This window comes from Zeus faber (genome assembly GCF_960531495.2).
Source record: "Zeus faber genome assembly, chromosome: 1".
NCBI lineage: Eukaryota > Metazoa > Chordata > Actinopteri > Zeiformes > Zeidae > Zeus > Zeus faber.
The window spans coordinates 19,444,615-19,515,869 of record NC_137193.1 but is presented as its reverse complement, the minus strand read 5'-3'; the positions used below and the strand labels follow the sequence as shown (position 1 = coordinate 19,515,869).

At 43.6% G+C, this 71,255-nt stretch overlaps 6 protein-coding genes across 6 annotated transcripts in view; 4 read left to right on the top strand and 2 right to left on the bottom strand.

Moving 5' to 3' along the window:
• Nucleotides 1–17,149: 17,149 nt before the first annotated feature.
• On the bottom strand, nt 17,150–20,809 carry LOC307240697 (G-protein coupled receptor 20-like; the record flags this gene model as incomplete). Its single annotated transcript, XM_080014541.1, has 4 exons — nt 17,150–17,764; nt 19,008–19,140; nt 19,620–19,876; nt 20,630–20,809. 4 exons carry the CDS (start codon nt 20,807–20,809, stop codon nt 17,150–17,152), a joined length of 1,185 nt encoding a protein of 394 aa, XP_079870667.1.
• Nucleotides 20,810–27,582: 6,773 nt separating this feature from the next.
• LOC307240600 (cilia- and flagella-associated protein 20-like) lies at nt 27,583–33,431 on the top strand (the record flags this gene model as incomplete). The annotated part of the gene is made up of 5 exons (XM_080014429.1): nt 27,583–27,666; nt 31,397–31,476; nt 31,565–31,676; nt 31,831–32,019; nt 33,249–33,431. The coding sequence occupies 5 exons, from the start codon at nt 27,583–27,585 to the stop codon at nt 33,429–33,431; spliced, it is 648 nt and encodes a 215-aa protein (XP_079870555.1).
• A 794-nt stretch (nt 33,432–34,225) lies between these two features.
• Nucleotides 34,226–38,396, top strand: LOC307229316 (cilia- and flagella-associated protein 20). Its single transcript, XM_079999288.1, has 6 exons — nt 34,226–34,389; nt 35,782–35,861; nt 35,961–36,072; nt 36,169–36,357; nt 37,480–37,590; nt 37,678–38,396. Exons 1-6 carry the CDS (start codon nt 34,306–34,308, stop codon nt 37,681–37,683), a joined length of 582 nt encoding a protein of 193 aa, XP_079855414.1. The 5' UTR covers nt 34,226–34,305; the 3' UTR covers nt 37,684–38,396.
• Nucleotides 38,397–39,340: 944 nt separating this feature from the next.
• LOC307234678 (sperm flagellar protein 1-like) lies at nt 39,341–43,559 on the top strand. The gene has a single exon (XM_080006520.1). It carries the CDS (start codon nt 40,667–40,669, stop codon nt 41,366–41,368), a length of 702 nt encoding a protein of 233 aa, XP_079862646.1. The 5' UTR covers nt 39,341–40,666; the 3' UTR covers nt 41,369–43,559.
• Nucleotides 43,560–43,566: 7 nt separating this feature from the next.
• On the bottom strand, nt 43,567–53,378 carry dgat1a (diacylglycerol O-acyltransferase 1a; the record flags this gene model as incomplete). Its single annotated transcript, XM_080006510.1, has 17 exons — nt 53,053–53,378; nt 51,694–51,781; nt 48,969–49,009; nt 48,767–48,852; nt 47,788–47,840; nt 47,572–47,677; nt 47,012–47,140; nt 46,656–46,730; nt 46,259–46,362; nt 46,126–46,164; nt 45,958–45,999; nt 45,646–45,690; nt 45,155–45,267; nt 44,713–44,778; nt 44,519–44,606; nt 44,124–44,186; nt 43,567–43,713 (listed from the first exon to the last, which is right to left on the bottom strand). Exons 1-17 carry the CDS (start codon nt 53,316–53,318, stop codon nt 43,567–43,569), a joined length of 1,551 nt encoding a protein of 516 aa, XP_079862636.1. The 5' UTR covers nt 53,319–53,378.
• A 15,133-nt stretch (nt 53,379–68,511) lies between these two features.
• The window catches only part of LOC307233116 (TBC1 domain family member 20), a 9,386-nt gene continuing 6,642 nt past the window's right edge, over nt 68,512–71,255 (top strand). Inside the window, exons 1-6 of the mRNA XM_080004328.1 lie at nt 68,512–68,669; nt 69,199–69,247; nt 69,577–69,707; nt 69,897–69,977; nt 70,775–70,961; nt 71,222–71,255. The exon at nt 71,222–71,255 is cut by the window's right edge and continues 68 nt beyond it. Coding sequence (XP_079860454.1) covers nt 68,600–68,669; nt 69,199–69,247; nt 69,577–69,707; nt 69,897–69,977; nt 70,775–70,961; nt 71,222–71,255 — 552 coding nt within the window. The 5' untranslated portion in view covers nt 68,512–68,599. The remainder of the gene's footprint in view (nt 68,670–69,198; nt 69,248–69,576; nt 69,708–69,896; nt 69,978–70,774; nt 70,962–71,221) is intronic.

Below are 71,255 nucleotides of genomic sequence, written 5' to 3'. Positions count from 1 at the left end.
TGCAGTCAGTGCCACCATATCAGGTACAGAATATGTGCTGTCCATGTGTCCACTAAAAATCAATCCAAATACCTTGAAACAATTTGATCCGATCAACCATAAAAACTTGGAGGACATTATACAACATCTTAAATCCTCCTCCTGCTGCCTTGATATTCTACCAACAGGCAATTTTAAAAATGTTTCAAATTGCATGGCCTCAGATCTTCTACAAATTTTCAACATGTCTCACCTCTGAGGTTTCTTCCCACAAGCCCTGAAAACAACCATCATCAAGCCAAAAAGAAAATCTAGACACCTCACTAGTGAACTATTATAGGCCTATATCAAACCTCACATTTTTAAGTAAAATCATTGAAAAAGATGTTTTTCAACAGATGAACAATTTCTTGGCACTACACAACTGTTTTGATGTTTTCCAGTCAGGATTTCAACCACACCACAGCACTGAGACTGCTCTTGTTAAGGTCTTCAATGACATCTATCTAAACAGACAGTGGCAGAATACCAGTCTTAGTATTAATGGATCTCAGTGTTGACATTTGACACGGTTGACCACAACATATTACTAGACCGACTGGAAAACTGTGTGGGACTTTCTGGCACAGAACTAAACTGGATTAAATCCTACTTTAAGGACAGGGACTACTTTGAGTCTGTAGGTAATTGAGCGGACAAACATGACATGTCGTGTTCCCCAAGGCTCCATTCTGGGGCCTCTTCTGTTTAACATCTACATGCTCCCACTAGCTCAGATTATGGAAAACAACAAAATGTTACCATTATTATGCAGATGACACACAAATTGACATTACCATATCACCAGGGGACTATGAATGACTATGACTATGTCCAATACAATCACTGAGCAAGTGCATTGATCAGATCCACGATTGGATGTACCAGAACTTTCTACAATTAAACAAAGACAAAACTGAACTAATTATATTTGGAGGCAAGGAAGAACAACTAAAAGTGTTCAATGTTATGTGTTTAATGTTTTAAATGTGTTAAAAAGCACAAACTAAGCCAGAAATCTTGGTGTAGTCATGGACTCTGACCTAAATTTCAACAGCCACATTAAAACAAGTCAGCCTACTATCACCTTAAGAATATATCAAGAATTAAAGGACTTACAGTATGTCTCAGCAGAATTTGGAAAAACTTGACCATGCATTTATCTTTATTAGACTAGACTACTGTAACAGTGTGTTTGCAGGTCGCCCCACAATATCTGGTACAGGTCTGCTTTCTGTCCCCAGAGTCAAAACTAAACATGCAGCGTCAGTTTTTATGCTCCACATATCTGGAACAAACTCCCACAAAACTGCACAACTCTCACCTCTTTTAAATCACGGCTGAAGACTTTTCTGTTTGCCGCTGCCTTTTATACTAAACCAAATACTCCTTTCTTGCTCAGCACTGTCACTTTTAATTACTTGATTGTATACATTGTATGCATTCTATTTCTTACATTTATGTGTTCTTACTTTTACAATGTCTTTCTTTTGCACTTTGTTTTGATGCTTCTGATGTTTTATTTAAGAAGAAGAGTCTTTAATTGTCACGCAACACTACAACACACGCACATGCTTTGGATGGTGGCCAGTGAAATGAGGCCTTTGCATTTGACCCACCCTTTTGGCAACATTGTACTCCTAATGAGTAAAATGGGAATAATGTCATACAAATGTTTGTTCAGTACATGTGATACATTTTCATGCTCAGCTAGATATGGGAAGCATGTGCGAAATCGTAAGCAATCTCTGCACACACACTTGATTTTACTCGCTGTCAGCATTCCAGTGTAGATCCCTTGTTGGTGACACAGGATGTCTTCCTGCATGTCACCTCGTTGGCGCTTGGCACGCTACTGTTGGAGTAGGACACTGCTTCCATACTCATTAGGTTTCAACACAGCTGTAGGCTCTACAGTAGGGAAACGTCGATTTTCTCACTGCAGAGTGGGGACAGCGTTCGACGTTCACCCACCGTCGTCTTAGTTGTTTTGGGGCCGGGTCGCCCCAAAAAGGACTATGTAGTTATAGTCCTTTTTCCTTTGAGCAGTAAGAACAAACTTGCCATATTCTATTAGGTTCACAAGTTTATGGTGAGTAAGTATCTCTATTGGATAGCCCATCTTCAATGTGGATGCCTTTTCGTACATTAGGTGCGCTGCTGTTAATGTCCTGTAACAGTCACCAAAACCTGTCTCCACCGGGGAGAGGGCCGTGTAATAGTACGCTATTGGCTGTGCGTGGAGTCCTGTTCCTGTCTTTTGAGTTAACACTTGACATGCGTGTTCCTAAACAATTGGAATGGCTTAGTGTAGTCTGGTAATGCCAGAGCTGGTGCTTGTTGAAGGGCAGTCTTTACTATTTTGAATGCTGTGTGTCCTTCTTAAGTCCATTCTACAGTACCCTGTAGATTTCCAGCTCCTTGTGCTTTGATCATTGCCCTCAATGGGGCTACTATAGTGGAATAATTCTCTATCCAGTCTGAACTATACCCTGTCACTCCCAAAAAGGTCATCATGTCCCTCACTGTGCATGGTTTTGGTGCTTTGGAGATTCCTTCCAACTGAGAGGGAGATACTTGTTTCTGTAAGTCTTCATTGATATTCTACCATATCCTGGCAATATTGTAATTTCTTCAACGAAGCTTTATGCCGTCGTTGTGCCAAAATAGTCAAAAGAGTTTGTGAGTCTTTGTGGCATGTGTCCAGGTCAGATGCACACCAGATGATATCATCTACATACTGTCTTGCCATACTTGTTTTTTCAGGCAAATTTTCTAAATCTTATTTCAGTGCTTTGTTAAAAATGTGGGGACTTTGCTTAAATCCTTGGGGCACCCTTGTGTATGTATAGGACTGTTTCCTATGTGAATGGAAATAGATGTCTACTTCAAGGGCAAAGGGGCACGCTAAGGAATGCTGAACAAAGATCAATTACTGTAAACCATTTGGCATCTGGGGAAACATTTGAAAGCAGTGTGTGTAGGTTTGGTACTTCTGATTCAAAATCAATCAAAAAACTACTTAATTTACTGCTTTTTCTTTCTCTTATTCTTTCCATTATTTATTTAGTGCTTATTAATTCTCTATTCTGTATTCTCTGAACTGTCTCTCCTGCTTATGCAATAATCCAAACTAAGATTTCAGAGCTTCTGCTTACTGTCACCATTCCCAGAGTTTGTTTCGTCAACAAACTCCGCTTTGGAATTTTCATAGAATCAAAAGGCCCGACTTTTTTTTCTCCGTTTCTCCCTGTTCTGGGTTGAAACACTTATTAAAGGTCACGTCAAAGCTTTTTTATTTAAAATTTATATTTTTTCTTAACCCTACTATTCCCATTAGTTGTTTTTTTATTGCTTTTCACCATTTGTTTGTCTTCTTTTATTTATTATTTGAATTGATTTGTGCTTCGGTTGGTTCAAACAGATCTGATGCGCACCCTAACAAGACCACCTTATTTTGTTCTTTTTCAGATTTCCAAAGGGTCAGATAGCTTTAATGCTGTGTATCCCTGGTATGGCTTCAAAGACTCATATAGTGTTTCATTTATTCCCCAGAAGATTGTCTTCTGTAGAACACACTAATTCGTCTAAGATGCCAAAATGCAGGATGAGAAGCATCCACTCCTACCGGCCACGTTTGCTACGCATCTGTAACAAACGTGGAGAACCAGAGAGGGTGCACTCCTCCTTCCACATACACCTCATCTGTGTATTCCTATCTCTCATTTTTTTTGTCTTTTTTTGGCAGCTGCCCAAATTTTCTCACTTCCTTCAGTAAATTCCTTCTAGGCCAATATTGTCTATATTATTATTTTGAACTTTGTTTTATTACTCTAGTTTCTCAACTCTGCTCATACTTTTAGTTATGCTTTTATAGTCCTTTGGCTTTTGAGTCACTTGCAATTCACCAAGGGTACCATAGCTCAATTGTCACGACCAGAACTGGGAGAGACCCAAACGCACGACACAGGGAGACGGAAGGCAGGCAAAGGATGTTTATTAGCCTGGACGATGGAGCTGGCCGGGGGGACCGGGATGATGATGACCAGGAAATGGGGTCCAGGATCCGGGTGGGGAGACGGGGAACCAGGCTCGATGGAGAAGGACGGGCAGCCTTGGTCGACGAGTGGGGACAGGCAGGTAAACCGGGCTGGCTGGATTTGGAGAGACAGACTGGGTCGACGAGAGGAGACAAGCAGGTAAGGGGAAGACGAGACAACGAGACATAAACTAGGAACTAGAAATAAGCACTAGGAGCTAGAAACTTGGAAGGGAGCCAGTTGCGATACAACTCGGGTAAGCTAGTTGACGGTCTGGCAAGGAATGACTGGGAAGCTGGGACTAAATACTGTGCAGGTAATTGATCCCAGGTGTGTGCAATCGGGCTTGAGTAGGGAGCTGCAGATGGGGCAAGGCCTCTAGTGGCGCCGTGAGGCCGTGGGCCTAACAGTACCCCCACCTCTACGGACGCCCCTTGGCGGACACCTGGAACCGGAAGGGCGAGTATGATTGAAATCCCGGATGAGGGAGGCATCCAGGATCTGCCCCTCCCCCGGCGCCGCACATCCAGCAGGCGCCGCACTGTGTAGGCCGGGTGGCCATCGATGGTGCGGGGGGGTGGTGGGGCCTCGGCGGGGAGGGAGAGAGGGCTGGAAACCACCGGCTTAAGCAGGGATACATGGAAGGTAGGGTGGACATGGAGGGAGGGAGGGAGACGGAGGCGTACGGCACAGGGGTTGATGATTGACACAATGGGGAAGGGGCCAACATACCGGGGAGCGAGTTTTCGGGAGTCCACCTTGAGGGGCAAGTCCTTTGTGGAGAGCCATACCATCTGTCCGGGGACGTATGTGGGTGCGGGCGCATGGTGCCAGTTTGCATGCCGCTGGGACCTGGCAGAGGCCCGGAGTAGGGCAGAGCGGGCCCTCCTCCACGTCCTCCGGCAGCGACCAATGTGGGCCTGGACGGAGGGTACGGCGATCTCAGCCTCCTGGGCAGGGAACAGCGGGGGTTGGTGGCCCAGAGAGCATTGGAAGGGCGACAGGCCGAAGGAGGCATTCACCAGGGTGTTGTGGGCGTATTCGACCCATGGCAACTGGTCGCTCCAGGAGGTGGGGCCTCCTGGTTCGCCCGCTCCGTCTGGCCATTGGTCTGGGGGTGGAAACCGGAGGAGAGACTGACCTGTGCCCCCAGGGCCGAGCAGAAGGCACGACGGACCTGGGAGGTGAACTGCGGTCCTCTGTCCGACAACACGTCTGCCGGGATGCCATGGCAGTGGAACACCTCGGCCACCAGCAGGTCTGCGGTCTCCCTCGTCGATGGTAGTTTGGGCAGGGCGAGGAAGTGGGCCGCCTTAGAAAAGCGGTCCACCACCGTGAGGATGGTAGTGTTGCCCCGGGATGGTGGAAGACCGGTGACGTGGCGATGTGGGACCAAGGATGAGTCGGGGTGGGTAATGGGCGGGGAGGCCGGAGCGGGGTCGGGTGGAGGTCTTGGACCGGGGGCAGGTGGGACAGGCCGAGACAAAGGACTGGGTGTCAGGGAGCAGGGTCGGCCATCAGAAGCGCTGGCGGACCACGGCCAGGGTGTGGGTGATCTCGGGATGGCAGCTGAGGCGGGAGGCATGCGCCCACTGCAAAACCTGGGAGCGTGCAGAGTCAGGGACGAACAGGCGGTTAGGGGGTCCGGTACCTGGGTTGGGCTGGTGTTCCTGCGCTTGGGTGACAAGGGACTCGATCTCCCAGGTGTGTGTGGCGGTAAGGCACAGGGGTTGAAGGATGGGTTCTGGATCCCCTGTCTTCTCCTCTAGCGCAAACACATGGGACAGGGCGTCAGGTTTGGTGTTCTTGGTTCCTGGGCGGTAGGATAGAGAGAAGTTAAACAGGCCAAAAAACAACGCCCACCTGGCCTGCCGGGATTTGAGCCGCTTCGCCGCCCGGATATAGGCCAAGTTCTTATGATCGGTCCAGACGACGAAGGGGTGGATTGCTCCCTCAAGCCAGTGTTGCCACTCCTTCAGGGCTAGTTTGACGGCCAGGAGTTCCCGGTTACCCACATCATAGTTGCGCTCGGGTGGGGTGAGCCTGCGGGACAGAAAGGCACAGGGGTAGAGCTTACCGTCAGTTGGAGAGCGCTGAGAAAGTACTGCTCCTACCCCTGTGTCTGAAGCGTCCACCTCTACCACGAACTGGAGGTTGGCGTCGGGCTAGGCCAAGACTGGGGCAGACGAAAAGCGGTTGCTGAGGTCGAGGAACGCGGCCTCGGCCGCGGGGGTCCACTTGAAGGCCACTGCGTTGTAGGTAAGGGCTGAGAGGGGAGCAGCGATGCGGCTGAAGTTACGGATGGAGCGCCGAGCGCAGAAGTTTGCAAACCCGAGGAACCATTGGAGCTGCTTCCTATTGGCTGGGGTTGGCCACTCCAACACGGCGGCCGAAGTGTCCAAGCGGGGTGTTGAACGCGGTCTTCCACTCATCCCCTTCGCGGATGTGGACCAGGTGGTAAGCGTTGCGGAGGTCAAGCTTGGAAAAGTGGGTGGCACCCTGGATGGGGACGAAGAATTAATCCATCAGGGGCAAGGGGTACTTGTCTTTGATAGTGATGTCGTTAAGTCCCCTGAAGTCAATGCAAGGACGGAGGGTCTTGTCATTCTTAGCAACAAAGAAGAACCCTGCGCCTAGCGGAGAAGACGAGGGGCGAATAATCCCGGCAGCGAGAGAGTCGTGGATGTAAGTTTCCATGGCCTCCTGTTCGGGCCGGGAGACGTTATACAGGCGACTGCAGGGGAGGGGGGCGCCTGGCAGGAGGTTGATTGCGCAGTCGTAGGGGCGATGAGGTGGTAAGGATAGCGCACCCTGCTTGCTGGAGACCGGGGCCAGGTCCAGATATTGCGACGGAACCGAGGGCAGGTCAGGGCTCTTGGGGACCACCGGCGGCGCGCCCAACGGCGGGGTTGAGGCCGAGCGGAGGCAGTGGGCATGACAGTGTGTGCTCCAGGAGCTCACGCTGCCCGAGCGCCAGTCCATCTGAGGGTTGTGGGTCTGGAGCCAGGGGTGGTTGCGGGTTGTGGGTACCTGCCTCCAGGTAATAGCTACAATAGCTACAAGTGAACTCATGAGGAACGTAAAGAAGTTATGGCAGTTGGATTCCTTCAACTGTTGAAATCCCACTGATCCTACCCCACTGACATTCAGAATGCTGCATCCCTGGCCACCTTCAAAAGCCTGCTAAAAACCTGCCTCTTCAATGAGGCCTACTGCCCCCGACCCTTTTTTGTTATACTTTCTTTTCTGTTATTTATCTTTTTTCGATTTTCTACTCTGTCTTGTTTTATTATCTACCCTGCCTTGTTTGTTTTTTGTTTTTTGTTTTTCCATTGTTAAGTGTCCTTGGGTTCATGAAAGGCACTATATAAATCCCAGTTATTATTATTATTAAATTAAGGGGAAGTGAGCTGGTCCAAACTTAACCAGTATGCCGTTCACCTCCTTGACTCCCGATTGAAAGATTCACCATTGATGGACAGATGCAATGTGCTACCCCTCTACTCAGTCATCCCAATTTCCCTTCCTTGAATGCCACCAAAACCTCTGCTCCTCTACCGTTCCCCTTCTCTTGAGCACTGAACCGCGACTAAAGACAGATCCACATCTGGCAGAGGTCCATTCTGCAGAAATCGGTAAACTTGTTGAGGCTATGTCACCCAGCTAGAGCCAGGCTCAGACAGCAACTCGTTGGGTCCTGGTTTCTCCCCCATCATGTGGTCAGACACCAGAGGAAAAAAAACACAGGCTGATGTTCAACAGATCTCACCAGCACCAGGGTCAGAGCTTGAACGATAATCTCCTACCCAGTCCTATTCTCGATCTGTCCCTAGTGGGTGTTCTTCTTCGATTCCAGCAGCAGGTCGCAGTAACCAGTGACATCAAGGCTATGTTTCATCAGGTGCGCTTACTACCTAAAGATAAGCCACTCCTTAATTTCATCTGGAGAGAGCAGAAAGAATCTTGTACGTACGAGTGGCAAGTTTTACCCTTTGGTACAACATTTAGCCCTTGTTGTGCCATATATGCCTTGCAGCACCATGCCAGGGACCAGCGTAGAGAAGATGATGATCTCCGAAAGTCCATTGAGCAGTCCTTTTATGTGGACAACTGTCTGCAGAGTTTTCCTTCTGCTGATGCTCAATCTTTTGTAGACAACTTGAGGAGCTTCTTGGCCATGGGAGGATTTTAAATTTGTTCGTCAGTGGGCAAGCAACATTCCAACTGTGAACATCTGCCCACCTCGGCCCATGTTATGAACCACCCTCTCTTGAACTGCTGTGCATTAACAGAGAATTGCATTTATTTTGTGATGCCTCAGAGAACTTTTGGTTCAGCTGCTTAACTTCGTTTTAAAGACCAGCATGGCCAGGTATCCATTGCTTTCATCATGGCCCAATCCAGCGTGGCACGTAAAAAAAAAATCTTCGTGCCACAGCTTGAACTGTGTGCTGCTCTCAGTGGTGAACAGTTGCCTACAATAATGAGACAAGAAATCACCCTGCCAACATACAAGACTACTTTTTGGAGTGACTCCACCATGGTGCTGCAGTCGCTCGGTTCTGACTCTTGCCGCTATAAAGTCTTCATTGGCAAACTAATCGCTGAGACCCAAGAACTGAAAAATGCAGAGGATTGGAGATATGTGGGAAGTTCCCTTAACCCTGCTGGTGACCTCACCTGAGGAAAAAACAATCTCTGAGTTGATACAACCACAGAGATGGGGTTTGGGGCACCTCCTTCCTTCTTCTTGACAGTTTCCAGTGGCCTCGCCTTCCTGCTACACTCTGTGACAAGGACACTAGCGAGGTTAAAAACCCTACCAGATTCCTCAACATCTCTGTATCCTCAGTCCCAAGCACCTGGGATGTCTCCCAGTGCAGCACTTGGAAGGATGCCGTTTCCACAGTTATCCCTCTACTAGCCCCCAATCCAGCTTCTCAGCCGCAGCTTGAAGCAGAGATCCTTCTCCTGAAAAAGGCCCAAACTGACAACTTACCAGCAGATCTAATAACGCTCCAATCGGACAGGCCTCTTCCCTCCGCCAGTAAGTTATCCTTGGCACCGGAGCTGGATCCGGTTATTGGCATTATCTGAGTTGGAGGAAGGCTCAGGAGATCCGAGGACCTTGACCCTAATACTATACATCCTGAACGATGCTTTTGCGCTGAGGCAGAGGTACTGGCTACCGAGAGGGAGAGCCGCAATCCATCAACACCAACGGTCCTGTCAACAGTGTCAAAAGTGGCATGCTTCTCCTAATATTCCAAAGATGGTGGACTTCACACCAGCTTGACTCTGTCTGTTCAAACCAGCTTTCTGGTTAACTGGTGTAGACTTCTTCTGACCCTTCACCGTAAAATTGTTATGATCATTGATCCCCTACATCCTCGCTTCCTGTGGCCTGTTGGAAAAGTGACACAGACGGCCATACAGTATAAGCCGAGATCAAAGTAATCCACCAAACTTACCTCTGTCCAGTTGGACAGCTAGTACCTCTCCCAGAGATTAAGGAGGATGAGTAATGGGATTCTGTGTTTTAAAACATTGGTTTTGGGGGCAGCTGTCAAGATGTTCCCATCTAGGAGTCACATGACTGCACCTGAGGCAGGGAGGATATCACAAGCACTCCCGCCTGGAAAGGAACTGCCCCCCTCAGGTGCAACCACTTCACCTTTAATGAGAGGCTATAAAGATACTGTATATATTGCCTTCCTCCTTTCATTCTTTCTTTTGACCTCAGCCATGTTGTGTGCGTCCTGTAAGTGAATTTCCTTATTTAATATTTGATTTACCTTTATTGCACACCATTTCTGAGATTTTATTTGATGTTAAAATATTTGTTCTCTCTTTACAGAGCTTAAACCACGAACTACATATACACCTTGAAAGGAAAAATAAAACAGCCCTCCATCGTTGAACATTGGACTCCTACCTCTTCTATGGCTCTCTCTCCAACATTCAGCCCACCCCATTCGATTTTGAATCTTAGTCATAAAAATCAAAAAATTGTAACTCGTTCTACATTGCACAGAATCCGAAGAACTGTGATACATACAGTATCTAACACGACTAAACTGGACCCTGTGTATTGCTGCCTGAAGCTATATTTATTTTTAAGTAGTAGTAGTTTTATTATTATTATTATTATTAGTAGTAGTAGTAGTAGTAGTTTTATTATTATCAGTATTAGTAGTAGTAGTATAGCACAGATCCAGCATTAGACAGTTTTCTAAGAATGTTGAACAGGGAGAAATAAAATCTATTCAATAACTCTTATTGGCTTAGTACATCCCGTACCAGACATGGAAATGACATCACAAAGCACTGTATGTTACTTGAGGCAAATTGAAATGAATAGATTCGTTGTAGACCAATTTGACCATCTCATGTCGCTAATGTGCAAACAGCGCTTACACTTTGTATAGACCTATGACGTTTCTCTTTCTATGGAAAGAATGTTAATTTACCGAGTCTGAAAAAGGGAAAATGAAAACATGATCTCCAGTTACGATTTGGGCCCCTTCGACATCAGACACTGAACACGAGAACAGCAAAACATTACTAATCTTCTATTAAACAGATCTATTAAACATCTATTAACCTGAAGGTGAACAGTATTAAATATTAAATATTTGACAGCTCAAAGACCAAGTAGACATTATTCATTTCAAGTGCCTGAAACCCCCAAAACACTTAATCTAAAAGTGCGAAGGGGTCCCCAGCCCTTCGGTGCTCACAGGGCTGGACACCATAGCATCGATGAAAATCAATCCCTGTGTGGCACTGGCCGTCCCCCCCTGATCAGATAGTCGGCGGCCAGGCCCTCAAGCAGTTTGAATTCGGGGCAGTGAGGTATAAAATGTGGGTGGAAAGAGGAGAAGTTGAAGAAGAAGTGTTTAAAAAGCCCGTCAGCTTTGCAGTTTCACAGCCGTTTGGAAATAAAACCTCATTACTCAGCGTCTGGACAAGGAGCAGACTGCTTAGCCAGGATCCCAAAAGGACCGGCAGATGGAAACGGTAGAGACCAGTCCATGCAGGCACGCACGCACGCACACACACACACACACACACACACACACACACACACACACACACACACACATACACACACACACAGAATGAGTCAGGTTTGTGCGTGTGTGTGCATGTGTGTGTGTGTGTGTGTGTGTGTGCGTGTGCTGTCCTCGAATCCTGTGACGCCAACAGAGCTCACCTCAAAGTAATGTCTGGCGCAGTGTTCAAGTCCAAGTTCAAGTTCAAGAGGTATATTTATCACATACAAATACATACGGTCATACATATATGCAGTGAAATGTCATGACACCCGCTGATTACGTACAATAAGCTCTAAAAATACTAAAAATACAAAAATGTGCGTTTTCGACACGAGGCGCTTGCGCAGGCGACCGCACCACAATCTCGGTTCTATAATTATATCATATAATTCATTATCTGTGTCTCTGTATTAAATATACATTTAAATCCTCCTAAATGAAATAGTGTGTGTGTGTGTGTGTGTGTGTGTGTGACGTGAGCCTGACTGATGATCTCAAAAGTGACAGAGAGATATCTTATTTGAAGTTTCTACGTCAATTGCTGGGGAAATAAAAATGAATGAAACAAAACGGAGAGAAAGCTAGAGGGAGCTTTAAGAGGGGTCTGCTCCTGGGTCCAAACACGTAAAAAAACAAACAAGAAACCCAGGCGTATCAGGAACATATTATAATATAACGTAAGGCCTCATATCATTATGTCTTTTTTCCCTTACATCACCTTATTATCTCTGAGCCACATTAAGGGGAAATGTCAACAATTAACAACGCGCTCTGTACCTTGTTTTGACACTACATGCAGCCAGTTCTGGATGGAGAAAATGGCTGCTATGGTCGGACACTGCCCCCTAGCGGAGTGGACAGGGATCTCACAAAAACCTCGAGCGGAACAACATTATATGTATATATATACATATACATATATACATATCAAATATATATAATGTTTATATATATATATATATATATATATATATATATATATATCAAATAAAATCGCTTTTTTTTGTTTTTTAATATACAGTGGGGCAAAAAAGTATTTAGTCAGCCACCAATTGTGCAAGTTCTCCCACTTAAAAAGATGAGAGAGGCCTGTTATTTTCATCATAGGTTCACTTCGACTATGAGAGACAAAATGAGAAAAAGAAATCCAGAAAATCACATTGTCTGATTTTTAAAGAATTTATTTGCAAATTATGGTGGAAAATAAGTATTTGGTCAACAACAAAAGTTCATCTCAATACTTTGTTATATACCCTTTGTTTGCAATGACAGGGGTCAAATGTTTTCTGTAAGTCTTCACAAGGTTTTCACACACTGTTGCTGGTATTTTGGCCCATTCCTCCATGCAGATCTCCTCTAGAGCAGTGATGTTTTAGGGCTGTCGCTGGGCAACACGGACTTTCAACTCCCTCCAAAGATTTTCTATGGGGTTGAGATTTGGAGACTGGCTAGGCCACTCCAGGACCTTGAAATGCTTCTTACCAAGCCACTCCTTCGTTGCCCGGGCGGTGTGTTTGGGATCATTGTCATGCTGAAAGACCCAGCCACGTATCATCTTCAATGCCCTTGCTGATGGAAGGAGGTTTTCACTCAAAATCTCACGATACATGGCCCCATTCATTCTTTCCTTTACATGGATCAGTCGTCCTGGTCCCTTTGCAGAAAAACAGCCCCAAAGCATGATGTTTCCACCCCCATGCTTCACAGTAGGTATGGTGTTCTTTGGATGCAACTCAGCTTTCTTTCTCCTCCAAACACGACAAGTTGAGGTTTTACTAAAAAGTTCTATTTTGGTTTCATCTGACCATATGACATTCTCCCAATCCTCTTCTGGATCATCCAAATGCTCTCTAGCAAACTTAAGACGGGCCTGGACATGTACTGGCTTAAGCAGGGGGACACGTCTGGCACTGCAGGATTTGAGTCCCTGGTGGCGTAGTGTGTTACTGATGGTTGCCTTTGTTACTTTGGTCCCAGCTCTCTGCAGGTCATTCACTAGGTCCCCCCGTGTGGTTCTGGGATGTTTGCTCACCGTTCTTGTGATCATTTTGACCCCACGGGGTGAGATCTTACGTGGAGCCCCAGATCGAGGGAGATATCAGTGGTCTTGTATGTCTTCCATTTTCTAATAATTGCTCCCACAGTTGATTTCTTCACAACAAGCTGCTTACCTATTGCAGATTCAGTCTTCCCAGCCTGGTGCAGGTCTACAATTTTGTTTCTGGTGTCCTTTGACAGCCCTTTGGTCTTGGCCATAGTGGAGTTTGGAGTGTGACTGTTTGAGGTTGTGGACAGGTGTCTTTTATACTGATAACAAGTTCAACAGGTGCCATTAATACAGGTAACGAGTGGAGGACATAGGAGCCTCTTAAAGAAAAAGTTACAGGTCTGTGAAAGCCAGAAATCTTGCTTGTTTGTAGGTGACCAAATACTTATTTTACCGAGGAATTTACCAATGAATTCATTAAAAATCCTACAATGTGAGTTCCTGGATTCTTTCCCCCCATTCTGTCTCTCATAGTCGAAGTGTACCTATGATGAAAATTACAGGACTCTCTCATCTTTATGAGTGGGAGAACTTGCACAATTGGTGGCTGACTAAATACTTTTTTGCCCCACTGTATCTATATATTTTTTAATTGTTTGACTTTAAGGGCTTGATAAAAACGGAAGAACAGTTACAACGGTCTGCAGCAGTGGATCTCTGTTGAATACTGAGGAACAAATGAAGGACAAAACAATAATAAAAAATAAAAATAATACCAAGACAGGAATCCCCCCCCCCCCCCCCAATTTTAAAAAGTACAGAAAACAATACTACTGATGATACATTTATTAAGAAGGTTAGAAAGCAATGTTTTATGTTTAATTAAATGCTTAAAATGCTTAAAAGCATACACTAACTGAGCACCTTATAAGGAACACCTGTACACCTACTTATTCATGCAATTATCTTATCAGCCAATCGTGTGGCAGCAGTGCAACGCATAACGTCATGCAGATACGGGAGTTTCTGATAATGTTCACATCAGCCATCAGAACGGGGAAAAGATGGGATCTCAGTGACTTCCACTGTGGCGTGATTGTTGGTGCCAGACGAGCTGGTTTGAGTATTTCTGTAACTTCTGATCTTCTGGGATTTTCACACACAATAGTCTCTAGAGTTTACTTAAAATGGTGCAATAACATAAATCACCAAGTGAGCGGCAGTTCTGTGGACGGAAACTCCTTCTTGATGAGAGAGGTAAACTGAGAATGGCCAGACTGGTTCAAGCTGAACGAAAGGCTACAGTAACTCAGATAACTTAACCACTCTGTACAACTGTGGTGAGCAGAAAAACATCTCAGAATTCACAACGCATCGAACCTTGAGGCAGATGGGCTACAACAGCAGAAGACCACGTTGGTTCCACTTCTGTCAGCTAGAAACCGAAATCTGAGGCTGCAGTGGAAACAGCCTCAACAAAACTGGACATTTGAAAACTGTAAAAAACGTAGCCTGGTCTGATAAATCTTGATTTCTGCTGAGACACACAGGTTACGTTCACACTGCAGCCTTAGTGGTCAATTCTGAGTTATTGCTCTGATCCGATTTGGTTTTTGTTTGGCTGCTGACATTAATTTTACATGTGGCCGATATCAGATTCCAGTGTGAACGGCTCGCGGCCCTGATGACCCGCATGCGCAGAAGTAACAAAGAGGTCACACGCAGCACGCTGTCGTACGGAAGTAAACATGGCAGGCGAATGCACCCAGTGGTTGTCGGGCAGCTTGGGACCGTGTGCCTCGGCTCAAGCTTGCAGATTAAATGTTTGAATCCCGACAGCGGCGTGGTGCTTTTTTGTTTCCTTCAATAAGGAAGTTTAGTAAATTAAAATAAAAACACAATTTTCACTCCCTCAGAGGATACACTCGCACGCATGCACGCGTGCACACACACACATACACACAATTTTAAGATCCGGTGCTATTCATAAAATGCAGCGAGCGCAGGTGTCGCCTTGACAAGTCGGTCCCAAAGTCGGGGCCACAATTCTGACTGAACCACAGGGGTACAATTTTTTTTCGCGTCCCCAGTCCCTGAATATTTTGTGCTCTGCTGTTGGTGCTCTAGAGTGATGTAAAGTCGCATGAATTCCGATTTGACTGTTCATACTGAGGTCACCTGTATCTGATTTAGGACCACATATAAAGTGGCCCAATTCCAAATTGAAAAGATAAGAGTCCATGTGATTTGTGCTGGTCGCACTGTCATGGAAAAAAACCCAGATCTGAGTCACATATGGGCAAAAAAATCGGATTTGGGCCACTTTGGTCTGCAGTGTGAATGTAGCCACAGATGGCAAGGTCAGAATTTGGCACCAACAGCATGAATCCATGGACCCAAACTGCCTTGTGTCAACAGTCCAGGATGGTGGCGGTGGTGTGATGGTGTGGGGAATTCTTTTCTTGACACACTTTGGGCCTGTTAATACCAATCAATTGTCACTTGAATGCCACAGCCTATTTGAGTATTGTTGCTGACCATGTGCATCCCTTCATGGCAACAATTTAGCCATCTTCTAATGGCTGCTTCCAGCTTGATAACGCACCATGTCACAAAGCGAAAGTCCTCTCAAACTGGTGCCACGAACATGACAATGAGTTCAATGTTCTTCAGTTTCCTTCCCAGTCACCAGATCTGAATCCAACAAAACACCTTTGGGATGTAATGGGAGATTCGCAGCATGAATGTGCAGCTGACAAATCTGCAGGAATTGTGTGATGCAATCACATCAATATGGATCAGAATCTAAAAGGAGTGTTTCCAACATCTTGTGGAATCCATGCCAAGACGAACTGAGGCTGTTTTGAGAGGCTGTGGTGAGTAAATGGAAAAGTTAGCTTTTCATTTACACTCCCTACACTTCACCTGGGAAAGAATTCAACAAATGTTTTTGAGAGTGGCCTCCAAGGAGTGCTTCAAGCAGCTCCTCTATCCAGTCAACAAACTCAATCGCCATTATGAACTTTTTAACGGCGGACACACAAGATGTTTCATGGTCATGCATTAGTGGACAGTGTTCGCGGAGGGTTTTTTTTGTTTTGTTTTGTTTTTTGGAAATACAAGGTCTCAGGCTCTGCAAGACACTTGGGACGTGCGTCCATTTAGACACTTAGGAAAGTGATAAACAAAGGCTTCACGAGTGGTCTCCAATCAGCTCTGGCAAGAGTTACGATTACAACAGTTTATACTTTTGTGAAGATTGGTTTGTGTCTTGCCCATTAACTCTTCCCTCACGCTTTCTCTCCCTCTTTCTCTCGTAACCGCTCACGTCAAAGGGTTTTGATTCTTCACAGAATTTGGTGCCATGTACACCATAATAGTACAATATCACATCACCACTCATTCATATATATATATATATATATATATATATATATATATATATATATATATATACATATACACACACACACACACACACACACACACACACACACACACACACACGTATTTCTGGGGCAGCATATTGGCCTTATATATGTATATATATATATATATATATATATATATATATATATATATATATATATATATATATACTGTATACATTCAAGATTCAAGAGGTTATTTGTCACATACATATACATAGGGTCATGACACCCATATATATCACTGGGGAATCCTCTGTGTGTTTGAATTGATTGGTGATGAATTAAGCTGTTCTGCGTTTCGATGAACTTCAGAAAATGTCCCTTAGTAGAGAGGTCATCATCAACGTGAAAAAAAATATTCACAAAGACATAAATCGATGGCTAATGAATTAAAAAAAAACATTCAGAATTTCAAACAAAGGTCCAAGGACCATTTTGACCCAGCTTCCACAAACGGCAAGAGTGAGGCCATTTTAATCACATTGTCTCTGGGTCAGCGTGCCTTCCTTCCATGTCTGTCTAATTTCTCCTCCGTCTAGGTATTTTTTAAACATTCACTCTCATCCACTTAAACTTAGTCATGGACACTGGGTGGATCCATCTTCTCCAGGTTCTTCAGGGTTGAGGCACTGGGAGTCTATGCTCCATGGTGGCCAGGGAATGGGGCGCGGCGGCGTGGGTGAGCATGGCCACGCTGTGCACCAGCGCCAGCGCTGTCCCCGAACATTTATTCACATAATTCCTCTCTCCTTCTCCTCCACCGGGACTCGTCCTCCCGGCCTCTCCGTCCCCCTCGGCGTCCCTCGCTCCTCTCCTCCTCCTCCTCCACACCCTCTTGAAGCTGTCCGTCACGAAGCAGTACACCACGGGGTCCAGGCAGCTGTTCAGGCTGCTCAGGGTCACGGTGATGTGATAGGCCAGCACCTGCCCCGCCCCCTTTTCCAGCCCCTCCCCCGCCACCTTAACCCGGAAGTAGACCAGCACCTGCCGGATGTGGAAGGGTGTGAAGCAGACGGCGAAGACCACCAAGACGGTGGCCAGCAGCCTGACAGCCCGCGCCCTCCTGGCCCGGCTCTGCTGGGGCATCAGGCGTTGGGAGGCGGTGAGGAAACAGGCCACGCGCAGAGTGAAGCCCACCACTGCCATGAGCGGCAGGAGGAACTCCAGCACGGTGAGGTAGAAGAGCGCCGGGAGGAGGACGCAGGACGAGCTGAACTCCAAGGCCGTGGTCTGATAAGGGGAAGGGATGGAAAGATCAAGAAGATCAATGGCTACCACAAATCACTTTTAACACACTTTCTGTCTTTGTGTCTTTTTCAACCCAGGCCTCATTAAAATGTTGGTTCCCATTAGTCATAACTGTAACATGTAGCCATAACATATCTTGAATGACAGTAATGCCAGTATCCCATTTTATTTACAACTATTCGGTTCCTTTTGCGCAGCACATCCAAAGCGTAACGTCGGTTAAAGTAGGTTGCCAGTTATACCAGGGTCACACCGCCGGCGACGGAGCTTCTGTGCCGCTCGGGGGCTCAAAATCAACTGCTGTTGTGGGCACGCCAAACATTTCAAACCTCTCTCCCTTTCCATATTTAATTAACATTATATCGATTTTATTTTTTATTAAAATGGTGGAGCTGATTACAAAATAAATTACGTCTCGAAAATATTACATAAATAGTCTTGCCATCCGTCCCTTCGAATAAAGAACCGTCCTTGTTTGAGAAACATCAACTGACTTGCTTCTTATTTTATCAAATTTATCGGGACATTTTTCATTTAAAAAAAACAGCCTAATCACTAACAATACGCAGTAGTCCGGACGTCCATTTTCCAAGGATCAGCGGTATTGAGAGCGTATCTTCCCTCCTATTGGCTGTCGCCCACGCTGCTCATTTGCATAAAGTTGAAACTTGCTCAACTTTCCTTGTCGCTTGTTGAGTCAATAAAATGTGCAAGGTTTTGTTTTTTTTTTATGTAAAAACAAACTTTTTATTTTTATTTTTACAGCTTCCGAATTTGATCTGCATTTCAGCCGAGTGAGAAGCTCCAGCAGAGTGGTACGTTTCTCGGTAGTAACGCGTTCAGTGAGGGTTGTGCTATGTACAGTATATAACAGTTTTGAATGATGGAAACATTTTAAGAAGGCGCACCCTAAACCGCGAACCTAGCATTTAGTCTGAATCCCCAATTTTCAAACAAAATTCCCACGTCATTTCTATGTAAGCTGGTATTTCTGCAGTTGGATCGTCTGTTGCTGATTTGGGAAAGAACTGTTACTACGGTGCCATCTGATCTTAAGAGGAGCAGAGGAAGACAAAGAGCCGGCTCAGTGGTGTGTGTGTGGTCCGGAGAGAAGGGGCAATTTATGCTCTAAAGTACTGTATACACACTGTATGGCTGTGTAGCCTTTGTAAGAGTGGGTTCACAGCTCAACTGTCGCGGAGTGTGTGGCGCGTGTTGTGTGTACCTGGAAAGAGTAGGTGACCACCACCGCGATGAACCAGACCATAGCGCTGACGCACCGGGCCGCTGCCGTCGTTCTCCATCGGTGCAGCGTGCTGGAAGCATGGACCACGGCCAGGTAGCGATCTATGCAGATACTGAGAGGAGAGGGGGGGAGAGAGTATTCCTTCCTTTCCCATGAACATGGTTTGTCTCTCAGCATTCTGTCGGTGGCTGTCTGCAGCGCTCGGTTGCCAGGTTTTCAGGTAGTTCAGTTTTACCGCTTTGATTAAGACAGGTGTCCTCTGCGCCGGACGCGCTGAAACCACTGAAGGTAACTCACTTCTTCTGCCAAGCATGTGTCTTTCCAAACCTTTTAAGAGGTCCACGCAAAACAGATGGAGAGAGTGCTCTGAGTTCACAAACGACGTGTGCATAAAAAGTGAATGAGGGCGGACGAAAAGAACGACAGAGGAGAAGAAAGGGAGGAAACGGTCTAATTGGATACGTGGTGACAAATACAGATGCTGCTATAGAACCATAATGTTACTATAGAAAGGGGAGGAGTAGGAGGAGGACCACAGAACGAGGGGATGTTTCCAGCTAAGGAGGTGCACGTGAGCGGCGCCTCACTGACCTGGTCAGAAACAGGATACTGCAGTACATGTTGACGAAGTAGCTGAAGGTGTGCACGTAGGAGCAGGCCAAGCAGCTGCCGCCGCTGTGGTACAGGGCGATGCGGGCGGAGAGCGACAGCGCCACCAGCAGGTCGGCCACCGCCAGGTTGATGGTGTAGACCACGGATGCCGACGGCTGGGTGGAGGCCCCGCAGAAGACACACAGGGCCAGGCTGTTGAGGACCACCCCGACCACCAGCATCACACAGTTACACACCTGGGCCAGAGACAAGGAAGTAGCTTTTCACTATTCAGAAATATTATTATTCATAGATTCATACTATATTATCTATATAATTTATAATTTAGAATATGTCATACCACTTAAAATATTGTTGTATAACTTGTTATTTATTATTATATTTTATTTAATATTTATTCTGGATTTCTCATCCTTTTCATTTGAAGAAACCTGACAAGTTCAGTTTTACAAATTGATTTTATTTTGAGTGGAGCCAATGACACATTTATTTCATAAACTCTACCTCAGCTCCCGCAATCAAGCACAGTAGTTACACGTTAAAAATAACTCTAGGCGAGGCTATGATAGGTTTACAAGAAAATAGTAACAGAAATCAGTTACTCAATACGGAACATCTATTTGAAATGCCTCTTTTTATTGGAGGACGTTTTCTACCTCCCAGTACATTTTGACGTTTAGTTGTTTCCCAGTGTGTTGATAACCTTCCGTCTTACTCAAAGGCCCAAACACATGAAAGTGAGAAGAATAGAAGATAAAGTGATAATAGTGAGTATTTTGTGTATCTTGTGATCCCTCAGAACACCTTTTAACAGCAGTAAAGTAAATAACGTCGATTATTTTCAAGTGGAATTAGATTCAGCAATCGCAACGCCTCCACTGCACATAACATGTAATAGAGAAGCCTTTTCCCTCCTTTTCAATGCAGCCATCGTGTTTCGGTGACGCTCCAACTGCAACAGCCATCAAAACACTCCAAACAGTTCCTACCATGAGAGAGACCCACATGGCGTGGAACTCCTGGTAGAGCTGTGCGTCCAGGTGGGCCAGGTGGTGTAGGTACGGCGCGCCCCACTGCTGGTCCAAGGCGCTGCAGTTTGTCGGGTCTGGGGCGCGGGTCGGAGAGACTGGAATGAGGGTGGTGCTGAGATTGCTGAGAAGGTTCTCCATCGATGAGGGGGAAGATGAATGATTTCTAAATGACAGAGGAGGGAGGAGGGTTGGGTTTCTATGTCCTACAGCTGTGGGCCCCAAACTTTGAGGTGGATCGTCACTCCAGGTTCAGAGAGTTGAAGTCCTGCGATGATTTTGCACCAGCTAAGTACTGATCCTGTGGACTGGATTCATTGGTTGAAGCTCTGTCTTGACTCCAATTAGCAAATTCAGAGTCTGAATCAGTTTCTTCTGCCAAGACATTTTCATATAGACCTACAAGGAACTTTTCATGGTGACGATTAATAGGTTTCTTTATGGACGTAAAAAAAAAGATAATAATAATAATAATTATAAATTAAAATAAAGTTAAAATGAAGATAGCCTAATATACAGAAATAGAATAGACAAAATTACAGAACAGAAATATCCAAATATGCAAAATTGTACAGAATATACAAAGTGATTCTATGCAAAGGATAAATGCCATAGATAGCATTTTCGTAGATGGTTGAATTAAAATACTGCAGAGGACTTTTATTTTCTGAACCTGGAATGGCCACTTCTAGTTGATGGATCCATTTTGAGTAGAGTCATTTGTGTAAAAATAAACAATTCGTTCACACAGAACACTTTTGCTGCAGAACACAGTCTGTGATGAAATAGCGCACGACTGTATTGCATTTAATTTTAAAGTGCTGTTGGATCAGAGCCACTTCCCAAGAAAGGCAGAGTGACAATCTACACCCGGATCTAAACTCTTTAGAGCTTAACAAAAACAAACGCCCAAAAAGGCACGTCACCTTACACAACCACACCCACACGCACGGATCCTGGGCCTAAGGCATGAAAAGTGGTCAACATCACCAGTAGTTAATCCACAGAGAGAGGCTTTAAAATCCCTCTCATTGTAAACACTGTGGGCCTCCATCTGAAAGTGAACATATTTTGATACATTCTCAAAAAGGACGGGACACTTTCAACAAATCACCAGGGACACGACCCCAACTCGTCGCCCATTCAGCTCCAGGAGCATTTAGCATGCGATATGTCAACGCGACACATGTTGTGTCGGAGACAAGATGTACGCCGCCCTAGGGTCGCATACATTTAATGAAAATGACACTTCCTGTCTCACTGTCCACTTTAAAGAGCCATCTTTTTACATTCAGCAGACAAGGAGGAAATCAAGGTATTTTGAAGGAAGGAATTCAACATTTGATGGGGGTTTTTTTTAAGCTATTTTGTCAAACACTATTTAAGGCCAGTGTCAAAAGTGAATAATTGGAATTAAACTTGAACTTCTGCTCTTACATTTCATTATAAACTGTAAAATGAACTATGGTTTCTAAGGCTGCTAAAAGATTCCTCCTGAAGCCAGATTGTCATCGCAACACTCCCCGAAGCAACCACTACAGACCAATGGAGTCTACACAAAACACCTTGCACCATGCAAATGCCACCCCATAGCTACAACCTGTACAGCAAACAGTACGAGCAACGAATTGGATGATGATTTAACAAAGCGGCCCACTGCACAAACTGTTCTCGCTCTACCACCCGACCAAAAGTTGAAGAACATTGGCGTATCGGCGATGTGCAAACGCTCTGCAACTTCCGATAGATTTTCGTTGGTCTTTCCACTAACTCCTGCTCCAAATGTATATCGATATGGATCAAACTTGAACCACGAGATGTCTGAGACGTCCCTGTTCTGACGTTCTAACCTCACCCATGTCCGTGAGTCCAGCGGTTGTCGTGGGCCAGACACTTTTCGCCCCCGAAAAATTCCAAGGAGAAAAATAAAAATAAAAATCAGAGCAAAAACAATAGGGATGAAAATGAAAAGGATCCCTAAATGACTGAAGAGCCATGCTCTCGTTACAAGCAGACCAGATATAGTTGTTGGCAGAGAAAGGTGTCTTCCTCCTACCGGAGACAGATGAGTTCTTATCTGTTAACGTGACTTTTACGAGGAAGATGTTTCCACTCTTCATCATCACACAGCAGGATGCGCAGCAGGAATATTTAATCATATCAAATAAATAACAAAAATCAACTAATAAACTTTTTAAACCTGGGTTTACTTTGGAACTTGTCTCCTTTAAAGATTATCTGTGGAACGCTGTCTCGCACTATATTTTTGTATATTTTGTACATATCATACTCACCCTTTCCGTAGGTATATTTATTCACTTCATTATATATTGTATACACAACAGTATATTGTCTTCAATTTATGTCCTTTTGGATATTGTATGCATTTCAGGATTCTTTCTGCATATATTTTTGGGATACTGGAATTTATTTTAACTTCTTTTGGTCTTTTATATTTTTTATTTTGGATTTCCCTTTTATTCTTTATGACAGACCCCTTATGTAATCTATATTTCTATGTTTTATTTAATTTAAAGGTGCATGGAACCTGTCTTTGTTTTACGGATTGCTAATTGCCCTTAATTGCCCAGGACCACAAACTCCCTATTATTACAAAGGAAAATAAATACAATCTGATTCACTCACAAATTGTAAGTGTTGGGAATTAAGAAATTCCTTGTGTTGACACCTACCTGGAGATGAGAATGACACAGCCCAAAACTTCTCATGCATATATTCTTCTTAGTTTCAATGAGAATGCGGCGTCTTGCGTTGGTTAATATTTAATTTATCTTTCTTCTCCATTTCTGCTTCCTCTCCTCTTGCTCTTCTTCCCTGCTTCTGCTCTTCTCTTTATTTTTTTGGAAGTTTGGTTGCAGCTCAGAGGAATCCCCGGAGAGGAGAGACGGTGCGGCAGTAAAAACTACAGGTCGGCTCTCCACCTCTCTCCCTCCGCCTCTCTCCCTCCGACTCTTTCTCTCTTCCTCTCCCTCTCTCCCTTCCTCGCTCACTCTACCGCTCTCTGTAAATTAGATTTCCCCTCTCTGTCAAACCTCTGTAAATCCTATTACATTCAGCACCAGAGACACATGAGGCAGAAAGACGAGACAAAAGCAAACAGAAGAATAGCGAGAGGAAGAAAAGGGAGCACAAAGGATGGAGGAAAAGAGATGAACAGATGAAGAAAAGTAAGATGAAAAGAAAAGATCTTTCTCCAATCCAGCACCCTTGTTCTAGACGTCATTTCAAACAGAGGAAAAAAATTGGATACATTATAACATAATGCCATGGATTTTGTTACAATCTACGCTTGACTCATTTTGAACCAATATTTGACTTCATAGAATCATATGCCTCAAATCGTCCAAGGCCATGTGACCCTCCTGTCATCTCCGGCGACCCCCTGTAGGGGCCTGGAACCCCATGTTGGGAATTGCTTCATTAAAGGTGCAGTGTTTAGAATCTTGTGGCATCTAGCGGTGAGGGTGCAGATCGCAACCAAGTGAATAACCCTCCCCATGGCGGCAACATGACGGCCTCCGTGGAAGAGACGGGGGCCGCAAAACTTGCGAGAAAGGCCAAAGGCCCTACAATCAGTGTTTGGTTTGTCCATTCTGGTGATGCAGCAAGTACCCTCTCCTTAGGTAGATAAAAACGGCTCATTCTAAGGTAACGCCAACACAACGATTCTTATTTTCATAGGATTATACAATAAATAAGACATACTTATGAATATTATATTATATTACTGCCAAGTCCGTTCGGTAAATTCCACACACTGAACCTTTTAAGGCGAGACACCAGGGACGCTGCCTCAGTGACATCATCGTCGACGTGGAATTTCTCATGACTTCCAAGGCAAGTGTGGAGTAATTGTCCCCTTGCTGAAGGATGGAGATATTTTCTCTTCATCTCTATTTTTATCCCCATAAATAATACCATTAAAAAAGAGAGAGAGAGAGAGAGAGAGAGTGAAAAGAGGGGGAGAGAGAGAGAGAGAGAGAGAGAGAGAGAACAAGAGCGAGAGTGACGGCAGGGAGGACAAAAGTTGCTATTTTTTACAACTTTTAACTCACAGCGTTTCGTAGGAAACAGATACAAGCCCTACAAAGACGGTCCGAAATGGAATGATAAAACACAAGGGAAGAGTTCTGACATGTTTGGAGAACACACACAGAGATAAAAAGAACAGGAAAACTGTTTCACCCGTATTTTCAGCTAAATTGTACTTGGAGTAACGCCGCACCTCATAAAACACAGTGATGTAAACAAATAGAGGTGGAGGAGGTTCCCAATTCAGGGTCTGCACGTACAGGGCACAGAACCCATTCAAGGAGTGTGAGTGTGCACGGGCGTGTGTGCATGTGTGTGTGTGTGTGACAGTCTGTGTCAAACAACCTGCCATGTAGTGCAGAATTTATTGAAGTTGTCCATAGAAAACAAATGGAGAAAGCGTGATTTATCTTACGTAACAGGCAACGTCATTATAGTTATGACTGTGGAAGCGTCTGGCTAACGTTTAATTGAATGTTTCTCAGCCTCTTTCAACAATTTGAGGCTCGGGTCTGGTCAGGCGGCTTTTGGCTGTGGGTGTTTAAAGTCCTGACGAAAGAGAGGAAGGATGTTCTACTTGAGACCTTAAGGATTGGCGGATATCCATCAGAGGCAAAGACTTAAAAAAAAAAAAAAATTATGAAGATACTCTCACTCTCAGTTCTTAATTGTCGCGTAAAGTAAAACAATAAATACTTAAGGGAATCTCGTTCTTCATACATGAAGCCTTGGACTGATTACTGAAAAGTGTCGGTGTCTATTTCAGAGACTGCCCCCATCCCCATTTGGCCCCTAACCACTCAGGATGATGATGTTGAAGCATTAGGTAATTGATAGAAGGTTAGATATATATAGAATATATAATATTTTATGTAGAAGGTAGAATATTGTTTGTGGTATTCCGGTCTTTTATGCCATTTATGTCATATAATATCCCATAATACTGACATTGAGGGCAATGTATGCTGTGGAGGATGTGAGAGAAAAATGCATATGATCAAGTATTTGAATAAGGGCAATAGCCTTTTGTATGTTACGTGGATTTAAAACATTGCCTCTGGGTTTTTACTGAGCCCCCCAGGGTTTGTGTAAAGAGACTGTTCTTTCTCTACAATGTCAATTGTAGTTTTGAAGAACCAGATCACATTTCATTTCCATCCTCATTCAACCTTGTATGGAGATAAGGATAACCCCATTGGGGCTTGAAAGAGCATTGTAAGGATAGTAGGATTGTACCTGTGACGGAGTTTGATTGTACCTGTGAAATTACTGTTTGAGGGTAGCACCCGGGGAGACAATTGAGGGGCACAGTCTTGTAGATGACATCTGAACAATGGCACACAACCTCTCTTTGGTATAAAATTCTCTTGGTCAGTAGTTGGGGTAGACTGATCAGAACACTGCTTTGGAGCAGCATTGAATCATCCTCTTTATTCTGCAGAATAAATATCTTTAATACTCTCAGTTTTGTTTTCTTGTAGCGGGCAGATTACCTCACCAACCACGCATGAGAATTTCTCCAACAAGGACCAGATTAGTTTGAAACCGGCTGGAAGAAAATGCTAAAACTTTGAGATAAAGTTGATACTGACTGCACCAACCACACTGCAGTTTTGAAGTTGATTATAACATTCAGAAAAGGATAATAACATTATTATTTTCCACTGTGATTCATAGCACACACTTTTCAACATCCTACACTAAACAGTTATTTATATAAATCATTGCAAGGCACAAATAATATTTTTTCATAGTCAAAGTGAGGTCATAACGATAATTAAATGAGCATCTGATTTCTGAGGTATTTTTTTCTTTCTTTTTTTCTTTTTTTTTTTTTAAAGGAAAATACCCAATAAATGACCAACCAATAGTTAGCAGCAGCTGCTTTGTGACATGACATGTAAACAGGAAGTGACAACAGAGGGGAAGTGCATCACAAAGCTGGTGCACATTATTCTCCCTCCCACCTCGCCACTTTCCTTGTCGACACACCCTTTGACACTTGGAAACCGGCGCCACTCAAAATCAAGGGGTTGTTTTTATGGCCTGTTCACCTCTCCAGCACCCTGGAGGCCACCCATCAGGGTTCATCAGCACTGGGGGTGGAGAGCCAGGAGACTCATGCTGGGAAGCGAAGGCCCCCTGCAGTGCACCGGGGCTCATGAGAGGCTTGAAAAGGCGCAGACCCAAGGCCACAGGTACCTCAGTCCACACGATGCTCATTGATTTTTTTTTTTTAATTGAAATGATTATCTGTGACAAATTTCTTCAGCTGTATTGCTCTCATCATTTTGTATCTGTTGTTTGGTTGCCAGCAACAGCAGGTTTCTGTAGACAAAAAGCCATATCTGCACCATGAAGGGACAAGAACATTGAATGGGAACCATTCTCTGTGCATGCACGACACACTAGTTTTCAAAATCTAGACTTTGTTTGCCATTGTAGTTTTCACACAGTCTTTTTAATACAGAAATTTGTTTGAAGTAAAAGGTCCTGAGGTCCCTTGTCTTTTATCATTGAATTTGACATTCATTCTTGTTGGCTCTGCAACTGCGGGATCTGGGTGCAGGGTCAATATTTCACAAACCGGTCACCCAAACAAAATATTCCTTTATTGCCCCAACAAGTTTCCAAAGAGAATTCCCAGGGCGGGGGATTTATCCGTCTTTCACACAAACCCAGTTGCCATGGAAGCACGTGTTTACATATTGAGGAATTCCCCCCAAAGCCTCACCCGCTGTGATGTCTTTGTGACGTCACAACTCTCCCCGTATAAAGCTGAGTGTTCTGAGGGCCAGCTATCCATTTTTGCCATTGAAAAAGAGGACGTCCATAGACACGCCCTTACACACAGATAGAAGATGTTCAAAAACACATTTCAAAATGGGTTTTTGTCTATTTTATACAGCATCGGCAGTAAGCCTCTTCAAATATGGGATAAAAACGTAAGCGGCGGTTTGTAACCAAGACAATTCATGGAGAAATTGTACTGTCAGAAACTGTTGTCAGTAGGAACAGTAGTGTCAGTAGGAACTGTTGTCAGTAGAAAGTGTAGTGTCAGTAGAAAGTGTAGTGTCAGTAGAAACAGTAGTGTCAGTAGAAACTGTTGTCAGTAGAAAGTGTAGTGTCAGTAGAAACAGTAGAATGTGTACTGTCAGTAGAAACAGTAGTGTAAGTAGAAAGTGTTGCGTACCAGTAGACACAAGTGTTAGTAGAAACTGTTGTCAGTAGAAAGTGTAGTGTCAGTAGAAAGTGTAGTGCCAGTAGAAAGTGTAGTACCAGTAGAAACAGTAGTGTTAGTAGAAACATTAGTGTCGATTGGAACAGTATTGTCAGTAGAAAAAGTAGTGTCAGTGGAAAGTGTAGTGTCATTAGAAACAATAGTGTCAGTAGAAAGTGTAGTGTCAGTAAAAACAGTGTTGGTAGAAAGTGTAGTGTCTTTAGAAACAGTAGTCAGTAAAAACAGTAGTGTCCGAAGAAAGAGTAGTGTAGGTTGAAAGTGTAGTGTCAGTATAAACAGTACTGTCAGTAGAAAGTGTAGTGTCAGTAGAAACAGTGTTGGTAGAAAGTGTAGTGTCGCTAAAAACAGTAGTTGGTAGAAACAGTAGTGTCACTAGAAACAGTAGTGTAGGTAGAAAGTGTAGCGTCAGTAAAAACAGTAGTGTAGGTAGAAACAGTAGTGTTGGTAGAAACAGTAGTGTCAGTAGAATGTGCAGTGTCACTAGAAACAGTAGTGTAGGTAGAAAGTGTAGTGTCAGTAGAAACAGAAGCGTCAGAAGAAACAGAAGTGTCAGTAGGAAAAAGTCTGTAGAAACAGTAGCATGAGTAGAAAGTCTAGTGTTGGTAGAGACAGTAGTGTCAGTAGAAACTTGTTAGTAGAAAAAAATCCGGTAGAAACAGTAGTGTCAGTAAAAATTGTTGTCAGTAGAAACACTAGTGTCAGTAGAAACTATTGTCAGGAGAAAGTGTAGTGTCAGTAGAAAGTGTAGTGTCAGTAGAAAGTGTAGTGTAGGTAGAAAGTGTTGTGTACCAGTAGAAACAGAAGTGTCAGTATAAACTGTTGTCAATAGAATGTGTAGTGTCAGTAGAATGTGTAGTGTCAGTAGAAACAGTAGTGTCAGTAGAAACTGTTGTCAGTAGAAAGTGTAGTGTCAGTAGAAACAGTAGTGTAGGTAGAAAGTGTTGTGTACCAGTAGAAACAGAAGTGTCAGTAGAAACTGTTGTCAATAGAAAGTGTAGTGTCAGTAGAAAGTGAAGTGCCAGTAGAAACAGTAGTGTCAGTAAAAAATGTTGTCAGTAGAAACACTAGTGTCAGTAGAAACTATTGTCAGGAGAAAGTGTAGTGTCAGTAGAAAGTGTAGTGTAGGTAGAAAGTGTTGTGTACCAGTAGAAACAGAAGTGTCAGTATAAACTGTTGTCAATAGAATGTGTAGTGTCAGTAGAATGTGTAGTGTCAGTAGAAACAGTAGTGTCAGTAGAAACTGTTGTCAGTAGAAAGTGTAGTGTCAGTAGAAACAGTAGTGTAGGTAGAAAGTGTTGTGTACCAGTAGAAACAGAAGTGTCAGTAGAAACTGTTGTCAATAGAAAGTAGTGTCAGTAGAAAGTGAAGTGCCAGTAGAAACAGTAGTGTCAGTAGAAACAGTAGTGTCAGTAGAAACAGAAGTGTCAGTAGAAACTGTTGTCAGTAGAAACAGTACTGTCAGTAGAAAGTGTAGTGTCTGTAGAAACAGTAGTGTCAGTAGAAACAGTAGTGTCGATTGGAACAGTAGTGTCAGTAGAAAGTGTAGTGTCAGTAGAAAAAGTAGTGTCAGTGGAAAGTGTAGTGTCATTAGAAACAGTAGTTCCAGTAGAAAGTGTAGTACCAGTAGAAACAGTAGTGTCAGTAGAAACAGTAGTGTCGATTGGAACAATAGTGTCATTAGAAAAAGGCATGTCAGTGGAAAGTGTAGTGTCGTTAGAAACAGTAGTGTCAGTAGAAAGTGTAGTGTCAGTAAAAACAGTGTTGGCAGAAAGTGTAGTGTCGCTAGAAACAGTAGTCAGTAAAAACAGTAGTGTCTGAAGAAACAGTAGTGTCACTAGAAACAGCAGTGTAGGTAGAAAGTGTAGCGTCACTAGAAACAGTAGTGTCGGTAGAAAGTGTAGCGCCACTAGAAACAGTAGTGTCGGTAGAAAGTGAAGTGTCAGTAGAAACAGTTGTGTCTGTAGTAAGTGTAATCTCGGTAGAAACAGAAGTGTCAGTAGAAAAACATCGGTAGAAACAGTAGTGTCAGTAGAAACAGTGGTGTCGGGAGAAACGGTTGTCAGTAGAAAGTGTAGTGTCAGTAGAAAATGTAGTCTCAGTAGAAACAGTACTGTCGGTAGAAAGTGTAGTGTCAGTAGAAACAGAATTGTCAGTGGAAAAAAGTTGGTAGAAACAGTAGCGTCAGTAGAAAGTGTAGTTTCACTAGAAACTACACTAGAAGTATCGGTAGAAACTGAGGTGTCTACTGAGGTGTGTGAGATATAGTGCGGTAATAATATTGACGTATGTTACTTCGAAAGCTACACGGAGAAAGTAAACTTTAGAGTGTGTACATTGGAGGCCCAGCGAGGAGAGAAGCGAAAATGTTTAGATTTATGGCAAGACAGAGGCTGAGCTGACACCTATGGATTGGAACCAGATGTGGTATGTTATCTCTGTACAGCTACTAAAGCGAGTGCCGATCGCCGCTTGGGAGAGAATTCTTCCGGCTTTGTTCTCTCCTGGACGTCCTAGGCAAGTCTGGCTTGATGCTGATTTGTGTAATAAAACTATTATTTTAATCAAGTCAGCGTAGTGTCAGTAGAAACAGTAGTGTCAGTAGAAACAGTAGTGTCGGTAGAAAGTGTCGTGTCAATAGAAACAGTAGTGTCAGTAGAAACAGTAGTGTCAGTAGAAACAGTAGTGTCCGTAGAAACAATAGTGTCAGTAGAAACTATTTGTCAGTAGAAACAGTAGTGCCAGTAGAAACAATGGTGTCAGTAGAAACCATTCGTCAATAGAAACAGTAGTGGCAGTAGAAAGTGTTGTGTCAGTAGAAACTGCAGTCTCAGTAGAAACTAGTGCTAGTACATAATGACCAACATGTTAATGTATGTTAATATTTGTATGTGCTCAAAAAACTGGGAGCAGTTGTGAGTTAAAATTTGTGTCAAAATGGCAAATTTTGTCTGCTGCACGTTGTTAAAAAGAAGGCAGTAACAGAGCACACCTGTCGGGTCACTTTGATGTATTTCACATGTATGTGGCTCCAAAACTGTGGGAGCAGTAGCGTGGTAAAAATTGGCTATGGTAATAAAATGTGCAATAATAGGAACTAGTTCCCTTAACTAGAAACAGCTACAACAGTCTCCAACTCTTAAAGTTAATCTCTAACATGAGGTCTGACTCTATATCTGGCGTCCCAAATTTAAGGAAAAGGGGTATTTTTATTTTATGACGCTTAATACGATAATCTCAAAAAAGGATATAATCTTTCAAAGATCTATTGTAGGACAGCTGTTCCCAGCTGTAAACTGTTCTCAGTGGTTGCCATAGTTGCAGAAAATATTGCTTGAGTGTCATGAAGCAGGAGGAGCGATCAAGAGAGCTGCTTTCTTCATCTCCGTTCAAGGAGTAGGTCATTTATTTCACCAGAAATGTGCATTTGGTTGCAGGTGAGGAACGGTCACATTAAGAGAATCACGGACAATGAGATCCAGTCGCTGGTGTTGGAGATAGAAGGCTCTAACGTCAGGTGAGTTGGTGTCGTGGAACTTCATGAAAGGCTTTCAAGCAATTTCACCCCGTGGTCTTACCTGCCACATCATGTCTTCCTTCAACAGCACCACCTACATAACATGTCCTGCAGACCCCAAGAAAACACTGGGCATCAAACTCCCCTTTCTGGTTATGATCATCAAGAACCTCAAAAAGTATTTTACCTTTGAAATCCAGGTGGGTTCAGACACTTGTGCCGACATATGGACATTCTGTCATGAACACGGAAGTCCAATTGTTTTTCTATTTGTGGGGAATCGGGGGAAGGGGGTGGATGATGGATGTATTCTTTGCGATTTTCTCCCCATGTGTCAATTCCTCCCTCTATAAGGTCCTAGATGATAAGAATGTGCGGCGGCGCTTTCGAGCAAGTAATTACCAGAGCACGACGCGGGTGAAGCCGTTCATCTGCACCATGCCGATGAGGCTGGACGACGGCTGGAACCAAATTCAGTTCAACCTGTCGGACTTCACCAGGAGAGCCTACGGAACCAACTACATCGAGACGCTATGTGTACAGGTAGCACACACAAAACACCACACGTGGAAACACCATTACAGGTTTCATGTCTAGGAACATCAGATACAGCCATCCATCCACTGTCTTGCTGCTTATCCGGGTCTGGGTCGTAGAGGAAGCAGGCTCAGCAGGGTGGACCAGACGTCCTTCTCGCCTGGGGGATTCTGAGGCGTTCCCATGCCGTCTGAGAGAGACAGTCTCTCCAGCAGCTCCTGGGTCTCCACCCAGTTGGCCGTGCCCAGTACACCTCCAAATGCCAGGGTTCAGACTACGTGATTCTGGTCTGATTTTCCGCTCCCCGGCAGGTTTTTAGTGATCGCCGAGCAAAGCCCTAGGTCGGTTGAAAATCATAGCGTGCTGCCATGAGCGACGAGCGTGTGGCGTCAACTGCTCACAACGCGATCTGACAGCTCGCAGACGGCTTTTAGACACCGGCGATACATCAAGCAGTTTTAACATCTGGTTGTGTCGGGATGGAGTCGGGAGTTAAGAGCTAGAGCCAATGAGAGCAGACATGGAGTAAAGGGGAGGGGAGGAGTCAAGGAGCAGAGATGGAGAGACGGCTGTGCATGGAGCAGCAGCCAGAAACACATACATACCTATTTTACTCTTCTTCTCTCGTTTTTTTTAATATATTTCTTATTTCAATTCTGCTTTTATTCTTTTTTTTTTTTTTTACAGTGATCAATCAATTGTTGCCCGATCAAATAAATAATCCTGTCCCGCGTGTGTTATCATGTCATTCCTGGTGTCACTTCTCAAGTGTGTTTTGGTGGCAAAACGTACTTTGGAGACCCGAAAGACAGTGACCTTCTGTCACCGAGCAGTCATGTAGTGTGCAAACCACAAGACTGCAAGATTCCCCATCACAAAACAGAAAGTTGTGTAGTGTGCCCAGGGCAAAAAGGGTCACCTCCTTACCAGATGAACCACCACATCTGGCTCCTCTACTGTGTGTGCAGAGGAGCAATGGTTCTACTATGTGGTCGTTCCAGATTTCCCCCCGAATTCTTCACCCTATCTCTAGGCTGCGCAATGAGAGATAGAACAGAATGCTCCATTGCTCAACTGGTAGTAGTATCTGTGTCCGTGCTCAGCCTTACAGGGTTGGCCCTGAATTGTATAGGTCCACAGAAACTGTTTGAAGATACTCACACATGCTCGGTCACACATACCTTTTTACACCGATATATCTTGAATGTCTAGTGTGTTGTGTTCCATTGTTTTAGATCCACGCTAACTGCCGCATCAGGAGGGTGTATTTCTCCGACAGACTGTACTCTGAGGACGAGCTCCCAGCTGAGTTCAAGCTCTACTTGCCCGTCCAGAACAAGGCCAAGGCAAGAACCCTCAGTGACACACGAATCAGCAGAACAATGCCTGTAATGAGGTGTTGTCTTGAGATGCCCTGACACTTGCCTCAGCCCCCCTTATTGTTGTTGTTGTTGTTGTTGTCTTTCTTTGAATCTTGCAGCAGCAGCAGCAGCAGCAGCAGCAGCAGCAGCAGCCGCTGCCACAGCCGCAGCCGCAGCCGCAGCCGCAGCCGCAGCCGCAGCCACAGCCACAGCCGCAGCAACAGGCTACTGCTTGAGACCCCCCCCCCCCAGAAGAAAAGAAAACGCGTGAGGTTTTGAGTTCGGACACGCAGCACAAATCTCTTGTTTTCATGCTATTTTGGAATCGTCTTGTCGTTTCCTGAACAATAAAACATTTTTTTTATATGCAATAACTGAACTCCATTCTCAAATGTTCACATACAAAACCGAAGTTAGATCCATCCACATGCACGCGCACAAATTGTACAAACTCAAAACTATAAACCGATCAACTTTGAAACACACACCTCAAGCTTCCCATTACAATTTGTTCACTCAATTCCTTTGGCTCGTTCACACAGGAGCAGGTGGGAAAACATATATTGGTAAATTTACAAAATATTTCTTAATTATAGTTAGGATAATGTCCAAAATGCATGGCTGAAGGTAAATGCAAAAAGGAAAGATTTTCAATTGCTGTTATTTTTTTACGGTGTAGAAACACTTTTTGTTAAAAATAAAAGAAATAATGAACCCTGATCTATAAACAAGTCGAAAACCTGGCCCCCACTTGAACGTGGTTGAATGTCCCTTTGAAACTTCAAAAAGGGAACCATGTAGCAGATATGTTGTTGTTTCCCACCGGACGATTTTGTGGCTAGGAACCAAATCCGTAAACAACGTAACGTTAGCAACGGTCGGGATACAAACAAACACATGTGCATAGAGGGGCTTTCCGAGCACACAGAAAATGTTTAAAAACACATTTCAAAGCGGATTCTTGTCTATTTTATACAGTATCGGCAGCAAGCCTCTTCAAATATGGGATAAGAAGGTAAGCGACGGTTTTTTTTAGCCAAAGCTAGCAGGCTAACAATTAGCTTCCATGGCGAGAAACAACTACTGTCTAATTCTTAAAGTTAATCTCCTAAAGTTACAACCGAGGAAGGAGTACTCGAGGGCTGTTTCCATGTCTGTGCATGTTATTTCCAAATTCCAGATAAAGGGCGAATTTTTATACAATGGTGCTAAATGTGGTCATTTATAAAAGGTCTTGCTTCATGTGTCAAAAATAGACACAACCACAGTATTGAAATCGACGTTTTAATTTTTAATGGGCTGTCAGTGTCTTTTTAGTTTTAGAACTGCTGCTGCATCAGTCTGTCTTCCAGCAGCCACAGAGGCGTCCTAAAACCTGCAAACAGCCTTGCTACATTATGAGTGTGTTTTAGAAATGGGGTCCAGTTTAATCTGGGGTGTAGAGGGCAGAATGCAGACAAGATGGCTACTTGTCAAGTCCATAGGCTGCTTACCAGGGTATTTTCGGCCTTGATTCATTAAATAGGTCTTTGGCAGAATTTTTGTTGCTGAGCAACATTGAAACCAAGCGTTGACGGAGGCCATCTGCTGATCAGAAAGGATTTCATAGGGTTTTTTTTTTTCAACTTTTGTTTACTATAGATATGGTGATAACCTAGTAATAACATGGTAATAATTAAGACTTAAGACTCATAAATTGTTATCAATGCCTATATTATTGTATGCATATTTATTCATCCCGTACAGGAATATACAACCTATATAAATATACATACTGCCCTTTTATTTATCCTGTGCCAAGAATGTAGTTTCTATATTTCATTTTTTTAATGCTTTTTATGACACTTGTCTGTACAACAACCCCTACCAAGATAAATTCCTTGTTAATGAAAAAGTGCTTGGCCACATAAACAGATTCTGAATCTTATTCAGATTTTTATGGCCAAAGCTATGTTCTTATTGACAGAGCATGAACATCATACATTTGTGCCTCCTGGAGATTGTATTTTATTCATGAAATCTCCACATTTGTATAATAATAGTGGCCAACATGGCTCCCCTGGTAGCATGTCAAAGTGTCCTTGAGCAAGACACTGAACACCTTAACTGCTCTAGATGAGCAAGGTTGCCACCGTGTGTGTGTGTGTGTGTGTGTGTGTGTGTGTGTGTGTGTGTGTGTGTGTGTGTGTGTGTGTGTGTGTGTGTGTGTGTGTGTGTGTGTGGAAAAATTGTAAAGCACCTTTCTGTCCTGACTTGAAAAGTGACTATATCAAATGCAGACCATTTACCATGTTTTCCACTGGCGATGTCATAAAGTAGGGGCACAGATACAGAAAACTTCCTTCCTGATCTCTGGTCAAGTCTTGGTTCGACATTTTGCTGAGAAATGTTGTGCATGTGGTCTCAGGTGAGGAACGGTCACATTAAGAGAATCACAGACAACGACATCCAGTCACTGGTGTTAGAGGTTGAAGGAACCAATGTCAGGTGAGTTATTGTCTCTGTCATGGAACTTCATGAAACGCTCTCCCTTTCAAGCCTTCTCACTGTGGTCATCTCACCTGTAACGTCCTCTCCCTACTATAGCACCACCTACATAACATGTCCTGCAGACCCCAAAAAAACATTGGGCATCAAACTTCCATTTCTGGTTATGATCATCAAGAACCTTAAGAAATATTTCACCTTTGAAGTCCAGGTGGGTGAGAATAATTATTAATATTTTATTTTCAGAGGAGGAAGGGGAGTGTTATATTTCAGGGAATGTATGATTGTGAAATGTTCTCTCTACAAGGTCTTAGATGATAAGAATGTCCGGCGGCGCTTTCGAGCAAGTAATTACCAGAGCACGACGCGGGTGAAGCCGTTCATCTGCACCATGCCGATGAGGCTGGACGACGGCTGGAACCAAATTCAGTTCAACCTGTCGGACTTCACCAGGAGAGCCTACGGAACCAACTACATCGAGACGCTACGTGTACAGGTAGCACACACAAATACACAAAACACTCTCTATTGCTGCACTGATACAGCACTGCTAGAAAACCACCCAGTAATACAAATTACACAAAAACATGCTACTTTTCATTTATTTATTGACCAAAATCACCCAACATCAAATGTCTCTGTTGGAAAAGGTATATGAACCTCTAGTATTATCACTTAACTTATGGGGATAATTAGAGTTTAGGTGTTTCAATAAATGGGATGACAATTTGTTTGGGTATCCCTACCCTATTTAAAAAACATTAAACTAGGTCTCCACTATCAAAGTCTTGTTTGTGGAAACATGGCATGCGTCAATCAAAGGAGGAAAAAGAGGTGCTGATGCTCATCAGGCTGAAAAAGAAACAACATTTCTAATGAGTTTGGACTCCACCAATCCACTGTCACGGTGTCCAAATGGAGAAAATCCACCACCATTGTTACTATCCCCAGGAGTGGTCATCCAACAAAAATCACTCAAAACGCACATATTTAATATTCTGGGAGGTCACTAAGAACCCCAGGGTAGTGTCTTAAGGATCTGCGGACCTCCCTTGCATCGGCTAATGTCAAGAGTTTGAATACTTTGAACACTGAATAGGAATAGTGTGTATGGGAGGAGCAAGGAGGACTCACCAACAACAACATTGTTGCCCATATAAAGTTTGCTCAAGATAATTTTGATTAGCCGGGTGGAAAGATTTGAGTCAAAAATAAAACATTTTGGTTCAAATGAGAAACGTTACGTTTGGTGAAACAAAACACGACATTCCAACAAAAGAACGCTGTTCCAGTCGGGAAACACGGTGGTGACAGTATGAAGTCATTGCTGCTCAAGAAGGTTGCAATAAATACATTTAAAAAGGTTTTTTTTTGTGTGTACTTGTTTAGTTGGGCTCTTTTTTTAGAACCAGGACAAATTTATGCAGAAAATTTGAAAAATTGTAAAGGGTTCACAATCTTTCCGGCACCACTATAGATAGTATGTCTTTGTTCAGATTAACAGCCTGTTTGCTTGTACCAGATAGGTCTACAGAACCACGACGTTGACATTAACACTCATACACACACATTTTTACATCTCTTTTAATGCCTGATGTGTTGTGTTCCATTGTTTCAGATCCACGCTAACTGCCGCATCAGGAGGGTGTATTTCTCCGACAGACTGTACTCTGAGGACGAGCTCCCAGCTGAGTTCAAGCTCTACTTGCCCGTCCAGAACAAGGCCAAGGCAAGAACCCTCAGTGGCACACGAACCAGCAGAACAATGCGTTAAACCTTGTCTCACCTCCTTTTTGTTTTTCTTTGAATCTTGCAGCAGTAGAGCCTCGGGACCTACGCCCACCCCTCCCCTCTATTCCAGAAGAAAAGATAACCTGTGAGACTGTCTCATTACCTAAATGATTCCATGCTATTTTGGAACTGTCTTGTGTCGTTTTCTGAACAATAAAGGTTTTTATTCTGCAATAATTGACATTAATTTTCAGATGTTCAAACATGCACAACTGGAAACATTTCAAATGTTCTGTTACAGTAAGCTAAGATAAAGAGGGATTATTTGTGTCCCACCACAGCAAAAGATGCCATCTCGCACATTTCCAAAATGGCCAGGAGCAGCCAAATAAGTTGGAAGAAGCCTTTCTTGAAGGAAAATGAGATTCTTCCAGATTTGTGTTCCTTTGTGGTTTTTTTTATCAACGTATTTTCAAAATAGAGTTTGATTTATAAATAGTGGAAAAATGTTAAACCGCAGAGTTAAATATTAAATATTATTAAATATAGATTACATGGGGAAACGCAGCTCACTTACCGAGACGCGGAACAGCGCTGATCAACGCCAATCAATCGTTTCCTTTAATGTGAGCGTCCAGGTGAAGATAATTTCTCCATATTCCATGCGATGTGAAGTCACAAATGTGAAACCGTTTTGATAGAATTCAACCTTTAAATCGTACAACTTTTACACACAGGGAGCCATTGTTGTGAAACCCTAAAGAAGAAGAACCCTTCGCGTCGCACCTACGCCACTTCAGTAAACAGACGGTTAAAGCGCAGCAGTATCGTTATGGATTATGCGAAGCGGGTGGCGGACGCTCTGAATCATATTTCGGACCTTAATCTGACCAGTGCGATGGATCCAAGTCAGTGTTAGCGGCGCCTACTTGACTTCATTTTTCGCGATGATACTAAGTTCTCCGACGGCGACGCAGAGAACGACAGCGCTGCTGAATCTCATATTACTCCAGACGTGGAGAACATTTCAAACAGCGGATTTTAAGCATAATGTGACGATGAAACAGAATATTTTCAAGAACCACCGGAGGATACCGACGATACATCCGCTGTTGTTACAACGGAAGAAGTCGATGTCGTGATGAAGTCCATTGAGGTTCGTGACAGATTTTCAGATTTCAGATTTTCCTGGACCCATATTATTGATAGACTCTACATTTTGTTTTGTTGCCCGTACTTTTAAACTCAAATAATTCCACTTTTGTAAAACATGTATATTCTTACTGTTGAATAAAAGTTTTTTTTAAAACAAAATTTGTTGTGTTGTTGACGCTGTTCATGATTGGCCCATTCAGCAGTATGTTAAGTAACCATGAGGCTTTGTTTGAGCCACCAAGCCCATTTGCATTCTGGGAGCTAGCTGAATGAAGAAAGTCTGGGTGAAACTTTCAAGGTGAATATCTCAGAAACACAGTTTGCCTCACCCTTGTCATTAACAAGTCATAGCTTTAAAAATTTGCTTAATTTGCACAAGTGACACTTTGTTTGGAAGCTCTGATTCTCCACTTTCAAATGATGCAAAAAAATATCAAAAGCTGCCAAATTACCCTAAAGTATGTGGTGGGTCACATTTTAAGGAATAAACAAGTCTGGGGTATTGTTATCACATCTCTGGTGTGCTGTTATAACTCTGTTACTGTCTGATCAAATGAAAAAGGTACAAATCATGACAAGAGCCGTTTTAAAGAATATAAACAATCTTTTATTAGCATGACAAGTCCTTTCAACAGGAAGATTTTAGAAAAATCACTTCCATTTAGCAAAACATGTTTTTTGAACACCTGGAGGAATTATCTTAATACATTTTCTTACTATTGCAGTCAAGAATGCTAAGAAAATGAATGTCAAAGACAATTTAAATGAAGTGCTGATTTTACACATTGCAACTCAAACTAGTCAAAGCTGTGGCATGACAGTGTAAAGACACAGACAGCTTCATGGTGCCCTCTTGGCAAGTGAGAACTGCAGCTTCCAACATCTCAGGGCAGAGAGAAGCTGCAGGTTGTGGTTCAATGTCTTACTGGAGAGCACTGTGAAAGAACACATGGCTGCGATAGAACATAAAACTGTTAAGTCTTATGATAATCTAAGATTTACTGCATTCCAAATACTCAATAGTATATGTACTTGGAGGCAAACAAGCTTGTGGATAGGATTTGAAAATGTTACATGGCTTTCCTTTTGGCTGAAATAAAGACCAAAATCATTGGCATGAATCTCCTTTTGCTTCAGTCAACATAGAGTGTCTTTTTCAAGTGCAAAAATGTTTACAGATTCAACATTCACAAATCAATAATTCATCAAGCAGTAATTATACAAAAAAACCCATTTTGAATCACAGAAATCTGCACAGAAAAATTGGAATACATTTAAATAATCAAACAATATTTAATAAAAATATATGTGTATTGAAAACACAACTGGATATTATTGCAGCCACTTCAGCAAAAATCAACACAAGGCACAAAATAAAATAGTACTGAAATCCAACACAATGAAACACAAAAACAAACTACAGCCAAGGCAAATAACAAACCAGTGTTCAGCGGTCTGCGTTGACAGTACTCCTTGTGTCCCTGTGCAAATATTTCTTTATACGTCTCACTACCTTCACTGCTACTATTCTTGCCTGTGCTGGCAGCGCCACACACCTACTATTATGCTTTACTATAGCTAAGGTTTGCCACGCAACTCCTCCCACAGTTTTTGAACCACAGACGTAAATATATGAAAACACGGGGAAAAGCGTCCATTACCCCTACGTGAAAATAGAGTGCATATATCTGCCAGCACAAATCCAGTTGCCATGGAAACACATGTAAACATAGAGGAATTCTCCACAAAGCCCCACCGCTCCAGCAGCTTTGCAAACCAAGGGGCGTCATCATGTGACTCTTTGTGACATCACAACCTCCCCCTATAAAGCTGAGCGTTCTGAGCTTTTGTGTCACACCAGATGTTTGTGGGTAGAAAATATATCCGTATTTCAGACTGGGTTCTTGTCTATCTTGTACATGGACAGAGAATTATGTGGAAGGGCGCTGCAGGATTTGTATGCATGGATAGACGACATTGCCCTGTCCAGGCCCAAAAAGCACATAACAAGGGACTTCAGTGATGGAGTGATGGCTGCTGAAGTTGTAAAGCACTTCTTCCCGAAGCTGGTTGAGCTGCACAACTACAGCTCTACGAGCTCCACACAACATAAGCTCAGTAACTGGAACATGCTTAATAGGAAGGTGTTTTCTAAGCTCAACTTTAATGTGAGTGAGGAGGCAGTAAGGAAGATTGCACTCAGCACCCCAGGGGTGATAGAGCCAGTTCTGTTTGCCCTCAGGGAGAAGATGGACTTGAAGTTGGAGAAAAATGGGGAAACAATACTGCATTTGGGGAAATATGATGTCAAGAACCAAGAGAAAACTCCTACAGGAACAGGGCGCATGGAGGCCCAGGTTCACCAGAAACAGGTGGAAGGGAAGAAAATGCATCCAGTAAAAAACTGCAAACTACAGACCTTAGAGCAGTTTACTTCAGAGATGGATCCTACAGTCCGCCTTGTCTTGCAAGAAAAAGAACAGGCTCTAATGGCGTTACGGGAAACTGTAGAGATTCTACAGATGAAGGTGACCAGGTTAGAACACCTAGTGCACCTAAAAGACTTGCGCATTGAGGACCTGACACGATATCTGGACGCATACAAAGGCAAAGCCCAGTGACCGGCGTAGCTACAATTCTCTTATCTGTGGTGAGAAGGTGCAGGATGTCCTGGCTCCCAGACCCCTGTAAGACGGTATGCACATTCCCTTGAAGCAAGTGGCTTAATCTCCCAAGGCTAACAAACAACCGCCAATGAGACTACAAGTTATTAGCCCTAGCTACGAGCTACAGCTGGTAGAGCAGAGATGGCGTTCCACTGCATGGAGAACCAGGCTGCAGGTACCCTTCCATGGAGTTACTCTATCACACTGGCACTGGGCATATGAACGAAGGGCACTGAGTCCCAGGAGAGGAGGCTCTGACCACATGCGTCACAAGAGGAAGGGGAAGGATGATCTGCACCCTCCCTCGAGAAGCCCCACTCAGGAACACCTAAGGTTTGCTGGAGAGGAGGTCAGCCGCGCACTCCGGCCATACTTGCTACTTAAAACTGACATGAGATTGTTTCTGATTTATGATGTTCCCGCCATTGTTCATGCCAAGGAACCCTGGATTAAAGTCAGCGTTCCAAACCATTGACACATTTTATTTTGTCACTCAGGTGATAATTGGAGCAGGTTGTGGTTCAATGTTTCACTGAAGAGTGCTGTGAAAGAACATGGCGATTGACCCTAAAACTGTTTAGTCACTCAAGTTTTACTGCATTGCAGATATGTACCTAGTTCATGTACTGAGAAGCAAATGATTATGCTTGTGGATGGTATTTAAATCCATAATACATTGGTTGACAATATGCCCAAATATGTTGTGACACCATGTCCGCTGTAATACTATTGATAACATCAAACTCAATACTTTTTTCTAGCTTATATCTACTGGATATGGATAGTTGGGTGCTTATGAGTCAAATGTCGCCTGATTATATTAAATCATTGCTGCTCAGGGACATTAACATGGAAATGAGGACTAAATGAGGACAATTAAGACAAATGTCAAAATGTCCAGCCTGACAACCCATGTACAAAGATAGCTTTAGTGTTACAAACTGGAATGCTCAATTCAGTGGGACAAAACAATCCCCATTATAAAGTTATATCCTCAGTGTTGGGCTCCATTAACCAATTGGATACAGTTAAAAAGAAGGAATTAATAAATCCTTTCACATTGAAATACTCAGGAGAAAACACCATGGTATCAAAAGGCTGCCATAAACAGTATTATTCCAAAATAAATTCACGTCAGTCTTTAAATTTGAAATTAATCATAAAACATAAGATACAGATCAACTTATTTCAACAGCCTCTTTCCCTTATGGCTGAAATTACAAAAACATTTACATGAACCTCCGATTGCTTAAAGTCAACATCGAGCATCTTTTTCAAGTGCAAAAATAATGTTTATAGATTCAACGTTCACAAATCAATAACAATCCACTGAGCAGCAGTAAATCAACAACAAAACATAACGTTTTGAATCACAGAAATCAGCAAAAAAAAAAAAATAATAATAAAAATATATATATCGAAAACGGTGCTGGATATTATTGCAGCAACTTCAGCAGAAAAATTAAGCAACACAAGGCACAAACTTTAATAATCTCATAACTGAAATGCAACACAATCAAACACAAATAAACTTGTGTGTATTTTCTGTCTGCTTGAATTGACTGTGCAAATGCTTCTGGTCATTCTCTTCCTTCCCTGCTGCTATTCTTCAATTGTATTCATCACAACCCTCATCATTTGCCAGTGAGTCATTAAAGGAAGGACCAAAAAAGGACATGAAACAAAAAGCTTGAATCTGTGAAGAAAAACCCGGAGACACCTCTGAGTTTTCTATGTTCCCTCTTTCCATCTTCCCTTCGACCAGGTGTCTCAAAAAAAACAAAACATTCAAGAGTTTCAAATTTTGATTTTGGTCATGTGACGGAGGCCACGCCCAGTCCTCTGGCTCACTGTTGCTGGGCAGCGCTACGCATCCACTACATATTATTCCCAACATGTTACGTTCCAGCTCTGCTAAGTGCAAAAATAAAGTAAACACTCTTCATGACATTTCTCGTCTCAAGACAGTTTTCCCTCTTTTGAAATAAAAAAAAAACCAACTCATTCCTTTGGTTTCCCTGCTGTCGAATGCACCGCTCGTCTCACCTTTGACCTCGCCGACGGCGTCGTTCTCCAAAACCTGACGCACCTTTTCAGTGTCGTGTTGTGTGTTGGCGGTGTCGGTATGAGAGTGTCTTCATGCTCGTCCATGATTACGTGGTCGTCCCATAATGAATAACGTAGTAGTCATGGACATACATCAACACAGCGACTGGCTGGCCGATGATGAGCGAGATCCACACTGCGGCGTTGCCATAGATTCCGTTCAGGAAGCGGCCAACGAACCAGGCCAGTGGAACCTTGGGAGAGCAGAGAAGTTAGAAAATAATGCGTTCATGTGTTTGGGTCCATACGTCTGTGAAGATACGGAATGGGAATTTTGGGTATCGTAATGTTCTGATACGGTTAAATGTTGTCTTTAAGGCTGCGATACAGTTAAGAAACTTTTTGAACTTAATAGACTGTTCGAGTTGGTCTCATCAATAGTCATCATATTTACATTACTAATGACTAATGATTTCTCAAATCAGAATCAGAAACACTTTAATAATAACAGGGGGAAATTACTTAAATGTTCCTTGTTTGCAATTATCTTACGAACGCATGAATATTCATCCCCAAATTTCATCCAATTATTGATAATATTGTGATATTTGGTTTTGTCAATGTTGCCCGGCCCCAAGAAAAACACATGGCCATGGTGTCTCACCTGAGCCATCATGCCCATGAAGGCCCACAGCCTGAACATCTTCAGAGGAATGCTCACCAAGTACTGAAACAAAAGTGTAGAAACAGAGACTATTTAAAGAACAAAAAGACCAAGTTTTGCATTTATATAATATAATGAACAAAAATTTATAATTAGCAATGTGTGCTGTAATACTAACAACAGGAGTGCATATTTCAACTCTTCTCCTGTGTCTGTTTTGATGTTGAATGAAACACAGAGTTACTTTCAAAATACTTTTTAATTTCTCCAAACTATAAAAATAAGCTTATTAAGGAGATGCAAAGTGTCCAAAAGCAACAACCCATAACATATCAAAATAAAACTGCCGAATGAACCTCCTGGTGAGAAAGACGACGGGTTTGAGCAGACTTTACCTCGTGGAAGAAAGCTGAAACCAAGAAGACGGCAGTTTGAGCCATAAATCTATTCACCCCCTTCCTCAGCATGGGTTTATAGAAGTGCCTGGAATAACACACACAGGCAGCTTATGCACAGAGAACGCAAAGTCAGGAGTGTGTAAACTGCCCAAAAACCTACTGTCTTTAACAACACAACTTCATATTCTCACCTCAGACACCATTTGTGAACGGGGATGTTCCAGTTGGCCCAGAAATAAGTGACGGTTTCAGAGTTCCTAAGCAAATAAAAACAAACATGTCTTTGTGAACATGACCTCTCAAATGGTGCTTCAATTTTAGTCAAATATCTTTAATTTTCGTTCTATTTTCTTTAGAATCATGCTCATCTATGACATTCCCAATTCCAGGGAAACCAGCGACTTGCGTAATTTGAATTTTCTTTGTTTCTGTAGAAAGTGTGGAACCACTCCTTGTACAGTAGGTGGTGTAATTGCTTCCCAAACAAGATCGGTCACAGAAAACGATTGCGTCTACAAAAATTTGATTTTTTTTAAAAGGTCAGAACTTATTGCAAATGTAGTGCTTGTCGTTTGTATAAACAATGTTCCACTTATACAGGGGCGTATTAAAGTACTGCGTATTAACACTCACCACCAGTCCCTGTAGAACTCCCTGTCTCCAAACTGCAGCAGCTCTGCCACAAAGTTCATAGAGGAATGGAAGAACCAATAGAAGAATATTAACCAGATCAGATGGTTGGGGACCTGGGAGAGGACAAGGAAGAAAGGAGGAGGGGAAGGAAAGGAGAGGAGGGTTAAACACTGGAGGATTGGAAATTTTGAGACGAGAAACAAGATGAAACACGGGGAGAAGGGTAGAAAATGTGTAGATTGTAGGGGAAGAGAGAGAAGGGCTTGAAAAGGAGAAGAAGAGGTGGATGGAGGAATCCTAAGAGACGCCATTAAGGAGGGGTCGCTGTAGGGAAACTATAGATGCTCCTGTGTCGCAGAGTATGAGATATTGAAGCTGTGTTCAACAAGATTCAACACAACAGTACGTTATAACCACAACCTGAGACACACACATTCCTTTTCTTCAAATGTTTTCCCCACACACAGCCAGATTTGGACCCGTTTACTCACCGCGAGCTTCAGCAGCCGCTCCACCATCCTGGAAAAGTCCATTTCCTGTCGTGTCAGGGGAGAAAAGAGGAGATGAAGGAGAACACAGCGCGTGAAAACAGGTCTGTGCTGTGCTTGGGTCCACGCATTGCTATGAAGAGCATCCTTTAGAGGAGCGATTTCAATAATCTGTTTACAAAGGGTGACATGTTTGATTATAAAACTGAAGACAAGAGGCACTTAAAATAGATGTTAAGAACTGCTTGGGTTTGGTAGAACACATTATATAGATAAAAGGATTACAGAAAGACAGGTGTGGACGTCTTTTCATACCTGAAATGGTTTCATTGAATTCTGAATAGTAGGCACCATCCACTGTAGAAAAAGGACGGATTTCTAAATGTTAATGTCTATTAATAGCTCTCTGGCCAGATTCATAAAAGCAAATGACTATTTCACTCCCTTGGTGTGTATTTGTTGTGAATGTAGCGCTTAACGTACCTGCTGTATCAAGCCGACCAGCAACTGCATGAAGAAAAGCTGCAACAAAAAGTACATTCAGATCTGTGTGTTTCCTCCCTTGTAGTCTCAGCATTTGGCACGTGTGTGTGTGTGTGTTTGTGTTTTCTCTCACCATTTCAAACAGTCTTCTCATCAGGAACCTTTTGCGTATTCGAGGTGAACGGGGAAAGTTGAGCTCATAGCAAAGAGTTGGGGCAAAGACAAAGTAGTAGATATCTGCACACACAGAAACACACACACAGTGCTGTAAGGAAAGTGGCTTTGTCATACATACATACATTTGTGCACGCACGCACGCACACACACACACTATTGTAGGTGACAAATGTAAAAAAAACAAACAAACATGTTTTTAATGGAAACCATTGGAGCGATACACTATTACGCTGTCATGAGGTATCACTGATTAGCCAGTTAAATGCTTAGGGTCCAATGTATCCTTCTTTTAGCTTGTGATACTTTGAATACGGCTCCTAAATCCTCCTTTTGCCTCAATGCCATGTTGTTACCTCGATGGGTCAGATTTCCCGGGTAGGAGACGTGGGCGTTCGCTGCGGAACCGTTGGGAAGCGCCACAGACGGACCTGGAACACAGACACAGTGGGTTCGACTGTGTGTACTCCAGTATAAGGAAGATTAAAAACACGTGACAGATGAGATCATGTCACCAGATTAAGAGCCATTTTAACAATCAGCTAATCCATCAATCTATTATGTTTTCATTCTCATGGATGGACACCATTACACATTGTGTCGACTTCGTACGTCAGACAGCACTATGACATGTTTCCTGGTCTTTGGTGAGAAATTCCTTAATACCAATTGCTGCAGTGTGTGTGTGTCAGTGTTGGTGCACTTTACTCACAGGAGTTGGATCGGGTCAGTTTCTTGGCTTTGGCTTTTCTGATTTCTCTGCACCACCGGTTGGTGTCCTTGTAGGAGTACAGCTTGAGAAACAGCACTGTGTAGATACCCAAGGAGAGCACTCCGCCCACTGATCGAGCACGCACGCACACGCACACGCGCACACACACACACACACACACACACACACACACTAATGTGTATTGGTAGAAATTACACATGAATCAAGCAGACCTACATAACTCTGGAAATGTTTTTCGACATATGTTTCAAAGTATAAAGACACACGAGAGAGGATAATAATTTATACTTTCTTGAAAAACCCCGGAAGTTTGGGTCAAAATCCCTGCCGTGCCCGAAGGCATTCCACACTGTGCTTTGGTATGGAGGAGCTATTTTTAATAATGGTAAGTACATATCATTATCTTAAGTGTAGTCTAAGCTTCATTTTCCCTCGAATGCCTGCTTCTCATCAAATTAGGGGGGGGGGGGGGGGAATGCTAGATTCAAAAGGGGGAAGTACATTAATACTGTGTGTGCGGTGTGTCTGTATGTGCGTACCTGGCGTCATAGAGGTGATGGTGAGCACGGTGGCCGAGGGGAAAATTAACAATGACGCGAGGTTAAAAATGTGAAGAATCAGTCCTGTAATATCTGAAATGGTTCCCTGTAGGAAGAGAAAATGACAGAGGAGATCATTCCTACATCTCTCTCCTGGCAGGTAGAACATAATAAAACAAAACATTGGTCTCTTCAAGACTCCTATTGTGGACTTACCACAGCCAGCCGCCTCTCAGTATACAGGGCGGCCATGATGAACACATTGGAAGCTGGAAAACACACACACACACACACACACACACACACACACACACACACACACACACACACACACACACACACACACACACACACACACACACACACACACACACACACACACACACACACACACACACACACACACACACACACACCAGAATTTCAACTTAGCCTAGTCTGCCTTAAATCCATGATCCACTGCCAGTGGATTGAGAAAGCTTTACTGGCTCCCCCCCAAAAAGTAGTATTTTTCTAGAATAGCCTTTATAGTTCTAAAAGCCCATATTATACCCATTTCTCAGCCTTTCCCCAGTTTCTAAATATTTCTCCAAAAGCACGTTTGATCTGTGAAACCATCTCTAAGAAAAGCTTTTATATCCTTGAACTGCGTAGCTGTGATGCCATTCAAAATTGGTTATAACTAGACTTGTGGTGTATAAATAGATAGGTATATAAATAGATAGATAGATACATTATTCATTCGCAGAGGGAAATTACAAAATGGCAAAATAGATCAGAGCTGGGCAGTCATGTGCCAATAGTAAGCCTTGGCCTCTTGGCCTCTAACATAGTATTTCTCAAAATATTGGTTACATACGTTAAAAAAAAACATACGACACACAAACAGTACATCATTTATGATCATTTTCTTTGTTTTCTCCCAATGCCAGTGAAGGGGGTACTTAGCTGAAAAAAGATCTTGGGGGTACACAACTAAAAAAGAAATTTGAGAATCACTGGTCTAACACATGTTTTCGCAGCACTGAACTCGACAGAAGCAGATTTTTGCCAGAACAACATAAACATTGTCAGCTCATCAAAAAATTATCATTAATTATCATTATCAAAAAATTAACACTGTGTTTTTCCCCGATGATCTTGTTAATTTATTGTACGTATACACCATATGGTGCCGAAATGAAATATTTCATACCAATAATCAGGCAAGCTGCTGGCCAGCTGTAGGGGTCCTTCAAGAAGAGAGAAACCACTTGGATAGGGTCGACCAAGATGCCATACCTGCGGAAAGAGAGAGAGCAGGCCAGTCAATAAGTATAACTTGTAAAGCATGTGATCCATTCAGAAGAATGGAGGGGTGTGTGTGTGTGTGTGTGTGTGTGTGTGTGTGTACTTGCTTTATGAGGTTTTCTAGGAAGAGTCGGGCATTACTCAGCACCTGAGTAAGACAAACATGTAATGAGTTTAATGAGCAAGATTCGTAGCACTTAATATACTGACAGATCTAAAATAGTGTGGATAAAATTGCCACAAACTGAACTATATTATCTGCAAAGGTTGAGTGCTAAGTCCAATTTGATCAATTAGGAGTGGCGAGAGGGAGATAACATAAAAGCTCTTTGTGATAAGACATTCCACCTGCATTATCTAGGGGCAATAACCTGTTAGTGTAAGTGTGTTTGCGTGCATTTGTGTGTGTGTGTGTGTGTGTGTGTGTGTGTGTGTGTGTGTTTGTGTGCATGTGTGTGTGGTTGTGAGAGGGATAGTAAAAACAATTGTGTCTTCATGTTTCAAAGTGATCAGTAACAGTAACAGCGAAACTCAGGGAATAGCTTATACGATATGTGATATGATCCCACTGCATCTAGATCGCTGCAGCCAAGTGATCCTGAGCCAGCTCCCGAAACCTTTACCTCAGTGACATTTAGCTTATAACAAAGAAGAAGGTCGCAGAAGGTGTTTTGGAGCCGCTCAAGGACACTGAAGCAGGGGCTGTGCTTTGCTGTCATAGAGGGGATGAGATCCATGGGATCTGATAACATCATCAGCCCTTATGGAGCTGATATAGTCCCTCCCTGTAAATATGCAGCTCTGGCAATAGCATAGCATGACATGACTTTACCATCCATGACTGAATCATATCTAGATTACAAATGAGACCTTCTAGAGGGGTGACCTCTTTCCAATAAACAACACTTTTACTTTGTATATAGTATCTAGGTGTACAGTTTAAGTAGTGAAGGGAGTTGTCCAATAGAAGTTTTCCATAGTGTGGAGTAGTTGGTCTTGGGAGAAACATGGAGCTGTCCATTGGACCACTTTGGGCATCGCCTAACTCCACGGCTGAACAGAGCCGGAACATGAACCATGATTTGTGCATTCAACTTTTTAAAAGCTTGATGGAGTCCCAAAACGCCGATTGAGGGTTCCACTGAGTGAAAAAATGATTTCTGCTCACTATAGTCGATATCAGTATGTACTTTTGCTGCATTCACATGGACTGCGGTAGACGGAAGACGGCAAACGGCACTTTCTGAATGGCACGGGGGAGCCGGGGGGGTGTTACCACAGCAGAATTTGACGATATGTTGCTATGGTGATTCACAAAGACTCCAATAAAATATATTAAAGTAAATGATTTTGTGTCTGTTATTATATATAACAATTTTAGTAATGCATGTAGCTATAAAAATGCAGCTTACTATTAATATTTCATTGCAAATGTAAATTAATGTTAAATTCCCTCCAAAACATATTGTCATTCATAGTTGATCAACTTTACACAAGCCAGCTATAATGCATCATATTCAGATTATTATTATTATAGATTATTTTGCATTATGGATTTATTTATCCATGGTTTTTATTGAAGCCATTTAAGTGGGATATTCCAGAGAAAACTGCATCTACCGGGTCCGACTCCAAAACTCCAGCAACTACAGCAGACATTCGGCTCCTCACCTACGTCACATCCGGCTGAAATTCCAGCGCGGAGGATGGTAAAAAGTTAAAATATTTTAGGATGCCGGTGTTGCTGGCATGCTGTCGTCCACTGACATGACTTCCGTTTTGCCGTCTCCCGTGAAATGCTGCATAACTTTTATGCTGTGTAGGTGCTCACAATGCTGATATCAGTACATTGGTATAATGCTTTGATGTTATGTTGAGAAACATAAAATCTGTATGAAAAAAAATGTATCTGGTAAGGCGCTTTAATATAAAAATAATATATATTGTGTTAAAAACGTCAGTGGAACCAGGAACTTACCTATATTAGAACAACAAAGTGTTCATTTTACCCAGGGCAACCGGGGGGGAAATCAGTCTCCAAATGTGTTCTTATCTTATTTGGAAACGTCCAATCTAAGTTGTTTCTTGACAGTGTGTACTTAACGGGGGACAAGAGAGGACAAGTTCCTGGTGACGTCCAGATTTAGTGGATGGTCCGTGTAAAAATAGAACAGGTCAGTGGAACAAGTCGGACATAGGTCAACACCAAGGCTGGAAGGATGCTGAACAGCGGTGCATGGAAAAGCTCCAGCTCCAAAGAGTCCTATGGTGTAGTTTGAGCCCTCGAAGGTGGTTTTAGACATTATTGATGTGACTATGGGTATTACACGGCGCCATGTGAATTTTGGGCAATTCGTTACTGTGCAATCAGTTGCATGTGAAAAGGAACGGCTGAATTGGCAGCTTGTGGCAGTCTTATTTTGATTCAACGAAAATCATTGAAATTCAATGTCAAAGACGTTGAACATTGCTTCACATTCCAAGCAGTTGAGGGTTCATACAAGTCGACACGTCGCAGGACAAGAATCTACATTTTTCATTTCAACACAAAACATCACTTGAGTTTAACAGAAGCTTCGGCATTTCAAAAAATGTTGTTGAGCCTGAAATATAGTACATCCCAACCATGACAGTGTCAACAAAAGTTACACCTTGTGCTTCAACTCGTGTGGGAGAAGGATTGAGCAATTGAGTTCCTTCACGGTAACATGATCATCGGCTAGTATTTACGTGGGAAAGGCTCACCACTCCTTCGCACTTGCCCTCTTTGCAGTCACTGTTTGGTGAGTTTTGGATTCAAACAAGTGATGAAAAGTATAGAGGTGTACGCACCAGCATGACGACACACCAGTTGAGGATGCCGCGGTAGTTGCTGTAGCCGCTCGCTGAGCTCAGCAGGGACTCCTGGAGAACGTGACAGCTGTCGGGGGGGAAAAAGGAAAAACTCAAACACATGTGTCCCCATTTGTGCAGCAATGTACACTTCGGCGCTCGTGCGTTCCGAGCGGACATTTCCCGAACACGCCGGTCATTGATAGTTACACGGCAAACCCTGCAGAGCGTGTAGCGTGTTTGTGTAGGAACACGGAGTCCCTTTTCTATTTGTAATGGCCGCTCTGGGCATGGGCTTTGCTTTGCTTCTTTTGCTCCATTTTCCTCCATTGAAACACACTTTTTTTTTTTTTTTTTTAATTCCAGCTCTGAAAGTCGTTTTCTGTTTTGTTTTTTTTGTTTGTTTTTGTTTTTTTTAAGGCTCACACTATCCTTTTCACTTTTCAACCACTTCAAAAGACGCACCTTAAAAAGACCTTGGGACCCGGTAGTGGTCCCAAGGTCCCAAGTTTTTGGTGTAGTCTGAGGAGGGCTTTGGGTCGCCGATCACGAAAGCGGTATCGGTCATTTTATTGCAGGGACAGAGGAGAGCGTTGTGAAAATGTGGGTTAAAAGACACCCGGGCCCACTGCCCGACGAGAGAATTGTGAAAGATTAGGTTGGTGCACATTGGCTTATCACACAACCAGAGCCACAGCGAAGGCGTGTGCAGACAGGAAGAGTAAATGTTGTCACAGGAAACATGAAAAAAAAAATATATATATATATATATCTTATGAATAGAGGAAGGGTTATGATGGACAGCGATTAAAAGACAGCAGGAGTAGCATCTGTGAAAGTTGCCTCACGTTTTAGTCACAGGTTAAAAATTGTTCAATACCTTTAAGAAGAACACAGTTGCAACTAATGGCAAAGGTGACCCCCCCTTAGAAAGCTCTGTAGTGTTATTAGTAATCTCAGGCTTTTAATGGCCATAGTCACACACAGTCATATCCAATTACTTGTAATGTGACCCAGGGGCTCCCAAACTTTTTTTTTTTTTTTTTTTTTAATGGCAAGTACTTCACACTTTATCTGCCTATAATAAAACTACAATGTGGTTTAAACCTTGTCGCCAAAAAAAAATAAAAAAAACACAACAACAATAACAAACAAAGTCAAATCTAAAATGAATTTGAGTCGAGCAATCGCTTACTCTCCCACCCCTTTGGCAGGAGTGACTCCCGACAACCGAGTCATTAAAAAGACTCGTTCGCCACGAGCGAATCGTTCGCGGGGTCTTGCGTTCGTCACACGTCACCCCCACAAGTGAACGTCCTTCCACTCATTGAATGATTTGCCTTCGTCGGCGGAACCTGCCTGAGTCTCCCGCTGACGTCGTCCCTGCTCCGCTCGTTCCCTGGCGGATGATCCCCGTCCCCGTCCCCGTCCACGTCCACCGTGCCGGGCGGCTTGCTGTGGAGCTCCCGTCCTCGGACCTCCTTGGCAGGGGAGCGGGCGGCTCTCTCCCCGGATCCGCGCACTCCGCCTCCGTTCAAGTGTCTGGCAGCGGCCGCTCCGCCGCCGGAGATGGTGGTTCTCCTCCTGCGGCCCACGGGCCCTCGCGTCTCCGCCCTGTCCCCCATTTCAACTGTTTGTTGTTTTTAACCGCTTGTCATCGCGGACGTCCAAGCACTGGTTTCTCCCCGTCCCCTCTCTCTCTCCCTCTCGCTCTCTCTCCCTCTCTCTCTCTCTCTCTCTCTCCCCGTTCTCTCTCCCTCTCTCTCTCTCTCCCCGTTCTCGCTCTCTCTCCCTCTCCTCCCTCGCCTCTCCCTCTCTCTCTCGTTCTCTCTCTCTCCCTCCCTCTCGCTCTCTCTCCCTCCCCCTCTCTCTCTCGTTTTCTCTCTCCCTCTCCCCGTTCTCTCTCTCTCCCTCGCCTCTCTCTCTCTCGTTCTCTCTCTCGTTCTCCCCCCCCCTCTCTCTCTCCCTCTCTCTCTCTCGTTCTCTCTCTCTCTCTCTCTCTCTCGTTCTCTCTCTCTCCCTCCCTCTCGCTCTCTCTCCCTCCCCCTCTCTCTCTCGTTTTCTCTCTCCCTCTCCCCGTTCTCTCTCTCTCCCTCGCCTCTCTCTCGTTCTCTCCCCCCTCTCTCCCCCCCCTCTCTCTCTCGTTCTCTCTCTCTCTCTCTCTCTCGTTCTCTCCCTCCCTCTCTCTCGTTCTCTCGTTCTCTCTCCCCCCTCTCTCTCCCTCCCCCCTCTCTCTCTCTCGTTCTCTCTCTCTCTCTCTCCCCGTTCTCTCTCTCTCTCTCTCCCCGTTCTCTCTCTCTCTCTCGTTCTCTCTGTTCCTCCCCCCCCCCTCTCTCTCTCTCTCCCTCCCCCTCTCTCTCTCTCTCTCCCTCTCTCTCTCTCTCTCTCTCTCTCCCCCCCCCCTCTCTCTCCCTCCCCCCCTCTCTCTCTCTCGTTCTCTCTCTCTCTCTCTCGTTCTCTCTCCCCCCCTCTCTCTCCCTCCCCCCCTCTCTCTCTCTCGTTCTCTCTCTCTCTCTCGTTCTCTCTCTCTTTCCCCTCTCTCTCTCGTTCTCTCTCTCTCTCTCTCTCTCTCTCTCCCCGTTCTCTCTCTCTCTCTCTCCCCGTTCTCTCTCTCTCTCTCGTTCTCTCTGTTCCTCTCTCCCCCCCCTCTCTCTCTCTCTCCCTCCCCCTCTCTCTCTCTCTCTCCCTCTCTCTCTCTCTCTCTCTCTCTCTCTCTCTCCCTCCCCCTCTCTCTCTCCCTCTCTCTCTCTCTCTCTCTCTCTCTCCCTCTCCCCCCTCTCTCTCTCCCCCCTCTCTCTCCCTCTCCCCCCTCTCTCTCCCTCTCCCCCCTCTCTCTCTCTCTCCCCCCTCTCTCTCCCTCTCCCCCCTCTCTCTCCCTCTCCCCCCCTCTCTCTCTCCCTCAGAAACAGGTGAACGTGTTGTGTCTCGCGCCTTGGAGGGCGGCGCAGCAGTGACGCGAGGCTCGCGAACGGCTCGTTCGCGGCGAACGACTCTTCGCGCCGCCAAGGAGTCGAACGTTCGTTCGTTTTCGTTTGCGACTTGGCGACTGCAGCAGAGGCGGCACAGGCGCGCAGCTGGAACCGAAAGGTCCACACGCCCCAAGCAAAGCTCCTTGGGTCTGCATTCGCGAGCTAATAATAATTAGTTTGTGAATAACGAGCTGGGGGGACGCGCCTGGGGACGTGGAAAGTGTGTGGAAGCAAACCACGAGCAAGGCGGTGGTGAACCCGACGGGTGCTGCTGTGGCGGGCCCTACACAGTTATGAGCAGTGGGATGCAGATGACGCATTTCCCAGGGAGTATTTCAAGTGTACTTTCCACAATATTACAACCGCAACCAACGCACGACGAGTTGGAAAATCGAACGGATCACTTTCCTGAGTCACTCGTCAAGAACCGATTCTTAAAAAACAAAAAACAAAAAATAGTCGAACCTTTCATCAGTAGGGCGCAGTGGTCGCTGACAGGTTGCCAGTTTTAGATGGCGTCCCGCATTACCCCCCTTTTACCCCCCACGTTACCCCCTCACAATTCGATTGAAATCCGCAAGCGCCTCCAAAATGAATTTGAGTCGTAAGTTGAGCTCTCCCCAACATTCCTGTTTACCGTCGTCTTCGCTCTAAAATGATCAAATCGTTTACTTCTGATCGATTGAGAAGTGATATGGGGGTATTTTTTCAAGTGCGTTTATAAAATGGAAAAAAAAAAAAAGAAAAAACTATATCTGAATAAAATACAAGTAGGAAATATAAGAGAAAAAAAGATAGCACTTAAAGTGTTTTCAACCAAAATAAAACCAATGCAGGATGAAAAAAGGTGTGTGTGTGTGTGTGTGTGTGTGTGTGTGTGTGTGTGTGTGTGTGTGTGTGTGTGTGTGTGTGTGTGTGTGTGTGTGTGTGTGTGTGTGTGTGTGTGTGTGTGTGAGAAACAACCAGATTGCTTACTTTTGGAATGTTTGTGGCCCAGAGAAGGGAGTGGTGTTTTTCGGGATGTATTATGACTAAGATGTATTGTGTAATTCCCCTGAGATTGGATTCATTATTAATTCTGTATATCTGAGTGTACATTTAATTCATTATTTTACTTTTTTTTTTTAAACTATTGATATTATATATCATATTTGGTTAGCTTTGGTCAACCATAAAGGAAAGCTATTCATTTTTTAATATTCGGACACTGCTTAATGTAACTTACTCAAAACAATTCTCTGACTCCACTGAAGCAGTCATTACTTAAGATGCGGAGGAGGCGTTCAACTGAATTGAATGGGAGTACACCAACTACTTGCTGCTGTTCTTAAAAGATTTGGCTTCGGGGACAGATTTACCACGTGAATTTGTCTTTTGTATACACTGATCAGCCACAACATTAAAAGCACCATTAATAACCAATAATATTGTGTAGCTCCCCCTGGTGCCGCCAAAACAGCTCTGACCCGTCGAGGCGTGGACTCCACAAGACCTCTGAAGGTGTCCTGTGGTATCTGGCACCAAGACGTTAGCAGCACATCCTTTAAGTCCTGGAAGTTGGGAGGTGGGGCCTCCATGGATCGGGCTTGTTGTTCCAGCACATCCCACAGATGCTTGATCAGATCGGACCCAAACCCTGGTCATACACATGATGTAGAAGAAAACATGATTCATCAGACCAGGCCACCTTCTTCAATTGCTCCATGGTCCAGTTCTGATGCTCAGATGCCCATTGTAGGTGCTTTCAGCGGTGGACAGGGGTCAACATGGCCACTCTGACTGGTCTGTATCTACGCAGCCCCATACGCTGCAAGCTATGATGCACTGTGTGTTCTGACTCCTTTCTATCATAGCAGCATTAACTTTTTCAGCAATTTGTGCTACAGTAGCTCTTCTGTGGGATCAGACCAGAGGGGCTAAACTTCCCTCCCCACACGCATCAATGAGACTTGGGCGCCCATGACCCTGTCTCCAGTTCACCAGTTGTCCTTCCTTGGACCACTTTTGGTAGGTACTAACCACTGCTTACCAGATACACCCCACAAGACCTGTCGTTTTGGATGCTCTGACCCAGTCATCTAGCTATCACATCCCTTGTCAAAGTCGCTCCTTACGCTTGCCCATTTTTCCTGCTTCCAACACATCAACTTCAAGAACTGACTGTTCACTTGCTGCCTAATATATGCCACCCCTTGACAGGTGCCATTGGAACAAGATGATCAATGTTATTCACTTCGACTGTCAGTGGTGTATAACCTGGGAGCCAATAGGGGCCCTCAGGTGTTCCAGGTAACGCTAATGACCCAACCTGCAGAGTAACGAAAGATGACAGCAGGGGTCATCACACCCCCAACCCTAAAGACGGGGTTCCAACGGGATCACCGTAATGCTAAGTACCAATGAAAGAGATAAAAAACGAAATTCGCAACAATGCCAAAAATGGTGATGAACTGAGTCAAAGCCTTAAAACGACACTATATAACTTTGATTTTCGGGTTCAAAAGTGCGTCACATTACTTGATGTTAGGCTCCGGTAATTACTGTTTTTTTTGCCTGATAAAATTTCGAAAATTAAAACCACAAGATATTATAAACTTTCCAGTTAAAATATCCGGTAATAATGCTCATACTGTACAAAATGTAGCCGCTCCATCTCCCCGCCAGTGCAGATGAGATGGACCAGTGGTGTACGCTGCACCCGCACCTCAGCCGACGCACGCCGGCACGCGATTTCATTGTGCCACGGGTTTCGATTCACCCTCTGACTCGAGTGTGAGCTGGTCTGCCAGGCCGAGCACATCTGGTACTTACACCGGCAGCAGGGGTCCCTCCCCGCACCCTCTCTCCTCAAGGCTCTGGGGGAGCCGTGGACTGAGTGCTTGCTGAAGCGGCGAGGTCCGTGAAAGGGGTGTTGTAACCTAGCTCTACATTATATTTGTGTTTGTAAGATAGACTGTTCAAATTTGTCCGGTAAAATAAATTATTTTCAGATACCGGCCTGAGTTTTACGACAGTGGTGTAAAACTGCAATTGTACTCATGTTGGGGTGCCAAATCCCAAATACCAAAACATTCAAAGTGCTGCTTTAACTACTGACTTCACAGAATTGAAACGTAACGGCTACACAGTGGGATATCTCGTAGTGTGGCATATCACGGTAAGCATGTACGTGCAACCAGACCTGGACATAGGTAAAGGCCCTACACCATGGGTCTCAAATTCGCGGCCCGCGGGCCAACTGAGGCTCGCGGCCCGGGGGCCAACTGAGGCTCGCGGCCCGCAGAATGATATTTTTTGGCCCCCTACTTTACATCAAAGTTTAGTGTTCTCACACGCACCTTTTTGCCAAGTCGTTGGGCGTTTTATATTTTTTTTATCACTTATGGGCTACTATAGCTCAGGCTCGTGACAGCTTCCGGTGGTGTTTGTTGACAAGTTAGCCAACGCATTAGTCACTTGGTTGAAACGTTATTCTGGAGTGACACTAAGTGGAAGAAAAATATATCCTGTCACCCAGTGCAAGGTACAGAGGACTTAGGAAGTGGGCGGACTCAATGAGAGTAATCAGTGACCTAATAAAGACAACAGAGTGTTGCAATAGGAAAGGGAAAAGAGTTACATGGATAGCAAATAGCATGAGATGGGCAGCAAGAACAAAAGCCAAATGGTGGTTAGAACCAGAGTATTATAAAGAAGAAGTTATAGATTATTATTACAGGAGAAATAAAGAGAATGAAAAAGGACAGAGAAGTGCGATCGCAAAAGAAAACTAATTTACCAAGAACAATTTAATCAAAAAGAGCAAGAAATTAAAAGATATAAAACATGAGACAATGCACTTGATGTTAAGAATTAAGACAGGTGGAGTAACATGGCCGTGTCTGTGTGAAAAGCTCTTCTCCACCATGAACTTTAATAAGTCAAAGTACAAACTTACTGATGAGCATCTTCAAGCCGTCTCAACTGCTTCCTCCCTCAAGCCAAATGTGGCTCAGCTGTGTAAGAGGAAGCGCTGCCAGGTCACTGGCAGCAAGGAGTAGGTAAGAGAAGCCTATGTTCTGAAGAACCCTTCATGTTCTGAACTGTTATTAATAAAGATTGAGAAGATTCGATCAGTTTTACTTTTTTTTGGAATGCTTGAAACCCTTTTTTTGTGGAATACTTGATGCGGCCCAGCCTCACCCAGACTCTAACTCCAGCGGCGCCCCAGGTAAGTTGAGTTTGAGACCCCTGCCCTACACAATCTATGATCAAATGCTCAAACTGTTGGCCAACGGCTGGAATGGTACAAAGAGGAGCAGGCTTAATTACCTGACTCGCTCTCCCAGTGAGCTGGCATGTATAACACATCTTGACATATTTGGAGACATCACGTGCCTGGGAACCCACTGGGGCCCTCAGGTGTTCGAGGTTACGCTGCAGAGTTACCAAAGGGATAGGTGAATCCCACACCAAACCCAAGTGGCCCGCCACGTCATTTTATGTGGCCAGCAAGAGCTTTGAAGGCATATGATTGTCTGAAAATAAAAGTCTATGCTGCTTTACGGCGTACAGTGACCATAAACATCTCCCGCAATGCATGTCGATTTTGTGAACCGCAAAATGACGGCATGCTGCCTCTAGATTGCAGTGTTTCCATATCGACATTTGAATAAAGCGGTTTTCTAACAAATGATGGAGTTGAAAAAGATCTACAAATAATCCCAAAATGTCCAACGAGAGAAAAACTGATGCAGAGGGAAGGCAATTTAATGAAAGATGGGAAAGCGAATACATGTTTGTGCTTCAAGGAGAAAAAACGGTGTCTTCTGTGTTACGAGGCAGTGTCGGTGATGAAGGAACACAATTAACGTCGGCCTTTTGACACCAAACACGGAGCCAAGAAGGCTCAATTTAGCGTCCAAGAAAAACAATCAAATTGTCCAAGAATTAAAAGGCAGACTGCAATCGCAGCAGAATGTGTTTACAAAAGCTACAGCCAAAAAAGGATGCAGTAGTAAAAGCTAGCTTTATCCCGGCTGAAGAAATTGCCCCAGCTTCCAAGTGTATTTCAGAGGGTGCATTTTTGAAGCGGTGCGTGCTTAAAGTATGTGAGCAGGTGTGCCCCGACCAGAAACTGACTTTTAAAAACGTCAGTGTGTCAAGAAACACCATCGCGGACCGAGTTAAGGAACTAGCAGGCAACCTGACAACCCAGCTGGCCGAAGAGACACGCGGTTATATGGCTTTTTCATTAAGCTGTTGATGAAAGCACAGACAACACGGATAAAGCGCATCTGTCCATTTTTATAAGAGGCGTGAAGGCAGACTTCACCGTCAGTGAGGAGCTCTTGGATGTAGTGGCCGTGCATGGGACGACGACGGGGAGGGACATTTTTGATGCGGTGGAGAGGTCTGTAAGTAAAACGAAATTACCCTGGGAAAAGTTGGTGGTGCTGACTAATGTTTACTGTCACTATCAAAACCATCTCTCATTAGTTGGATGTAAGCCCTCTGCAAGGCTGTCTGCAGCCATTTGTTTTTGTAAAATGCCACATCTGTCACATGTTCTTAGCAGCGCACAATTATTTGTTGTACTATAGTTCGGCCCGTCTCAACTATGAGAAGTAAGTAAGTAAGTAAGTAAGTAAAAAATTATTTATATAGCTCCTTTCCAACAATAAATGCAACTCAAAGTGCTGTACAACACCGCATTAGAAAGTAAAAGATTTAAACATTAATCAGAGAGTAAAAGATTAAAATCAAGCCATTAATCATATACAATCAAGCCATTAATCATAAGAATTAGAAGATTCAAAATCAAAAACATTAATCCTAAGAATTATTAAAAACAAGCCAAAGCACAGTTTCCGTAGTCGATGTCTACTAATTTAGACACCTAAAGATTTGTGGCCTATACATATATTTTAAAGCAACAAACTGTCCCTCAGTCTGTGTCTCGTCTCCTTCATTGGAACGTCAGTAAATGTCTGTAAATTTCTAGAACTCTAACCTCAGGTTTTTTTACGTTTTAATTATAGAAGGACTTTAACCAGGTTTTTACGTTTATAATTATAGAAGGACTTTAAACAGGTTTTGAGGACTTCAACCTCTAGGGGACCTTAACCTCAGCAGATAACCCAAAAGTTCTCTATTTTGTTAATAGACACAACTTCAGAATTTTGTTCAAAATCACAATCGATCCGCGAGTCTCTAAACATTGTTTATGGACATTCAATGTGACTAAATCCTTCATTGGCACATTCTTTTTCTTTCTTAACCTCTTTTCTTCCTCCGCAATCCTTCCACCCACTTTCCTTAACTGAGTCATACTCAAGCTTCCCCTCGCGGGAAACCCCCCGTGTTCGACCCAGTCTTCCATACATGACATACATTTGTCCCCATGTTTACTTCTCATTTTCATATTGATTGGAGAACCCCAATCTGGTTTCTCCGTACTCGGCGTGGACCCCATATTGCCTGTGAGCTTTTATTTTATTCATTATTTTTATTGTTATAAAACAATAAAAGTCTAGGTAGGCGTTGGTGATGTATTCTGGTCCTTGCCCATTTAGAGCTTTACATATGAGGAGAAGGACCTTAAAGTCTACTCTAGATGTAACTGGAAGCCAGTGTAAGGCAGCCAGGACTGGGGTGATGTGTTCTCTCTTCTTAGTTCTAGTTAGTAGTCAGGCAGCCGAGTTTTGGATGAGCTGAAGCCTTTCTGTATTTACTTTGGGAAGGCCAGTGAGAAGTGCATTACAGTAGTCAAGCCGGCTTAATACAAAGGAGTGAATCAGCTTTTCAGAATCCTTTTGGTTTATGAAAGGTCTTACTCTTGCTATATTTCTAAGGTGAAAAAATGAAACTTTCGTCACCTTGTTAATATGGGACTTGAAGCTTAGGTCGGAGTCTAGAATGACACCCAAACTTTTAACCTCAGGTTTGACCCAAGGTGCCAGTTTCCCTAAGTTTTTAAGTAGCATGTCCCTTTTTTTTGGGGGGGGGGGGGGGGGGGGCTATAAACAGTTTGTGATGGACTGTATGGCTACGGTGTCATTTAGTTCTGCCGAGATGTATAACTGTGTGTCATCGGCATAGCTATGGAAGCATACATTGTGCTCTCTAATGGTGTGCCCAAGTGGGAGCATGTATAGTGAGAAAAGCAAAGGGCCAAGGCAACTTCCTTGCGCGACTCCGAAGCTGCTGTCATGTTTCTCTGATACATGATCTCCCAGCTTAACGTAGAACTTTCTCCCTATAATGTACGTTCTGAACCAATTGAGCACGTTGCCGGAGAGACCAACCAGCCTTTCAAGACGATTGATTAGGATGTCATGGTCAGTTGTATCAAATGCTGCGCTCAGATCTAGCAGGACAAGGATTGAGACCTTATTTGCATCAGCATTCATCCTGAGATCACTAACTACTTTAGTGAGGCCAGTTTCTGTGCTGTGATTTGTTCTAAAGCCTGACTGTAATTCTTCCATAATGTTATTTTCTTTGAGAAAAGAGTTTATTTGTACTGAAACTATCTTCTCGAGTACCTTACTGATGAAGGGAAGATTGGATATTGGCCTATAGTTTTTCAATTCGTTCACATCTAGATTGGCCTTCTTTAGCAGCGGTTTCGCCACAGCTGTTTTGAAGGCGTCTGGAAAGATGCCAGTTTGAAGTGACATGTTTATGATCACCAGGACGTGACTCGCGACACTATCAAATACCCGCTTTAAGAATGCCGTTGGTATAGGGTCAAGGCAGGAGGTGGCTGAGCTACATTCGTCAACAGTCTTGCAGAGGTCTGACAGTGTAATGCAGGCGAAATCCTTCATGGTTTCTTCTTTTCTGTGAGATTGACTGATCTCGTCTAAGTTTACGTCAGGGGTGATGCTCGCTCTGATCATGGTTATTTTATCCTCAAAGAAGAGCGCAAACTCCTCACATTTCCTGGCTGACTGCTGTGGTGGAAGTTTTTTTGAACGAAGTCGATGAAATAACTTGTGTTTGATGATATTTGTCTTTGTTATTCACTTGAAAAGTTTGATCTTTGATTGGTGGAGTAATGTGGGTTTCTTAACCTGATATAGGGAAGGGATTTATTTATGTTTTAATAACACAGAGCAATGTGCTCACATATATTTTTACATTTATGGAAATGCACGTACAGTGGTACTTTGACTTCCGAGTTTAATTCGTTCCGTGACAGAGCTCGTAATTCAATCTGCTCGTTTAGCAAATCAATTTACCCCATTGAAATTAATTGAAATGCCATTAATCCATTTCATCCCCCCAAAAACCACCCCAATTATTTTTTGTTACGTGTTTCTAAATAAGAAAAATGTATTTATAAATAACAAATATTGTACAAAAACATAATAAAACATAATAAAAGAGAATGTAAAGGAATAAACTGGTTTTATAAAGTGTATTTACCTTGGAGATCAGACAACTCGGACTAACGGAAGATGCTGGCGGAGGTGGAGGTTGGAGGAGTTCGTTTCGTGCTTTTTCGGTCGCTTTCGTTTGTTGCTACACTTTATTGCTGAATTAAATTGCTACAATTTTTTTTTTTCACTTTCAATTTCAAAAATTTTGCCAATTCCATCACACGCACACCTGGCTCATGTTTTTCTATGATTTCACGCTTTAATTCAATCATCCACTTCTTCTTCTCAGCACTTCCTTTCTTAGGACCCATGGTTAGAATTTTTCTGTTTGGCAAAACAACTGCACAAAACGCACAAATCGTGAGCACAAAAGACAAAAGAGATGCTTCCACGCTCAGGTAACCATGTTAAGTGAAGTAGTGAGACGCGGGATGCTGGCCGCATTCGCTCGCCACGCCAACTAGCGGCGGCACCTGAAGCTCGCTCCTCATAACTCACATTTTTGCTCGCAAATCAATACAAAAAATCGACAGAACGACGGCTCGTAACTCGGAAAACTCATATGTTAGTGCACTCGTAACTTAAGGTACCACTGTACACTTGAATAAATAATACAATGCAGAGACAGTTATTGAACAACATGTTATGGAGTAGTTATATTTATACAGTCTTACAGTTACAACCGGCACTTTGAGGGCGACCATAATGTTGATGTGGCCCGGGGTGAAAATGAGTTTGACACCCCTGCCTTAAAGCCTTAAGTAAATTTAATGACAGCTGGGTACCTTGTCCAAGTGTTAGGGGAGTTTTCTTGGCATCAGCAGGAGTATATAGGCTAAAGGTATAGATTGGGTATTGTCTTACAAGTAATGCAAGGAATGGCATCTGACCTTTTGTCCGCACTGCCTTGTACACAGACTGAAGAGAGAGCGTATGAACAAAAACATATATTGATTATGAAAAGCATATAAATATTGGTTATATAAGTGAGAGTAAAAAAAAGGTTGGTTGAAACCCCTTTCAAAAATGGCGTAGTTGTCATTACGCCTTTATGGGCAGTGATGCCATTGCCATGTCCATTCCATTGATCTTCAACTACCTGCTGGATCAGGTTTGGAGAAAGAAGGTTTCGTCAATTTAAGATAATTTTTAACAATTAACAAACAAGAACATTGAATGTCTGATGGCATTTGGTATTTCCAGATGGCCCAATGTGATGTGTACATAACTATGGTATTAATCATGTCATTATAAAATCGATACTGCAGGAAAAACACATGGTTTCAATGTATTTATTATTTTTATTTTATCTATATTTTTTCCAGGAGGACATGGAATGCCTGGCCATGGCAGCAGAATCAGCACTTTCCAAACTTTACATAACTGTTGCAGGATAACAATATAAAAGTATAGTATACCCTGCTTCGATTCCTTCCCATACACTTTCTGGAAGACTGGAAGAGCATAAGATGAAAAGCACATCAAACCACAGACACAGTCTGATGACAGCACCGCTAAGGCCCTGGCAAAAGATTGTAGCAGACTTCTGTGGATATGCAAAGCAGAACTACTTTATTTTCATTGACTATTGTCTCACTATCTGGAAATAGCTCATCCACCCGACGAGTGAGACCACCCGTGCACGGCTGAAGAACATCTTCGCCAGGTGGGGGTGTCCAGACGAGCTACATGTGCACACAGACAATGGAGGACAGTTTTCAAGCAAGGAGTTTAAAAGCTTTTCCCGTGGCTTGTGACTTCAAACGCATCACTTCCAGCCCTCACAACCCCCAGTCCAACGGTGAGTCTGAGAGAGCGGTGCAATGGCGAGCGGATTGTCCGGCAGGCTGACCTGTTCATGGCCCTCACAAGCTACAGAGCCGCTACGCTACAAGCCACCTGGGCCGTCAAATCAAGACGACAGTACCACAGCCGATAAAGTCCTGTCTTCAAAGTGGCCGGACTTCACAGAGGTGCGTAAAGCTGATGCCAAGGCGAAAGAGGGCTACAGGCCCGCCTCTAACAGGTGCCACGGCGTCAGAACACTGCCACCTCTTCGTCCAGGGGAGAGCGTGGCAGTGACACTTGACAGTGAGTCGGGCCGGGCGGCAGCAGGGACAGTTCAAAAGCCACGCCCAGCTCCGAGGTCCTTCCTGATCCGGATGGACCGCGGGACCCTGCGGAGGAACAGGCGCCATCTACATCTTTATGTTCAGGCAGTAACCTGAACACTGTCTGGCTGTTGATTCAGCCGTCTCTAAAATAAATTGAATCAGGAATTATCAAGCGTGTTGGACAGATGGAATAGATTGGTAATGACTTTATTTCGTCACTTGCTTCCTCCGGATGTCCCAGTTTCCTCCTACTTTATTTGTGCATTATTTGTGTTTTACTTAAAAAATACATTTTATTTTTGTATAATATATTTTATTATTATATTATTTATTTTATTGGTTGTTAAGGTTGTTAAGTGAGGAGTACAGGTACGTAAATAACACAACTAAAATGGACCCTGTGTATTGCTGCCTGCAGCTATATTTCTTCTTCTTCTTCTTTCGGCTACTCCTGTTAGGGGTTGCAACAGCGGATCTCTTCTCCACCCACTCCACCCTGCCTGTGCTCTCTTCTTCACCTCTCTCCAGCACTCTCCACTGCTTTGGATGGTCCACCCCAAGTACTTGAACTCATCCGCTTCTCCACCTCCACTCCTTGCATTCTCAGCTTTTCGCCGCCTCCCTCCCATTCAGGCACATGTACTCTGTGTTACTCCTGCTGACTTTCATTCCTCTTCTCTCTAATTAATGCCTCCACTTCTCCAAGCTCTCCTCAGCCTGCTCCCTATTCTTGCTGCAGATCACAATGTCATCCGCGAACATCATAGTCCACGGAGACTCCTGCCTGATTTCATCTGTTAACCTGTCCATCACCATTGCAAACAAGAAAGGGCTCAGAGCTGATCCTTGATGCAATGCCACCTCCACTTTGAATGCCTTCGCCTCACCTTACTACTGTCTGACTGCCTTCATACATATCCTGTACCACTCTTACGTACTTCTCTGCCATCCCCGACTTTCTCCTGCAATACCACACTTCCTCTCTCGGCACCCTATCATACGCTTTCTCTAAATCCACAAAGACCCAGTGCAACTCCCTCTGGCCTTCCCTGTGCTTTTCCATCAGTATTCTTAAAGCAAACATTGCATCTGTAGTACTCTTTCCTGGCATGAAACCATACTGCTACTCCTCTTAACTAGGAGAGGTGGGAATCACCTAGCCTCCACTACCCTTTCCCATAGATTCATGCTGTGGCTGATCAACTTTATTGCCCTGTAGTTACTACAGCTCTGTACATCTCCCTTATTCTTGAAGATGGGTACCAGTACACTTCTTCTCCACTCCTCCGTCATCCTCTCCCTTTCCAGGATGGTGTTAAACAGTCTGGTTAGGAACACCACTGCCATCCCACCTAAACATTTCCATGCTTCCCCAGGTATGTCATCTGGGCCAACTGCCTTTCCCACTCTTCTTTAATGCTGTTCTCACTTCATCCTTGCTAATTTGCTGCACTTCTTGATCCACTATCCCCACATCATCCACTCTCCTCTCCCTCTCATGTTCTTCATTCATCAGCTCCTCAAAGTACTCCTTCCACCTTCTCAACACACTCTCCTTACTAGTCAGCTCATTCCCATTATTATCATTCATCACCCAACCTGCTGTGCATCCTTCCCAGCTTAGTCCCCTTGTCTTGCCAATCAGTACAAGTCCTTTTCCCCTTCCTACTGTCTCATACAACTCGTCGTATGCCTTTTCCTTTGCCTTTGGGACTTCTCTCTTTGCCTTGCGCCGCATCAGCTTGTACTCCTGTCTACTTTCTTCATCTCTCTGGAATCCCATTTCCCATTTCTTCTCCAACCTCTCCTGCTCTATGTTCTCCTGTACTTCCTGATTTCACCACCAAGAGTCTTTGTGTTCCTTCCTCTTCCTGCATGATACACCGAGTACCTTCTTGGCCGTCTACCTCACCACTTCTGCAGTTGTTTTCCAGTCATCTGGTAACTGTTCATTCCCACCTATTGCCTGCCTCCTCCCTAAATTGCATACATGCTCCTCCTTTTTCAACTTCCACCATTTTATCTTTGGCTCTTCTTTCACTCTCTCCCTCTTCTTGTCCCCCAGTCATCCTACAGACCACCATCTTGTGATCCAGCTTCCCCCTCTTCTTCTTTTTCGGCCGACAGTAGCACAATTTCCTAACAACAACATTATTACTCCATATATATATATATATATTTATATAATATGAACAGAACAATCTATAATCGCCACACAGCACACCACACTACAACACATACACACGCTTTGGATGGTGGCCGGTGAAATGAGGCCTCTGCTTTTAATCCATCCTGGCTTGTCCTTCCTCTGGGGCCACAGCCAGGAGCAGTGGGCAGCATTCGTGGACGCGCCCGGAGACCTGGTGCTGAGTGTCCATCACTGGTCAGCCGATGATGTGTGCATGTTTTTAGTGGGGGTCCTTACTGACGTGAGGTGGAGGAAACCCCATGTGAGCACGGGGAGAACATGCAAAGTCCACACAGAAAGGCTCCTGTTTGGGAGATAACCCGCCAGAGTACAGTGCCAACAGCGCCCCAGGCAGGAATTGAACCCAGGACCCAGGACTTTCTTGCTGTGAGGCAGAAGTGCAATGCACTGGGCCACCCTGCCACCATATAATAATATTATATATATTATTATTATTATTCCTATAGATGGGATGAACAGTTGTGGAGACAATCAAGATTCAAGATTCAAGATTTTTATCTGTCACATACATATACATACTTTCATACATATATGCAGTGAAATGTAATGCAACGCACCCGGTGATAACACACAATATGTCCTAGGAAAAAAAACATCTTTCTAATAGACCGACTAACTGACTCCTAAAACGTAATACAGTAAGTTGAATGCTTATAGAATAAAATAAAAATATATAGAATAAAATAAAATACAATAAAAATAAAATGAAATAAAATGGAATAGATAGAGGGAATATGTATGTATGTATATATATATATATATATATATATATATATATATATATATATATATATATGTATGTATATATATATATATATATATATATATATATATATATATATATATATATATATATATATATATATATATACATATATATACAAGGTTATCGAAGGACACACATCCAGACAGACAGACAGACAGACAGACAGACAGACAGCGAATCCTGCTTTTCCACTGCTACTACTCCTGCCAGTCAGTACTAAAAACTACAAATAAGACAGGCTACACGTCCCGGTCATTGTAGCCAATAGAATGCACGCATTTAATAACGTCACATTTCTAACCAATCAGGGAACAGGAAAGTTATTCCACGGTCGGTTGTCGCTGTACGGGGCTCCGTCGTCTTGAGGAAGGACGGTCCGCGTTGTGTTGTTCATAATAACATAAACGATTGCATATTGTCTGCGCTCCACTTCATGGGGTCATGCCAGAGTTAAAGGTCAGACAAAAGTGACGTCCGCGGTGATGAAAAAGGCAAAGAGACCTAAAAACAACGCAAGGTGTCGAGTGAATGACAGTGGAGCTGCGGCAGGAGGTGAATGTGATCTCAATAGATCGATGTAATGTTGTCCAAAATGAACGTTTTGGGTGTCCCGTAACCCCACGCGTTCCAGAGCCGCGTGGGGGCATAGTTTAAGTAGAAACCTGTTGCTCAGTCGGGCTTGCGTGGCGCACCGTCCGTCAGCGGTAACGTAGACGGGTTTGTCCCCGGTGGTTTTCCGTACGCGACTACGTGACGTGTATTAGTGTCGTTTACGCCAGCACTTGCGTACGAATCACTGTGAATGTTAAATGATCCACTACAACCCACAAGATAGACGTGTAGCTTCATTTTTCTTTTGGTTTCCCCCCTTTTCCAGTGCTTTTATTCCTCTGGCCGTCTGACACTCCTGCCCCATTCCACCCCCTTCTCTTAGCAGTCATTCCGTTGTTATTTACGTAACTCATCTCCTTCTCAAAATGCCATTACTCCCTTCCTCCCCCTCGCCTCCTCATCGGCCCCTTTTTTCTCTGTCTCCATTTGCCCGCTTCCTCTCTGTCTTTTTCCTCCTGTGTGGAGCCAGATTCCTGGAGGAAACAGAAGCTGCTGGAGATTCACAAGGCGTTGCACAGGTTTGTGAGGCTGTATGTGTCTTTGCACTGCATTTTAAAATGTCATCTGCAGGAGCTTTACTGATACTTGCTTTCAGCGTTCTTCATTGGGGGGCACTAAACAAACAGCAGTCATTGATTGTGTGCTTCATTTTCAATAACAATATCATACACATGCGTATAGGAACTGTCTTTAATAGTCCTGTGAAAGAAAATAAATACAATGGAGTCAAAATATCTAATATAACTGGGTGCGTTGTTAGTTACGTGTCCATCAATCTACATGCTCACTGGGTCTTGCAACCATCAGTTTAGTAGTGTATTTATGAATCCCTGCTGCTTTTGAACAGTGATCCAGTGGATGTAGAGACCCTAAGGAGAGCAGCAGTCAGCCAAGGTGGCCTGCTGACTGATGAACTGAGGAGAAAAGTGTGGCCCAAACTACTCAACATCAATGTGTACGATCTACCATATAAACCCGGTTCGTAGGACTTACTGCCTTACCAACGCTACTTTCATCCTTTTTACGTATTTGATCTCAATTGATATTAGGATTTTCAGACTGACCTCCGCTATTGATCGTAGAATTATTAGTGATTTATTATTTATTTATTTTTTGATTACTGCTAACAGTTACTAGTGACTGTTTTATTTTATTTTATTTCTGTAGGTCGGGATGTAAGGGAGAACCACAAGGATTACAACCAGGTCCTGCTTGATGTCAGGAGGTCTATGAAGAGGTTTCCTAAAGGTATTGGGCACGCACATTGTCTGTCTTACTCTGGTCATGTGTGTGGGTCATGTCTAAAGGAGACAGGCCAAGATGCCATGTTAGGTAACGCTGTGTTATTGAGTGCCTCTTGTGTTTGATTATTTACTCTTTGGGTTACTAGTGATTGATAAGTTGGAATCTTTTTCTCTGATGACTGATATTGAATCAGTGTGTAGGTTTAAAAAATCCGCCCTGACACATTTCTTCGTATTCTCGTGTACCTGATTGGGAGGTACCAGAGCCGGATGTCAGGTTAGGTTAGGTTGCCCGGCAACAATTCATTTCAGAACATCAGTCTTCTCTTTTTTAAATTATTATTATTTATACTCAGCAGCTGCGTTCTACAACTTCTTAATGATTCTAATCGACCACATTTATTTAAAAAAATCATCTGCAGATGGCTCTCATCTCATCAGTTTTTTCACCTTTCGAAATACGTTTTTATGCCCCTTGTTGACATGAAACACAAAAGTTGTGAAAGCTCCTCCTTTCCCTGTCTTTGTGTACATTCTTGGACAAAAAGCATACATCCATATCTGTTCCTCCAGTAATCATTTAGATTTCATCAAATTTACAAGCCAAACAACTCACTCATCACCCGTCATCACTCATCAACTGACCTTGTCTGCTTGTGTATCCTTCTTGCATAAGCCCCACCATGGATGGACTATCGCACTACTAATCCTAGATAACTTGAAATAGGAAATGTCTTTATTTATATAGTATACAGTATCACGCACTCTGACCATCTTTCGTTCTCGTCCTGACCCGCTCAGGTATGCCGATCACACAGAGGGCAGTGCTCCAGGAGCAGTTGATTGACATCATGCTGGAGGTCCTGAAACACAACCCCCAGCTTCACTATTACCAAGGTTACCACGATATGGCTGTCACTCTGCTCTTAGTGGTGGGGGAGAGAACAGCCATTGCCATGCTGCACACGCTGTCCAACCACCACCTCAGGTAGGCAGCGTACTTATCCTGTTGACCCTTTTAAGCAAACAAACCCCCCAAAGCGAGTCCATTGTTAAATACCTTCTTCAAAGGAATCAAGAAGTTGAAGTCTCTCAGGCTTTTATCACAAAATATACTATAATGTTGGCATCTGTGCAGACATTATATTACGTTGTTTAGAAGGTGCTTTTGTCCGAAGCATGTGAATGTCTACCAAACCACTAAATATTTCTCCTGCTTTCTCTCTTTCCATCTGTCTTTAATCGTAGAGATTTCATGGATCCCACCATGGACAGCACAAAA

What these genes read in the sequence shown, in the direction of transcription:
- LOC307229316 (XM_079999288.1), top strand. Translation starts at nt 34,306, where the DNA reads ATGTTTAAAAACACATTTCAAAGCGGATTCTTGTCTATTTTATACAGT. An exon ending in GTTGAAGGAACCAATGTCAG is followed by an intron (nt 35,862 to 35,960) that starts GTGAGTTATTGT and finishes TCCCTACTATAG; the next exon opens with CACCACCTACATAACATGTC. An exon ending in TCGAGACGCTACGTGTACAG is followed by an intron (nt 36,358 to 37,479) that starts GTAGCACACACA and finishes CCATTGTTTCAG; the next exon opens with ATCCACGCTAACTGCCGCAT.
- LOC307234678 (XM_080006520.1), top strand. Translation starts at nt 40,667, where the DNA reads ATGGACAGAGAATTATGTGGAAGGGCGCTGCAGGATTTGTATGCATGG.